The sequence below is a fragment of the Anabrus simplex genome, chromosome 1 (assembly GCF_040414725.1).
Source record: "Anabrus simplex isolate iqAnaSimp1 chromosome 1, ASM4041472v1, whole genome shotgun sequence".
In the NCBI taxonomy this organism is placed as follows: Eukaryota; Metazoa; Arthropoda; class Insecta; order Orthoptera; family Tettigoniidae; genus Anabrus; species Anabrus simplex.
In genome coordinates, this window is record NC_090265.1 from 179,774,003 (window position 1) to 179,846,091 (window position 72,089).

At 41.7% G+C, this 72,089-nt stretch overlaps 1 protein-coding gene across 1 annotated transcript; it reads left to right on the plus strand.

Annotated features, from left to right (window-relative positions):
• Window positions 1-5,238: 5,238 nt before the first annotated feature.
• Window positions 5,239-56,343, plus strand: LOC136859432 (uncharacterized). Its single transcript, XM_068225506.1, has 5 exons — window positions 5,239-5,505; window positions 20,808-20,940; window positions 21,050-21,291; window positions 40,548-40,958; window positions 55,699-56,343. The coding sequence occupies exons 1-5, from the start codon at window positions 5,239-5,241 to the stop codon at window positions 56,341-56,343; spliced, it is 1,698 nt and encodes a 565-aa protein (XP_068081607.1).
• Window positions 56,344-72,089: the final 15,746 nt, after the last annotated feature.

A 72,089-nucleotide genomic window follows, 5' to 3' on the forward strand; every position in this document is an offset into this window, starting at 1 on the left:
TGGAAAATGGCTTCAAGGTATAGTAGAGGTTCATAGGTGGATCAAAACATTTATTCTTCAGTATCTCTGTTAATGTTAGGTTTACTGATACATTTTATGTAACAAAAGTTGTAGAAATTGCAAGTTTAGATAGTCTGGGCAAGGAACTAGGAACTGTACCGTACTGAAATAAATGAAATACCACAGCCTGTTTCCAGACATTTGACCGGGTTAGGAATGGAATGAATGAAGCCCCCATATAGCGGTGAGGATAGGAACTGTGCCGGCTGCCGAAGCCTGTCGCACTTCTCTGAGGCAATGAATAAAGACTGACAGATGAAATGAAATGATATTGGAGGATGTTGCTAGAATGAAGGATGACGTGGAAAATCGTAGTACCCGAAGAAAAACCTGTCCCGCCTCGGCTTTTTCCAGCACAAATCCCAAATCGAGTGACCGGGATTTGAACAACGGAACCCAGAGGTGAGTGATAGGCGCTCTGCCGCCTGAGCCACGGAGGCTACAACTATATTGTACTATCCATTCGAAATTATTCCTCATTCTGTCTCGATTTGGTTCAGCTTCACCGTACTTCACACTACTGCCAATGATTCCGGAGACAAATATCGGGTAAAATACCGTATTAAAAGTTGGAATGGGGCCAAGTAGTCTACAACTTGTAAATAACCTTGCAAGAGTCGCGTGTCTCTATAATTATTTCAGCAGCATTTCTTGATAAATCCGCACAAGTCTGGGCAAGAACTAGGAACTGTACTGTACTGAAATACCGCAGCCTGTTTCCAATCATTTGACCGGGTTAGGAATGGAATGAATGGAGCCCCCATATAGAGGCAAAGATAGGAACTGTACCGGCTCAGGAGGATCAGAATTGATATCCGTCATCTCCGTGTATCTATGTTAGAAGGTGGTGACCTGACTGACTCGAATGGCCTACTCGCTTGGTTTACTTTAATTTTCTTGGGTGACACCAGATATCTTGAACATGAGAACATGTCTGGGCAAGAAACTACCTCCCCAGGATCGAATCCACGAACTTGGGGTCAAGAGTCGGATGCTCTATCACTGATACATTGAGGAAGCTGATTAAAAATCAATTTTCTTAAACGGAGGGAAAGCTGAAGAAGAGAGAAGCGAAGAAAGAAAGAGAGAATAATTGAATCACTTTTGTGTCACCTTCCAGTTTACTAAAAATGTAATCTAGCTAAGCGATTTTGCACCGGCCCCGCGGTGTAGGAAAGCGTGCCTGCCTCTTACCCGGAGGCCCCGGATTCGACTTCCCGGCCAGGTCAGGGACTTTCACCTGCATCTGAGGGCTGGTTCGAGGTCCACTCAGCCTACGTGATCACAATTCAGGAGCTATCTGACGTTGAAATGGCGGCCTCGGTCTAGAGAGCCAAGAATAACGGCCGAGAGGATCCGTCGAGCTGACCACACGACACCTCGTAATCTGCAGGCCTTCGGCCGCATGGTAGGTACACTGTCCCCAGAAACAATTGAAGTTTTACATGTAATGTTTGTTGTGGGCTTCAGCAGAACTTTTATGTACATGGAGAGGTGAGCTATACTTTGATAATAAAATTAAATGTTAGAAGCACACGCGCTCATTCTTTTCTTTGAGCAACTATACATTTACCGATTCTTTTTATACTTACACGAATCATTTCAGTTTCAAATTTTATTTACTATACCTCATCCTGTACTAAGATGTTTTGTAGTAAAATATTTCTTGTCTTATTCTTTAATATGTCGTAAGTTTGTCCTATACTTGTTTTGCTATTAAACTTGCGTAGTTCTGTTATGTGTCCTCTGTGGTGTAGTGGTTAGTGTGATTAGCTGCCACCCCCGGAGATCAGGGTTCGTTTCCCGGCTCTGCCACGAAATGTGAAAAGTGGTACGAGGGCTGAAACGGGGTCCGCTCAACCTCTGGAGGTGAACTGAGTAGAGGTGGGTTCGATTCCCACCTCAGCCATTCTGGAAGTGGTTTTCCGTGGTTTCCCACTTCTCCTCCAAGCAAATGCCGGGATGGTACCTAACTTAAGGCCACGGGATCTTCCTTCCCTCTTCCTTGTCTATCCCTTCCACTATTCCCACCCCCCTCAAGGCCCCTGTTGAGCATGGCAAGTGAGGTCGCCTGGGCGAGGTACTGGTCATCCTCCCAGTTGTATCCTCCGACCCAAAGTCTGAAGCTCCAGGACACTGCCCTCGGCGGTAGAGCTGGGATCCCTCGCTGAGTTCGAGGGAAAAACCGACCCTGGAGGGTAACCCGATAATAATAATTTCGTGTGGCTATTTCTAGCCGGGTATAGCCCTTGTAAGGCAGACCCTCCGATGAGGGTGGGCGGCATCTTCCATGTGTAGGTAACTGCGTGTTATTGTGGTGGAGGGTAGTGTTATGTGTGGTGTGTGAGTTGCAGGGATGTGGGACAGTACAAACACCCAGCCCTCGAGCCATTGGAATTAACCAATGAAGGTTAAACTCTCCGACCCGGCTGGGAATCGAACCCGGGACTCTCTGAACCGAAGGCCAGTACGCTGACCATTCAGCCAACGATTCGGGCGGTAACCCGATAAAGAAGAAGAAGTTATGTTATGTTAGGAAAGAAAGAAGCAACGTTTAAAGGCAGTTTGTAGGGAACAGTATGACTTTTTATTCGCAAGACTGTCGCTCGTACATGTATTCGGGGATATCACTCTTTTCTGTCAGAAAGTGTACAACTGAATGATCTAGAAATCTCCTGAATTACTTCTGCGAATGGAAAAACGCGATCTTGGTTCAAGTTTAGTTATGTTCGTAGTATACAGCATTTGGATCATTTACTGAAACAATCTATTGAAAAAACACAGTCTATATTAGCACACTTCGTCAAAATCATTTAGTCCAGCCAGGCAGAGCTGCTCAGACGGTTAAGGTGCTGGCTTTCTGAGCCCAAGTTAGCAGGTTCGATTCTGGCTCAGTCCGGTGGTATTTGAAAGTTCTCAAGTACGTCAGTCCCGTGTTGATATATTTACTGGCATGTAAGAGAACTCCTGCGGGCTAAAATTCCAGCACCTCGGCGTCTCCGAAAACCCTAAAAACAGTTAGTGAGATGTAAAAACGATAACATTATTATTATTATTATTATTTAGTCTAGAACTGGCCCTAGGAAACTATGTTCCATCTTAAGTGGATCAATTCAATTTTTTTTAAATTATACTAAAATTTACATAAGCCAGTGTTGAACAAAACAGACGTGCCAATCCATACTAAAATATCCCATGGAAGGACATGTATTTTACACTGTGACGCCATAGTGAACACGTAGACTTCTTGGTGCTTGAAGTATAGATATTCCGAAGAAACTATGTACATTTTTATTAGATCATCTGAAGTTGGAACACAGTTTCTGGAATCCGGTTCTGGTCTAAATGATTTTGATAAAGTTTGCTGATACAGACTGTGTTTTAATTCAACAAATGGTATCAAGCCATCAGCACTATTAAGAAATTGCTTTAATTTTTTATGATGATTATAACTCATTTACTGAAAAGTGTACAGGAAAACTGCAAGCAGGATTTAATTTGAGTTGAAATGTAGTAAGCAGTTTGAATTTGACCAATGACTGCTCTCCTTGGCAGTATGGTGTGAAAGAATAGCTCCAGCGAGTACAATATGAATTGTAAGAGGGCTGAATGTCAGGTCGGGAATACAGAACTGGAACAAGTGGATCATTTCAGCTAGTTATATCTGTATTCTCCCAGAGTGGTAATATAGTAAGTAAAATGTAATCAGTAGCGGCGCTAAGAAGCTCGGGGGCCCCCCGCAACAATTGAAAATGGACTCCTCGTTCCTGATAAGGAAAGTTACAAGTTTGTTTCGTAAGCCAGAGGTGTATTACGATGAACAACAAAGACTCGACGATAATAATAATAATAATAATAATAATAATAATAATAATAATAATAATAATAAAGTTTTCAAATCTGAAGGAATTAAAACAATACACTTATGTGGTACGAACACACACACAGAAGAAATGCATATTTCAGGTATAGTAACCAAAACACGCTGACCATCACAATATTAAGAAATAATCTCGTTCTTAGGACGAAATAAATTACTACTATTTACAACTCAACCGTCCATGGTAGACCTACTTAGCTACACGGACTGCTGAGGGTTACAAACAGGCTCGAAACTTCAGTATTTAGAGTTTAAATAAGGAGGATATCCTTGTTATCGCATCTTCGCTGACTGCTGGGTTCTCAGAACTGGCCAATTACTTGTTGATTGTTGTGAGTGGCAGCAAGGGATGGTTGTTATTGGAACAGGTTGGAAAAACCCACATTCTTTCAGAAATAACTACCATACTCCTATTGATGAATTAAGCTCTGGACTACCACGGCCTAAGTTTGGAATAACCCTCTATAATATAAATAATGCAATGTTATCAATATATAAAATCACTCTTCAGCTACTGAATTAACAAACAGTCTCAAGCCATGCCCTCCCCCTCCCCCTCCCCCGCCCCGCGGGGTCTGCGGGGTCCTTATCGCCGCCACTGAATGTAATGAAGGAGCAGAAAGCTAAAGCAGTGAGTTCGTATTTATGATCAATGCCATTTCGCAAGAAAGAAGTTAGCTTACAGACTAACTGTTTTATATAGGTTAATTTCCATATCGACAGGACTAAAAGTCGAATGGCATCAGCAGATCTACTAATTCACAATTTGGAAATAACAGACATGAAACTGCTGAGAAGGTTTGCCTGGTACAGACCATAACTGCAAGAGTGTACTCGGAATGAGGAGATACAGGCCCGGTGGGTGGTGCCGTACACATAAACAAACAGGCTCGTTTGATGGGATCATGTAAGATGAATGAAGGGGGTTAAGTTACCTAGAAGAAGAATAGGCTTGGTCATGGTGGGTAAGAGAAGTAGAGGGAAACAAACGCGACGATGGCAGAGACTCAGTTTGTAATAATCTAATGGAAAGAGATGTGAATATAAACGAAGCCAAGGTGCTACTTGCAAATAGGGGACTCTGAAGGCCGCAACTGAATTTACAGCGGTTTGCAGACTGATCGCTGAAAGGCGTAACAGTCTATAATGAAAATGTATTATGTATCTATCAACTATAGAATTTAACGTTACGCTCTGAAGGTGATAAGATGATCTGTTCTTTTTGTGTTTCAGGCTGAAACTATGACTTTTCGACCCGAGAGCGGAGGAGCGTCGCGTGGTTGCCACCACGTGACGTCATGAACGACTCGACCAACGCCAGCTCGCTCCCGCAGCTGGCTCTGGTGGCCGGCTCAGGTTTGGTTGCAGCGGTCGGACTAGTTGGCAACGCGGCGCTGCTGGCAGCACTGTGTACGCAACAAAGTGCGCGCCTGCGCAACAAGCTGCTGCTCCACGTGTGCGCAGCGGACCTGCTGGTGTGTGCAGTAAGCGTACCTCTGGCCACTAGTGCCAGATGGGGTTGGGCCATGGGGCGCATGGCCTGCTATTTCGTCGCCTTTCTCCAGGTTATTATCCTTACAAACAATATTGTTACTTGACAAACGGATGTAACCACCAAAATTGAGATGATATAGGTATTTACTGCAGGAACTTCGCATGGCTTGTTGAATTAGTTCTCTCTCAGATATCTGCTGTTAAGAAACTTAAGAACTATGAGGGTGGACAAAGTTTTAAAGATATACAGGTGATTCGTTGAACGCATTTGTAGAACATTTTATGCTCTACAATTCCTGCCCATCTAGTTTGTATCACATGCATGGTTCAGGCAACGTAAACCGAGAAAGTGTTTTTATGTCACTATTTCTTCCAGTTGTTCCGCAGACACAGTTTCTGATAGGTTTTCTTTCGTCGCATTTCAGTATCTAAAGTGGAAAACTTCTCCGGAATATATTCTAGGGCTTTTTTTTTACAATTGGCTTAACGTCGCACCGATACTGACAGGTCTTACGGCCACAATGGGATAGGAAAGGCCTAGGAGTGGGAAGGAAGCGACCGTGGCCTTAATTAAGGTACAGTGCCAGCATTTGCTTGGTGTAAAAATGGCAAAACACGGAAAACAATCTTCAGGACTGCCGACAGTGGGCATCGAACCCACTATCTCCCGGATGCAAGCTCACAGCTGCGCACCCCTAACCGCACGGCCATTCTAGGGCCTAGGCAATAACAATAACGGCAAAAAAATAAGAATCTCTCCAGTGGTTCTCAAGCTTCCCGTATCTAGCGAAGAATTTATACCGTTAACAAATAACAGACTTGAACACTGTAATTGTAGTCAAACTTTTGAAGATAATTCCACGGTTGTTGTTTTTTTTTTTTTTTTTAGAAAGTTTTATGCTCTACAGTTTGTATACATATAGTGTGTGAATATCTATCTTTAATGGGTTAGTCAGCGTAAGCAGAAACAATTTACCACCTGGCGTCATTTTCTTCGAGATATTTCTCAGAAATCGTTAAACATAACATACTAAATGTACGTAACACGACCTAATAGATTGAAAGTCGGTTTCGATTACAATGCGGTCGTGAAAATTCAATATTCATTCAAATCGTAACTACTTTATACACAGAAACCTTTTCTCGGGAGATCCTTTAGACAACAGCGAAAACAGTATAAAAGTTTCCCCAGCGATTCTCGAGTTATCGAATGCTCTTCCCGTAGGCCTACCTCCCACAGGACGTCTGCTGTTAACCGAAATTATGGTCGAACTTTTACGTGTAGGAATGAGGTCTCCGCAACTTATGTATAGAAACATCTTGTGCTTCCTATTCTTATGCATATAGTTCTTGGATAAGCCTCCGTGGCTAAGGCGGCAGCGTGCCGTCCTCTTACCGCTGGGTTCCGTGGTTCAAATCCCAGTCACTCCATGTGAGATTTGTGCTGGACAAAGCGGAAGTCGGACAGGTTTTTCTCCGGGTGCTCCGGTTTTCCCTGTCGTCTTGCATTCCAGCAACAGTCTCCACTATCATTTTATGTCATCTGTCAGTCATTAATCATTGCCGCGGAGGAGTGCGACAGGCTTCGGCAGCCGGCACAGTTCCTAACCTCGCTGCTAGATGGGGGCTTCATTCATTCCATTCCTGACCCGGTCGAATGACTGGAAACAGGCTGTGGATTTTCATTTTCATAGTTCTTGGATATCTCTAATGATTTCGGCAGCGTAGGCTGAGAAATAAATTGTTCGGCTTCCATTCACCACAATTCAATGCGTAATGTATGGAAATCTTTGTTGGATGATCAGCTAGGCAACAGTCGAAACCGTGTAAAGATATGACCAGCCGTTCTCGAATATTATTGGTTTAGGTTTAGGCAGTGTTAACACGTGCCTCGCGAATGTTCTTTACATACCTAGAGAGTCCATAGTGATAAAGAACATGCAAACTGGTATTGTGTGCGAACTTCTAAAGATAGATTTGAACCCCCAGGTCTTCTTTGTAGAACGTTTTATGCGGCTCGCAATTTATAAGTAGACACCAATGCATGCTTACATACATACAGTATACAGTATACAGAGAGACATTGAGTTTTCTATATGCTGAGAAAAGTTTCCTGCGGTCTCTTTGGTGGGTCAGTTTGGGATTTAGTCAGAATTCTTAAGGCCAGATACTTTACATGGCTCTACTCCATCATCGATCAGATCGAAATCCGACGACTAAACTATTTTGCTATTCACGCCTTCAATAATAATAATAATAATAATAATAATAATAATAATAATAATAATAATAATAATAAGTACATGGAAAATCTACGTCAAAATAGCAAAAGAACTCCGCTAGAGATGGAAAACGGCACAATTTCACAGGTGCCCTCCTTCAAATACATTGGAGAAATTATACTACCATCAGGATTAGACAGTAGTGCCAATGTAGAAAGGAACACCAAACTACATAAGGCATACAGACTGACGTGGAATTACTACAGCAAAAGAGTCATATCGCGTAATGCAAAATTACGACACTACAAGACAGTTGTATTGCCCGAAGCTTTATATGCCTCAGAAACCATATGCTTAGGTGGTCACTCTAAAATTACAGAAATTGAAAAGCAGGAGCGGAAAATTCTCAGGAAAATTTATGGTCCTACGAGAGAAAATGGAATGTGGATTAAGAGGAGAACAGCGGACTTCTACTCCTTCACCGACAGGTTTACTGATGCCGTACGGAATAGGCGCCTTAATTTCTATGGCCATATCTACAGAATGAACAGCGACAGACTAACTAAAAGATTATTCAAAGTAATCAACTCAAAGAAGGTCAAAATAAAATGGCTAGAAGAAACTAAGGCGGACCTCCAAGAAATAAATATCACAGACGACATCATGGAAAACCGTGGAGCTTTTAGAATAAAAGTAGCCAATCATAAATTTAGGGAGAAACCAAAAAAGACTACTGGTAGGAAGTGGTCGACAGAACGCAAGATGCAACACAGTGCATTCATGAAGAGATTTTGGGTGGATAAGAAGGCACAAACCATCAAACCAACTAACAAGTTCAAACGCGCTCTATGAATGGGCATAACGAAGAAAGAAAGAAAGAAAGAAGAAAGAATAACAACACTAGCCACCTCTGCGGTGTACTGGTCAATGCGATTAGCTGCCACTCCCGGAAGCCCTAGTTCGATTCCCGGCTCTGCCACGAAATTTGAAAAGTAGAACGAGGGCTGGAACGGGATCCACTCAGCCTCGGGAGCTAAAGTGAGGGTTTTCTGTGGTTTACCACTTCTCATCCAGGCAAATGCCAGAATGGTACCTAACTTAAGGCCACAGCCGCTTCCTTCCCTTTTCCTTGTCTATCTCTTCTATACTTCCCATCCCCCACAAGGCCCCTGTTCAGCATAGGAGGTGAGGTTGCTTGGGCGATGTACTGGTCCTCTTCCCCACTTGTATCCCCGACCCAAAGTCTCACGCTCCAAGACACTACCCTTGAGGCGGTAGAGATGGGATTCGTCGGTGAGTCCGAGGGAAAATCAACCCTGGAGATTAAACGGATTAAGAAAGAAAGAATTAAGAAGAAGAAGAAGAAGAATTGCATAAGCAGTGTAAACTAGCAATAGATGCAGACCCATACTCTACTTCAGGCAATTGTTATAACTGAAAATGTAAGTTATGAAATTGGAATTCCTTTTTCCACATTAACAGGACAATAACTGCTAACAAATCTGATCCCACTGTCAGAAAAAGTGCGTAAGAACATATAGATCTTTCGCATTGCTATGCCAAACTTACATAACATGAGAAGTCAATTCGAAGAAAAATCCAACAAATGCATAGACCTGGCAGCAAAAATCAATCGCCTCTGGAAAAAAAGCAGTTACTGTTATTGTAACTGAGATCTAATCAACCAGAGTCTTACCAAGAAACCACAGGCAGATTTGCACCAACTATATATCAACTCATTAGATATTACAGAAGACAGCTGTCATATATCATATAGTCATATGGGAAGAAACAGAAAAAAGAAGCAAAATAAGTAGTAGTACATTTCTTTTGCACGATCAGTCAGAGTGACTTCTGATGCACTCATTTCAGCTCGCCATCTGCTTTTCTCTTGCACCAGGAAGCGCCAAACACCAATTACCCCGACCAGCCAACAGATCTATCAGCTGGTTACGTCAATTTCTTCTAGTCTTAGCAGAGTCTCCTCTTGTCCAATGTTCCTTCCCATCATCTCTTCACCGGTCCATCTTGAAGCATCCGCTCTACGTGACCGATACACTATAACCTTCTACCACGAATGATGCCATACTGTAATAATAATCAAGAAGTAATTATGAGATATAACAGAACATAGAAAACATAACAGATACAATGCGGAAGAGGCGATTGATGTTTGTTGGACATTTATACAGAATTGATGACAACAGGTTAACCAAATAGATCTTCAAATATCTTTGGAACAAGAAATCAACAACAACCTGGATTCATGAAATCAAGAAAGATTTAGAAATAAACAGCATAAGGGAAGAAGAAGAAACAGAGAGAGCGTTTGGAAAGAAAGTGTTAACAATTAAAGGATTCCAAGGTAGGGAAGGAAATAAAACAGGCTCAAAATGGTACGAGGAGAGGAAAATGAGGCATAGCGAGCAGATGAAGGAGTATAGGTTGATGGTGATGATGATGATGTTTGTTGTTTAAAGGGGCCTAACATCTAAGGTCATCGGCCCCAAGGAGTATAGGAGGATGAATTAGGAAGAACAAAGAATAAAGCATTGAAATTGTCTCGTGGTCCTAGAAGACCCTAAGGGAGAAAGAAAATAATAATAAGAATAAGAATAAGAATAATACAATTTGTTAGTCGCCAGTTTCCTGTAAACGTTCCTAACAGACCGCAGGATCAGGATCTCGGACATGGGCTCTTCAAGGTACCGGAAGCCAAATGACAAGTAAAAGAAGAATTAAGTTCCCTCACACTATGCTTGTATATCGTTGCTTCACCGGTAAAACGTTGTACTCCACAAAGCTCTTCCTATCCATTATTCTCCTTTAGACTGGTCACGCCTCCCAGCCACACATGGATACGCAGTCCATCAGAACAATGTCCGTTGTGTTCGTTTTCCTATGCCGACGAGTAAACGAAAATGAACCTTACATACATTATACACTAGGAGTGCGTAAATACGTAATGCAAACATACATTCCTACAGTACGGTACAGTAAGGTTAATTTTTCTTTACACATGGGCATAGGAAAATGAACACAACAAAATTTGTTCTGATGGACTGCATATCCATACGTGGCTGGGAGGCGTGACCAGTATTAAGGCGAATAATCGATAGGAAGAGCTTTGTGGAATACAACGTTTTACCGGTGAAGCGACGATATAAAATCATGTAGCTACTCATCTCTTTGTCTTAAATATACAGAGCGTACAGAAATTTTCACTACAGTATTCCAGAGACTGTACAGGGTACACATGTCCGGAAAGGTACCCTGCTACTAGGTATACAGAATCAAAGGAAACATTGAAATCTTCCACTTTGGTTTAGGTCAAAGAGCATTAGCAAGATGAGCAAGAATTCTAGAGCATAAAATATTTTATCAGAATTACAGTTTCAAACTCAACACATTTCCAATCAATAACGAAATTACTGTTTTCTTTGGTTTGTAACAACAAGAAAAAGGTTCGCCCACATCTTAAGTGACTTATTCTTTGTGATGCAATTTCGAAAAATCGCTAGTTCTGAAAATGAATTTCTGTGTTTGTAATTTTCACACTAATGTTTTAACTGTTAGATTTTTAGTCTGACGAAACTAATTTTGTGTAATAAACGTATAAACTACACGAAAAAATAAAAATATATGGTAACAGTATTATAATAGAAAAACACAAACTTAATTACAATAGAATGGCATGTTTCGTTCTCGAAAGAACATCATCAGATTCTATCAAACCACACTCAAATATTTTAAAATGTATAAACATTTGTGTTTATTGCTTTTTAAATACTCATGAACGTGAAATCTGTAACTTATCTTAATGAAGTCCTCTTGTATCTCCATCCAAACAAATGTTTAATATACATTTATTTAATTTAATTTCCGGGTTGAACCGTGCTGTAGTTGTCTGCACATCACGTACAGTTTGCCGACGTTTCGAATACATTGCAGTATTCTTTATCAAAGCGACTGAAATACCCCTACTCGATCCCAGGTAATCAGTCTCCCAGGCAGAAATTTATAAATATTTCAGTGAGATTTGATAGAATCTGATGATGTTCTTTCGAGAACGAAACACGCCATTCTATTTTACTTAAGTTATTTCTTTTTGTATATTACTACACGTTGTTCCTTTTCAGGTAGTTTATGAATGCATTACTCAAAATTAGTTTCGGCAGACTGAAAAACTTAACAGTTAAAAAATAAACTGAGTGGAAACTGAAAAGAGGTGGCTTCAGATATTACCAACAAGTTCACACTAGGCAAATACTTGGGCTGTACTTTAATGAGGACCAACTTAACAAGCATGTTCCTTGTCTAATGTCGCTCGAAACCTTTAGTGTTAAGAGTAGCCTTAAACAGGAAGGAAAGGGAGGTGTTTCGTACTAGTTTGGAGCTAGCAGTAAGCTCATCCTGCTGTAAATGTAAACGTACTGGAAATATTTAAATTGTTTTAAATTTATATTTATTTTAAATTATTATGTATACGTTATAAATGTATACGTATATGCGAATGTATACGTGATAATAATACGTATAATTATAACGCCACACTACTCGTAACAGTATACTGTGAGTTGTAATTTATAAATTTTGAGTGAATTTATGATTAAGTACATTGTAATTATTTTACATTACTTAGGCATTGTGTATAAATTTTTAATCACTTTAGTTTATTACGAGTACCTATTTTTTATTTGTCATGTATTTTTTTGCTTCTTTATTTAATGTTTCATTATTTATTCTCTTTCATTTATGATGATTAAATTTATTTCGATATAATTTCTTCTAATATTTTGTTTACATGTAATTGTTTGTTTGTGTTTACGTTTTAATTTAATTTCACTGCCATATCACTGTGCCGGCCCCGTGGTGTAGGGGTAGCGTGCCTGCCTCTTACCCGGAGGCCCCGGGTTCGATTCCCGGGCAGGCAGGGATTTTTACCTGTACCTGAGGGCTGGTTCGAGGTCCACTCAGCCTACGTGATTAGAATTTAGGAGCTATCTGACGGTGAGATAGCGGCCCCGGTTTAGAAAGCCAAGAATAACGTCCGAGAGGATTCCTCGTGCTGACCACACGACACCTCGTAATCTGCAGGCCTTCGGGCTGAGCAGCGGAAGCTTGGTAGGCCAAGGCCCTTCAAGGGCTGTAGTACCATGGGGTTTGGTTTGGTTTGGATATCACTGTAGGTAGGCCTAAGCATCGTTGTTGGGATATCACGTAATTGCAATGTACGAGTATTTGTTATTAAAATATATTTTTTTAAGTCCAATGTGTGGCTTAGTGCTCTCTCGTATTGCCACAAGTGCGTAAGGAAAGTGACAGAGAAATAAGAATCTTATTATTGGCAGCCCAGTAGTGTAGGGGTAGCGTGCCTGTACTTTTATCCAGAGGCCCCAGATTCGACTCCAGGCAGATCCAGGGATTGTAATCTTCATATGAGGTTCGGAATGAGGTCCAGCCAACTTTGTGACATTAACTGACGAGCTGCCTGATACGAAAGTCAACGAATCCAGTCTGATGGCGAAAAGAAACTCCGCGTGTAGAATATCTGGCTGGGCAGCAGTCGTTTAGGCTCTTCATAGACAGAATATGACATAGATTTGTTGTTTTATTATTATTATTGTTTCAACTAAAAGTCAAGATCAACACTCTGGGCCATTATTCTTGTATTCTTGATTTTACGCTTCGTACATGAACGATATGCCTTTGCTGGCGAGATGCAGTGTTTACAGTGCGCTATGTCTTCTGGTATGGGCTATATCATATTTGTTACTTTCATTGACCTGTCTCAGTCTCATCCTTGGCTTTGACGATATGAAAGTGACTGAGGTATGAGTGATGCTAGTAATACCATTCCTTATGCAGCCAGTCCCTGTTATGAATGGTGTGAAACTATCGCTCATAGGGTCAGTTGGTGCATGCATTTCAGTGGGCTTGGCAGACTGATATGTAATAGCAACTGCTGGCTCGGTGAGGAAAGCAACGGGAAACTACCTCACTCCTCATTTCCCTAGTATGCCTCTTCAGTGACGCCTAGGCTATTTATGACAGCTGTTGGCGGAGCTGCAGAGGCTCAAACCAGCCTTCGGGCTGAATACCCAACATACAAACATGAACGATTTCCTTCTTCTCTTCCTTGTCTCTTGTAATAATAATAATAATAATAATAATAATAATAATAATAATAATAATAATAATAATAATAATAATAATAATAATAATAATGGTTTTACGACCCACTAACTACTTCTGACGGTCTTTGGAAACACCGAGGTGCTGAAAATTTGTCCCGCAGGATTACCAAGTTGGGGTCAGAAGGTTAGCGTCTCAACCATCTGAGCAAGTCTGCCCGGCCCTCTTGAAATATTAGGAGTACATTCGGCTTTATTCCTTTGTTTTTTTTTATTTTACCCTTGTTTGAGTGATTCTGTTCCTTTAATATTTTCGATAATTCATGACAAACTCACAAAGAAAGTAACTAAGCCACTTACCTATTTAAATTGACTCATGTTTCCCAGTAACAAAGAAACAAATCTTCGCCCGTTCAAAGTCTCTTTCATCTTAATGGGCTACATACAATCGTATTTCAATATCCAGCTGTGCTCGTAACAAGCTTGTGTTCACACGGGTGTGAATCTTATCCCCTCAGCTCTTATTTCATAAAGGTTCATATTGCGCGTGCCACAGGTCAGGGTACTCTGTTATTTTCCGCTGACGTGTAAAGGAATCTGCTATTTCTACTCGGTACGCTGCATGTGAGGTATGCCAGGCTTTGTGTCTAACAAAGAGGGAAAGTTACTTTGACTGTGAAATGGCAAAATTGAATGTCTTGGTAGTGACGCTGCAGTGACTCAGATTCTTTTTTCCAATAGAATATAATCTAGGTTATAGTATTATCACGTAACTTACAAAACAATGGCTTTCTTTAAAAACCTCGTAAGTCCGAATACTCTTCCTATCCATTATATTCCTTAAGACTGGTCACGCCTCCCAGGCCCATATTTATATGCAGTCCAAAAGAATCATTTTCGTTATGGTCATTTTCCTCTGCCTATTTGTAAAGGAAAATGAACCTTAAATGCATTATACTGTAGGAGAGTGTAAATTTGCCATGCAATCAACATCCCTACAATATGGTACGTTAAGGTCCATTTTCCTTTAGATATCTGCAAAGGAAAATGAACACAGCGAAAATTATTCTGATGGACTGCATTCAAATATATGACCGGGAGGCGTGGCCAGTATTAAGGGATATAATAGGTAGGAAGAACATTTGGACATACGAGGTTTTAAAAGAAAGCCATCGAAAAGGATTCACATACCTGAGAGATTAAGATTTCTGTTGTACGGAATGGAACCTAAAAGTCATATACAGGGTGGTCGGACACAACGTCAGAGGGTTGGTTAAGCTGATAAATAATTTGAAAGGAATAATTCGATATATCGTACTACTGTCATTTTATCAGCTGCTGAAGGGGAAATTCAAAAGAGCTTTGCGCGAGGTGACTTACGATCGGCGTGAGCGCACCAGTGACCTTCTCTGCTCATATTGAGTCAATAAAATCCCGTGCTATGCGTACCCTAGGCATTATTTACAGGTTGAATGAATTTAATAATATTAACGCCTTAACGTCCGGCTCCATGGCTGAATGGTTAGCGTACCGGCGTTTGGTCACTTGGATCCCGGTTTCGATTCCAGGCAGGGTCGAAAATTTTATCCACCATTCGTTAATTTCGCTGGCACGGGGTCTGGGTGTATGTGTCGTCTTCATCATAATTTCATCTTCATCACGACGCGCAGGTCGTCTACGGGAGTCAAATCGAAAGACCTGCACCTGGCCAGCCGAACATGTCCTCGGTCACTCCCAGTACTGAAAGCCATACGCCATTTCATTTCAACGCCTTAAAATTAAACCTTGTCTCCTATGTTCTCCCTATTATTGACTTTTGTTCCCCTGTTTGGTCCTCAGCTGCTATCACAAACATATCTCAACTAAATAGTATTTTAAACCTTTTCGCCTTCATTGTTCTTAATCTCCTTACCTCCCAGGGCTGATTTTTTCCCGGACACAGCGAGGGATCCCACCTTTACAGTGTCCTGGAGCGTGACACATTCGGTCGGGAGATACAACTGGGGACAATGACCAGCACCTCGCCCAGGCGGCCTCACCTGCTATGCTGAACAGGGACCTTGCAGAGGGATAGGAAGATTGAAAGAGATAGACAAGGAAGAGGGAAGGAAGCGCCCGTGGCCTTAAGTTAGGTGCCATCCAGGCATTTGCCTGGAGGAGAAGTGGGGGAAACCACGGAAAACCACTTCCAGGACGGCTGAGGTGGGAATCGAACCCACCTCTACTCAGTTGACCTCCCGAGGCTGAGCGGACCCCGTTCCAGCCCTCGTACCACTTTTTAAATTTCGTGGTAGAGCCGGGAATCGAACCCCGGCCTCCGGGGGTGGCAGCTGATCACAGAGGCGCCCTTCAATCTTAAGACTCGCAATCCTGTTTTTAAGAACAAAACTAAATCTGACATTTTGAACAACCTGGGTATACTTGACCTGAGAAGCCGTTTACAGTTTTTCGATGTATGTTACCTTCATAAAATAATCAATTGCAATACGAAATGTACTACTCTTCCGACGTACTTCTCTACACACACACACACACACACACACACACGCGCGCGCGCGCGCGCACGCGGCCAACACGCAACCGGCATTTTAATCATGTGTCCCATTCGCGCCTGACCTTACAACAACTAACTATCTTCCAGCGTCTCCCAATCCGTGATAACTCACTACCCGATGTGGACACATTCACACCTTTCGCATCCTTCAAACACAAAATTAAAAGATTTCATTGAAGTATATTTTCTTCCGTCAATCCAACCCACGACCTTTCTTCTTCCTTACTCCGTAACCGACCATTGTCAGTTATCGTTACCATTGTTGTTACATTGTCATTGTTAATAATTTACTGTTAATACCCTGGTGTTCTGTGGTTGATACCGATACTTAATATTGTTGTTTATACCGATTGTTGTCTTTTACACTATTTTAAAATTATTATTAGTGTAAAATGGCCCTCCATACGCTATATCTAATAATGAATTAAATGAATGAATAAATAGATAAATAAATAAACACATAAATACATAAATACATAAATAAATAAAATAAATAAATAAATAAATAAATAAATAAATAAATAAATAAATCGGTCTAAATAAATAAATCAACGCCAGGGGAGGGGTATGAATACAGACCTTCGAGCTGACATGAGCGCGCCAAAGCAAGCATGCTACGGTGACACTGGCTGAAACCAACGGTGTATTTGTTTTATGTTCATTTCTCGGCATGGCCATGGGCGCCCATACCCGGGGGCAAGGTGGGGTCGCCCCCCTCCTCCCCCCTAGCTCTCAGGGAAAGGAAAAATCTAATATAGTCAGCTGTTTTTCTTTCAAGTAAAGGGTTTTAAAATCGGTATTACGTAGAAGTGGTAGGGGATACCGTGTGTTGTGTTCTACTGTGGAATACAAGTCGACATTCATCTTCCAAAATATTAAAAATACTACATACCCCCAGGTCTACCCCCCCCCCCCTACAAACTATCCTATGGGCGCCCATGGGCATGGCTCTCGATTATTCGACTGTGTAGCTCTGCTATCCACAATGTTCACTCGACATCAGTATTTTAAGCCTTTCTTCTTCTAGAGAGCCGTATCATTCAAAAGCTGTAGAATTTTCAATCAGTTAAAGGTGATGGTGTTGGTGATTATTGTTTTAAGAAGATGTACAATTGGGCAACCATCATCTATTTACGCAAATCAGAGGTAAAGATGGAAAGGATCCAACATTTCTAAAAATGAAGGTATCGGACAAAAAAGACACGGGCCAAGAAGGGAGTGGCCCGGCTGAGTGGCTCAGACGGTTGAGGCGCTTGCCTTCTAACCCCAACTTGGTACGTTCGATAATAATAATGCTACTTGCTTTACGTCCCACTAACTAATTTTACGGTTTTCGGAGACACCGAGGTGCCGGAATTTTATCCCGCAGGAGTTCTTTTACGTGCCAGTAAATCTACCGACACGAGTCTGTCATATTTGAGCACCTTCAAATATCACCGGACTGAGCCAGGATCGAACCTGCCAAGTTGGGGTCAGAAGGCCAGCGCCTCAACCGTCTGAGCCACTCAGCCCGCCGTAGTTCGATCCTCGCTCTGTCCGGTGATATTTGAAGGAGCTAAAATACGTCAGCCTCGTGTATGTAGATTTACTGGCACGCAAAACAACTCCTGCGGGAGTAAATTCCGATATCTCGGCGTCTCCGAAAACCGTAAAAGTAGTTAGTGGGACGTAAAGCAAATAACATTATTATTACGATCACAGGAATAGAACCAGCTCAAGGTTCTTAAACACTACTAAAGGTTGGCCCAACGCGAGCCGAGCTGCTATTGGTTAACGAAATGACGTCAGAGTAGGAGCAAAGCAGCCGAGCCCAGAGCGCGCAAATCAGTAGGAATCTCATAATATCAGCAAACATTACAGTTTCTCAGAACTAATTGCAGACCGGACATAAAGATTACTGCTGTTATAAGACTGAAAAGGAGTACAGCATAGTAACTTTTTATTATTTCCATTACGAATAAGGCGTAAATGTAACGTGACGGCACACTGACCAACGCTTGAAATTTATTAACATTTCCAAGTTTCTCTATTTAGTTTGAGGAAGGTTACGCGCTTTCAAATCTGTAAATATAAATATTTAGAGATATGAAATCTTTGTCATATTAAATCTTTACAGCAGAAATTCCGTGATAGAACTACCGTATGTTAACATACGATATACTGACTCACATCCGCAGGTATCGAGTTTAAAGCTTAACACATATTATAACAGCAGCAGAAGTAAGTTCATATTCGAAACCATGCATAGATAGTCCTGGAAAACCTACAACCTGTTTTCCAGTCTTTGACCGGGTCAGGGATGTAATGAATGAACCATATACAGGCTATTATTACAATGGGGTCGCCACTCGCAAAGTGATTTATTAATGACTGATAAATGCTATGAAATGATAATGGAGAGTGTTGCTGGAATGAAAGATGACAGGGAAAACCTGTCCCGCCTCCGCTTTGACCAGCACAAATCTCACATGGAGTGACCGGGATTTGAACCACGGTATCCAGTGGTGAGAAGCCGACGCGCTGCCGTCTGAGTCACGGAGGCTCCGCATAGACAGTCTACTTTTTAAAAATTAAACAATAAGAAAGAACAGGAAAAACCCTTCATTAGATCACAGTCCTACCTGTGAGATTAGATGTCATGAAGTGGTTGCTCTTGAAGATGAAATCCACTGTCGTGCCTTTCGCCGATGAGCTGCTATGGGTTTTTCAGTTCTTGTCCGAATGTTCATTTGTCGTATGCATATAAATATTCTCGTTCTAACATACATTTTTAATATTTCTGGTGGTACAGCGGGGAATTTACTGATAATTATTTGACACACTTTGCGTATAATATTAGGTATGCGTCTCAGTTCAGAAGGTCCGTGAGTGTCCCTGAAAATTAGTTCAAATTCCTTTATTTGGTTTACCATTGTAACTATGGAACAAGTAGACCTCCCCGGGATAACATTTCTATCCATCCCACAGGGGCTGTGCCGGAAGAAATCGAAAGCATTTCCCCAGTGGGACTTCGCATTGACCTGTCATATTTTCTTTCACGGTCGGCGATGTAGCCGGCGAGGTACCGAAATCCCTCTGCTAAACAATCAAGTGTCGCTGTAGATTGCTGTGATTTTTTTTTTCTATTTGCTTTACGTCGTACCGACACAGATAGGTCTTATGGCGACGATGGGACAAGAAAGGCCTAGGAATGGGAAGGAAGCGTCCGTGGCCTTAATTAGGCCTAAGGTACAGTCCCAGCATGTGCCTGATGTGAAAATGGGAAACCACGGAAAACCATCTTCAGGGCCGTCGAAACCCACTATCTCCCGAATACTGGATACTGGCCGCACTTAAGCGACTGCAGCTATCGAGCTCGGTCGGTGAATCATTAACGGCACAGTTTTCTATCGCAATGATACTGTACAATGAACACATAAATTTCATTCCAGCTACTATTACGCTGTTCACGCAACTAACGAAAAGAAAATAAGTGCACCTTACTGCACGAAACACAGCAACTTAACAAAGATCTCACAGAAACGGACTACGACACACACACTACGCAAAATACAGTAGGCCACTATATAAACCAACAGCAATATACGGAAAGAAATTACCTATAGTTATTACGTGGAAATCTTTTCTTTATAAGACAGACATATATAAACAACGAAATGAGATACACGTGCGGTTGTGTGCTACACAGTCACGGTGCTCCTGTGATGACGTCACGAGCAAGACGAGTAACATCTAATGCGCAACCAGTCTGGGCCACCCGTGGAACCAGCTTTTGGGTGGTTAGGCCGTGTGCGTTTGCAGAGTTTCGCCCAGACGTGCCATTCGGGCTCATCAGTTGGATTGGCATGCCCCTCCAAGACTCTGCTTAGCAGTGGCAGACCAGCCGCTTTTTTTTTTTTTTTTTTTTTTCACAAGGTTATTTTATTCCTACCCGATGGGTAGGCGGGCCGTCAGCTATACAAAGTAGCTCTTAGGCCGTGTACAATACATATATGAAAGAAAAAACAATATATTTAGTGGTATGTATATACATACTTAAGGGAAAAGTAGGAGAAGAATGAATGAGGATACACTGTTATACAGATAGGTACAGAAGAGTATAACAAATGGATGAAGAGACAGGAATATAAAGAATAGCACAGAGAGTTACATTATAAATATTGAGCTGGAGTAATGAGCGGGTGTGGTAGGAAGTTGGAGACAGGAAGAGGGTAATGTTGTGAGAGAAGGTAGGACAGGGTTGTGGACATGTTGGTGACGGAAGTAGCGAGTAAACGGAGAAGGTCCAATATCGGGAGGGGCGGGAGAAAATGAATGGGCGGCGGAGCGGGCACGTTAAGTGGTGGCGGCGGGGGAGTGGGCGGCGGGGCTGGTGTTGGGCGAGAAGAAGGGTTTGGAGAAGAAGAACGGACAGGGCGAGGTGGGGAGCGGGAAGGTTCTACTCGATACGTTCTTCCGCGAAGACGGACGCCAGTGGTGATCAGGTGGTCAACGGCGGCGGTAGACGAGAGCTGAAGACGGACCATGAAGGTTGGGCCTTGATCGTTGAAGATCCGGAACGCTCGACGGGCCTCCACACCAGCCAGTTGAAGTTCGGTCTGGATATCCTGTTCTGGGATGGCCGGGTCGATGCCACGGATGACGCAGCTCAGAGACGGTGGAAGAGGTAGCGTGGCTGCGTCGGGTGTGGATTCTTGGCGAGCAGGCGGAGCCGCAGAGGTGGCAGCCGAAACGGTGACAGGGGGTAGCACTGGACTCGGGAGACAGACAGGTAGGGAGATGGGGGAAGTAGACATGATAGGAGAAGAGTGGCTAGTCGTGGTAAAGACGGGCGATGCAGTCATGGGCGTGGAGGCAGAAGTGGTGAAGGTGGGAGTGGTGCTGGTAAACGTAATGGAGGTTGGGGGAGGTGGGGATCTCGTCGGGCGAGAGGAACGTGGTGGAACAGTGAGAGGGGGGTCCATAATGGAGCGCAGGTCACGGATGATATACTCGGGAGTCGGAACCACCTAGTGCCGGCGACCGGAGATGATGGCGCCAGCGGTGATGAAGGTCTCCACTTGGGCCTGTTCCCGGAAGAAGTCGAGGACGTCTGGCGAAGGCTGTCCAGAAGATCTGTCCTGTAGCCGTGCAACTTCCCGGATCGAGTGGCCGTGTCCATCAACTTCATTACAAATGAACCAGTCCGTGAAGGATGTGTCCACGCCTTTGATGAGACAGGTGTACATGGTGAGGGATAGGCGACAGCCAACTAGGCGTCTGCCCGTTTGATTGTTCTTAGGCCGACTGAGCAGAGAAGGGCGCCACCCAGCCGAAAAAATAGCGTGGAGAAGTGAAAAAGAGTCGTCACCGAAGCCCTATTCGTAGTATGATAGAGTATGTGAGTGTGACCAGCCGCGTGGTCCCGCCATGTTAGCAAATAGGGATTGCTAACCTGCTAAAGGAGAATAGAATTCTTCCTTTTCAAAAATCTGTTCTCCCCATGGAGATACAATACTAAAAATGGCTTTCACGGCTGCAATCCTTATTTGCTAACATGGTGGGACCACGCGGGTGAGCCCGAATAACACGTCTGGGCGAAACTCTGCAAAGGCACACGGCCTAGTCACCCAAAAGCTGGTTTTATTCCTGTGATCGTAAGATCTGCGGCCGTGAAAGCCATTTTTAATAACATTATTATTATTAAGAAGGGAAAGACTCTCTAGGCCTCGAATGTTCTAATTCCGTTGGGGTCAGAAAAGAACAAGAGTTGACCAAAGGAGGTCCGATAAGACAGACAAAAGTGAGGAGACTTGCACAAGCAAGTGGAAGCAATGCCAGGGCTCAGCTAAGGGGCTCGTTCATTAAAATATTAATTTATTCAATTGTTAATTTTATTTCTAATCGAAATAGGATGAAATATCTGAATACATCAATTCTTTTAGCAGAAGCTTATAAATCTACATTTTCAAATTTAAGGGGCCGTGAATAATCCACGAATAAAGAAAAATATTAAACAGTTGTTCCGGTGAGAGTGAACTCTCCCAAGAAATACGTAGCTATCAAACAAGCGGGTAGTAACTCAAGCATTCAGTAGGGTTGCATTAAGTTCAGGCGTCCGGCTCCATGGCTAAATGGTTAGCGAGCTGGCCTTTCGCCACAGGGGTCCCGGGTTCGATTCTCGGCAGGATAGAGAATTTTAACTGTAACCGTTGATTAGAGCGCGTACACAAATAAATAATAAATATTATAATAATAATAATAATAATAATGAAAATAATAAATATATATATTGACATAAAAAGGAATAAAGAAATAGTACAATGACGCAGTGGCGGTGAATTCACATTAGAGCATGGAAACGTGACGGATAACTATCAATACCGGTACTCAAAATTAAATCAAATACAAGGGAACACTTACAGGCCGAAAAATGACAACTAAGAGAGGAGAGTGGAAGGTGCTGGAAGCCCTATGAGGTCCATGGGAACGTATGTCGTTATGGGGGAGAAAAGACTTACAATAATACACCAAACAGACAAATAATTATTGAGAAAATGAACATACAATAATAAATGAACAAATAAATGAACTGCGAATTAACTGATACTTGAGACACAAAACAAAAGATGCGTAAGTTCGCCTACGAGTTTCAAATCAAAAGACCTGCATCTGGCGAGCCGAACTTGTGTTCGGACATTCCCGGCACTAAAAGCCATACGCCATTTCATTAAGTTCAGACGTGAATTTCGAAAACTAAGCAAATAAATTCGCTTCCATACAATTACAGGATAACCTCCAAAGTTTCTTAAAAGTAGTCCATCTGGAGAAGTCAATCAAATGTAATGAAAAATAAAATTCGTAAGATTATTACTATATTCTAGAAAGTATTCTCTTAATTTACTGGGATCACTAAGAATTTTTACAACATGAAATGGTTATCTAAAAGTCTTAAAATAAGGCACTAAATACAGTGGTGAAACCAGAATGTCTTTATGCAAGTGAATGTCTAGTTTTGAACTACAGTTTAGGCAAACTGAATGTACCCTAATAGAAAGGAATATAGCCTCCGTGGCTCAAGCGGCAGCACGCTAGCCTCTCACCGCTGGGTTCTGTGGTTCAAATATCGGTCACTCCATGTGAGATTTGTGATGGACAAAGCGGAGGCAGGAAAGGATTTTCTCCGGGTACTTCGGTTTTACCTGTCATCTTTCATTCCAGCAACACTCTCCAATACTATTTCATCTGTCATTCATTCATCATTGCATCAGAGGAGCGCGACAGGTTTCGGCTATCGGCATTGTTCCTATTCTCGCCGCTAGATGAGAGCTTCATCCATTCCATTCCTGACCCGGGCGAATGACTGGGAATAGGCTGTGGATTTTCATATTCACTAGAAAGAAATAATTAAAAAATCTTAGGATCAATGGAAACAACAGAACAATGGGAAATAAGAAGAAATAAGTATATATACAGAACATAGAAAATACAGTATAATAGAAATAATAAGAAACAGAAACAATGCCGATATGAAGCCATGTGAGGGACTTGGTGCAAATTTTAAGGTTCTATCCTCAGCACGAAATAGCACCACTGTAGATTAAAACAATCACCGATCCTATCACGAACGGGAACTCCCTCCAACTGTGATCATAAAGCCAGCTCTCTTACCATCTGATCTATTCATCTAAGTATTAACATTTCACATCGTTATTTCATGCAAAAAAAAGTACAGTTAATTAAAGTATAGACCTACAAACGTCAGTGCTTTCGTTTTGGTTCATGCATCTGTGAGTACGTCATTCAGATGGCATTCATTACTTGTTTCAGAAAATCGTAAGATGATGATTATCAAGGGAAAGTTGGGATGGAGTAGTCGTGTGTCTTCTCCCCTCGCCCCCAGTCACACTCTCTCCGTCTTTCTCTCGTGATAGCGTTTCTTTACTAAAAGTTCTGCTGTCCTAACTAAACTGTTTAAAAGTGATACTCTTGATACCGTTCACTTCAACAACAAGGAAAGAGAAAGTTAGGGTAGACAGGCAGGAGAAAAAGTTTTGTTCATTCAGTTACCTATCGGAAACGGAGAGATACTGAAGTCACGCTTCCCTTACATAGCAGCTCCGTCAGTCTGGCTAAATTGCCGGTCAGTCGGACGTTGTTCGGAAAGACTTTGTTGATTAGCATCGTTATCTCTTCAGTTATTACAAACGATCAACTTTACCACAACATTTCATATGGAACAGTTCCAGCAGCTATTTAAATGCCCTTCTCTGGCATAAAGAAAATTAATATTTACTCTCAGTTTTGCAGTATGATGATTCAAACGTAGGGTACATTTATTTTATGAAAATGTCTTGTTCCCTTTGAGAATTGTATTTATTCTCAACAAAAGAGACATCCGACCATATTTGCGGGTGACCACAACGATCCGTAAAGTAATACAACTTTTTAATGTAGGCTATACTAGAAGTGCGGTATAGTGATTCATTGTTATCTAATAAAAATGGTATAACTGGCGTTTTAGTATTATCAGCGAATCCTTCAAAATATTTAACGAAAGATGTTTTACATCTGTCAGCATAAGACCCAGCTTCTTGAGATAGAAACTCGTGTCCTTAAACGAAGTTCCCCTGGCTCTGAAGAGAAGTCCCCTTACTTCCATGTGTAACCAATTGTGTTATAGCATGGGCAGTCGATGCTCTCTTTTCCTCATTCACCACCAATGCCTCCTCCGAATTGACCTCAAAGCTTGTGGTGGGGTCCAATAGGAGGCATGTTTGATGGCGATAATATCCGCTCAATGGTCGATCCATCTTCTGAAAAACAGTGCACAACAATGCCGTATACTGAGGGCTACCAAGGCTATCATTGAAGCCCAAATCTCAATTGAGAATGATGGACGCCTAAAGCACATTATAATGTAAACATCTGACACATTGTTCCATTTACAAAACTAGAAAGGAGTGAGAAAAACGTCGCACGTATTTCTGAGAGCAAGGCATCGCAGACTGATATTGCAGCCCAGAATCTCGCCCATCTCCCCTCGACTCGCCACACACGGCTTGCTGCTGTATATCGGATAGAAGCGGGGACCTGGGGGATAGGTGCGCTAGGTTTAGGCCCGTTAGATCACCACTGCCACTACCAACCATGCGTTACTCATCGTATATACTTATTCACCTCATACATCTGACTTTAGATAACAGCGTGTTGGTATTTCACTCCCGTTTACTTCTACATCCTTGTAGGAAGACACTGCACGGCGGCTGTTACAGGAGCAATATATTTTTCTTTTTATTGGTAGATCTGGTAAACTGAAATGCGATCTTTCAAATTTAGTGTTCTCTTTTGTTGGTTGGAATCGAACCCGTGATCATGGGTCGGACACCACCACTGATCTCCCGAGGAAGCTAATTAACCAGTGAAGGATGGGAAATAATAATAATAATAATAATAATAATAATAATAATAATAATAATAATAATAATAATAATAATAATAATAATGTAATAATAATAATAATAATAATAATAATAATAATAATAATAATCATAATAATAATAATGGGTCATGGCATCTATATAGGCTTGGTGGTGACCTAATGAGGATAAAATAAATGGCGAAGACGTCACAAACACCCAGTCCCCAAGCCAGGGGAATTAACTGTATGAGGGGGTTGATTCTGAAAACTGAACCGTGGCCATCGGACTAAAGGCAAGCCACAAAGCCGGACTTTCATTTGCTAAACCTTAGGCTACCATCTCCACTGATCAGAGGTTGAGCATTGGCAGTAGCAAAGGCCAGGGCAGTAACTCGTGAAGCAGTCTTAACAACACAGCAGGCTTCTCCGTTGGCTATTGGTTGCAGCTCAAAACGCTGAAGGCTTGACGTTCACTAAACCAACCATCGAAAAGGGATAACCCAAGTCTAGTGGTAGCCCACGTCTTGATCTCAGCATACGCCACTGGGCTGCACATCCTCATGGACCTCCCACCTTGCCTTTCGCAGGGCTGTCGCAATGAAAGAACGGACCTTGCGAGGGCTTATGTTCCTCTGTAAATTTCCTTTGGAGCGGTAGCCCAACACATGGCCACATCCTATGTGGCAACATTTAATGGTAGGCTATGAACGCCCTGGTACCGTTCTCACTGCTGATGTATTGCATGATATCGTCGCTTCACCGGTAAAAGGTTGTAACCACAAAGCTCTTCCTATCGATTATTCTCCATAAGACTGGTCACGCCTCCCAGCCACATATGGATATGCAGCCCTTCAAAACAATGTCCGTTGTGTTCGTTTTCCTATGCAGACGCGTAAGCGAAAATGAACCTAACATGCATTATACAATAGGAGTGCGTAAATACGTAATGCAAGCATACATTCGTATAGTACGGTACAGTAAGGTTAATTTTCCTTTACACATGGGCATAGGAAAATGAACACAAAAAAATTTGTTCTGATGGACTGCATAACCATATGTGGCTGGGAGGCGTGACCAGTCTTAAGGAGAATAATCGATAGGAAGAGCTTTTGGATTACAACTTTTTACCGGTGAAGCGACGATATATTTATTGCGTTAATCGACTCAGACGATGAAAGACCTCTCCTATGATTCATCTACTTCATATTTACACTCACATCCAGAATTGCCCGAACATGTTTCCAATACAGTCGGCTGAATGTCTTGCTTCAGACGGTAGAGCTTCAGCTTTCTTTTTCTTTCTTTTTTTTTTGCTATTGGCTTTACGTCGCACCGACACAGATATGTTTTATGGCGGCGATGGGACAGGAAAGGGTTTGGACTGAGAAGGAAGCGGCCGTGCCATTAATTAACGTACAGCCCCATCATTTGCCTGGTGTGAAAATGGGAAACCACGGAAAAACCATCCTCAGGGCTGCCGACAGTGGGGTTCGAACCTACTATCTCCCGAATACTGGATACTGGCCGCACTTAAACGACTGCAGCTATCGAGCTCGGTCTTTCTGAGCCCTAGATGGTGGGTTCGTTCCTGGCTTAATATCGTGGTATTAGTATACAGTATTGGGGAGATAGTAGGTTCGAATCCCACTGTCGGCAGCCCTGAAAATGGTTTTCCGTGGTTTCCCATTTTCACACCAGGCAAATGCCGGGGCTGAACCTTAATTAAGGCCACGGCCGCTTCCTTCCCACTCCTAGCTCTTTCCTGTCCCATCGTCGCCGTAAGACCCATCTGTGTCGGTGCGACGTAAAGCAACTAGCAAAAAAAAAAAAAAAAAAAAAAATCTCGTATATTGGAGGTGTTCAGATACGGTATCCTCGTGTCAGCTGACATACCGTCGTGAAAATGAACTCCTTCGGGACAAACTTCCGACACCTCAGCGTCTATGAAAACTTTATACGTAGCTTTTGGAGCGTCATATTATTATTATTGTACCGGGTGGTACACCTCCATGTCGCTAATTCAAACTTTGCGCCAGTTGAAACTCCCCTACTGGAGGAAGCCTGAACTTTATCTACTGTGTTAATTTTCAAGTTTTTTCAGGAGATGTCACTACTTGGAAATTTTGAAGTTTCTGAACTGGGTCGTTTTCGATGTATTTTTGTCTTGCCGGTAGTAAGAAGTGTGGACATTCTCTTCCAGATGGCACTACTGAAGAACTACAATTGTGCACCCTAGTGCGAAGTGAAAGAACTATGTTTTTGGAGAAATTTTGAATTCATAAGTTTGTTCTTTGTTAAATTTCTTTCAGTCATTGTTTAAGTTGGCAATATTAACCCTTTCTTTCCCCTTGTTTTGAATTTACCAATCCCGACTTTCTCGAATTAATTTTCCACCAATAATGTGTTTCTTCTTCATCTTGTGTAGGGGTTTTCTTGTTTAGCCAATAAAATTCTTGTGGGAGGGTGTTCTCATTCTTGAAACGCCTCGAGCTTTCCGCGAGAGTATATAAACTGCTGATTTTCGGGTCTCCGCGCCACTTCAGTAACATCTTTCAGTGTGTAAAGTACGTAGCAGGGGGCGGGAAGCGCCTCTTTCATCGGGCAGCAGTTCAACCACCAGGTAATGGCCGTTTAATGACTTCTTTTCTTGCTAGCTCAGCAGTTTAACTCTCGGGGCAGGTCCGAAGCGTTTTACCATGTAATTTTTCCCTAAAATGTAATGACACTTGGTATTGAACCCTTTGGTCCATAGTGAGGGATACCTACCTTACTTACCTATCAGCAAAGCTCATGAGATCTGTCTCTTGGGTCGTATCGGGTTCTTCGTCACTTGCTGAGGTAAAGGTAGGGTTCAGTAATTCTAATCTATCTACCGGAATGAAAGGTCTATTTAAAAGATACCTATTTATTCAGGAAAATTCTGAAACATTCTATGTCAACGGTATCATAGAAGTCAATTGTGTCCACTGGACACCACAATCATTTTACATAAACGTCAGAACACTGGTGTGAGATTTTAACGTAACTGCCTGACGGGCATTCATACTAGAAACCATTGTCTCAATTATTAATCATTTAAGAAAGGAAAGTCTGGAAATCCTTAAATTCGGCTTCCATGTGAGACCACATGTACCGTCATAGTGATTCGTTATGGTCCAGCCCTCGTAACACGAACTCTGGACTCTGGGTATAATTAAGGCCGTCCAATCGGTGTGTGCCACACAGTGGTTCTACGGCATGGACCCTTAATTGAATCGATGTGACCTGCATCTATGTCATGGACCGACATCTAATCTTCTAAGTTACTTTGAAGTCATTGTGGATGATGACCGCAAGGAAATGATGCTACAATGGCATATGGCCCTAATCTAAGTCACTGAGGTTGATGACCCCCTGACCATCCAAGTTTCTAGGCTGAAGGCTAAACACAATTAAGTGACATCGGTTGATGACCAAAGTTTCCACTTTACTATCCCAGCACATTCACTGCTCAATCAATCAAAATTCAATAATTACAACAATAGCAATGCTCACAAACTTAGTGGCAGTAAAATCCATTTCCTTCGGATATGTCCCCTTAATCGTTACTTTATTTTTTAATATTCCCCAGAAAACAAACTAAAATTTCCAGAATGCATCTCCAAGTTATTCGCTTGATTAAAGTTATTTCAAATGCGGTTTCACTGAATTTAATAATTAAATAAATTTAAATGATTTTAACGAAATGTTAAAGATCAGTAAATTTTATCTCCGCGGACTCTGGTTTCTTCACAAATTCCTACGCAGCTGTGATGTAAATTCAATATTGCGATGTTTATCTGCCTGGAAAAGAATTGTTACATAATTCATGTCCAGTTATATATCTTGTCTCGTGATTTCACACTTTAAAATCTAATCTAGTCCTAACCATTATTAAAACTTGGATATCCTATGAATCTACGTACAAACCAAACAACTCGCCATATAATTACGATGTCATATCTCGTCATTACCATTTATGAATTTTGCACACCACTGACAGACAAACCGATCGTCACAGCCATCGCTCTATATTTTGGACAACCCTGAATTTGGTTACTCTGTTCCTTATACTCAAAGTTCGTGATTTAAAATGTTCATTACGTCCCAAATTACAGTATTTCACAATACTCAGATCATTACCGGCTATGAATTTCAACTAAATCCAGCATTTTAACGTTTTCCCTGGCCGAGAATTACAGTACAATCTCAATTCCACGCCTGTCCCGTTATATCACAGCTGAGGCCTCTCATCCCCCAAGCTCGCTTGGCAGTTACATGAAACACCTGGTTTATTCACAGTTGACTGGCTTCTCAAAAATGCTCCCTTTAAACTCTGCCGACATAATTAAACAAATACGATATTCTAACCAACAAAATGCACAGATTATGCTTCAAGATGCCCACACTAATTATACGCGTCGCCAATTATTACCGCTATGGATTTCTATGAATTTCTTTCCATTCTCAACATTATAAAATATTCCTCGGGCTATCATGTCCCGGCTTCAATGACAGGACTCTAACCTGATTCGCACATCTCATCTCAACTCATATAAAACACTCCTCGGGCTTCCGTGTCCCGGCTTCAATGACACGTCCAACCTGATTCACAAATCACATATCAACAAAACTAACCTCTGTTTCCCAGCTCCACAATTATCATCGACAAAGAACTGGAATAAAATCCTCACTAGAAATCTCGACGTCTAATATCGCACAATGCATTAATCATGAATAACTTCGCATAAAGGATATCGTATTTAATAACTTGATTTTTACGAGAAATGACTGAAACATTCTACTAGATCTTTTTATTGTCAGTCAGACATAGTTTAAAATGAGCCTAGAAAAACGTTTCTCTCCATGACCAAATTCATCACCCTAGGTTCTCACCCGACAGCGCGCTTCCACTCGATTGAAAATGAGTGACCATGGATTATTATTATTATTAACGTCAAATTGCAGACAGAAAAATTTTACGTCGAATGAACATCTTAATTTGGCATCACAAAATATAGGCAGTACACTTCACACGGATGACTATCTACATTGGACGTGATATCACTTCGGAACCCTATTCAATAACCTTTACAACATTATACGGCACTCGCAAGACTTCAAGAATTTATCCAAGTGGAAAATAAAACAAATGACTCTTTCAGTCGTATTCTCACATTTACAAAACTTAGTAGGGATGACCACTGCGTCGTATATCCCCATTCAAATACACCTTTAGAGATCACGAGACAAGATATAAGAGGTAGTAAGATGGAAAGTCACCTACCTCATGTCGTCACACCATTGTTCGTCATAGGGCTCACCTGCGACCCTGGCATTTTATTTAGCCATTTTTACATTCATGGCTTTACAAACCATTTTTTAATATCTTCAGATTTCCTGGAATAAAGCATAAAAAAAGAAAATACCCTTCACTTGTTTGCTGAGTGCACACGATGGATTATAATTATTTCCGCACACGAATTACTTAATCACATTAGAATGTATTCAGTACTTTGACCGTCCTATCTGGTACAATTATTTCACTCAAGAAAACTATCTCCTCACGGAGTCAAGACCTAGCCACACTGGCTGAAATCTGCAGTTGAACTCAGTCTACTTTCGTTGTTTTATTTCGCAGAGCAGCTCAACAATTTTTCGTCCGCTTTGTATCACAAATGCCGGAGAAGGAGACTTCGTCATGGCGTCCCTTCGTATTTATAGCAGTTACCCCCTCTCTTCGGATCTCTCCCTTTGCCGCCAAGAAAATTTCTATAAATTTTCTGACTTACCTAAACTGTAATTTCAAGAGTTTTGAAAGTGACTACATGCTTGCTACATTTCTGGCGGTAGTATTCATGGACATTTAAAATTTTTACGGGTTCGATTTGCGAGATGATTGACCCCCTTTGATAGGCACTATATTTTGTTGACTTGGCTTGGATCACGCCAATGTACACGCGCTTTGTTATAGTTCATAAAAATGACTTGAGATTCTTTCGCCGTTGACACGTGTGGCTGACGTCACGTACCACAGAGCGTGGGACCGAAGGTAATCACCCCCTCGTCACGTGTCAAATCCATGCTATCAAGAATCCAACTTTTAAATGATTGTCGATTTACGCATAATGTTCTTAGGGCACAAATGTCATGGGTTCAGTATCAATTCTATCTGGTTAAACTACATATTGGGATAGAGAGTGCTTAACCCTCTCGAGCTCCCACTCATATTGCATTGAGGTGAACTTATTTTCTCAACCGTGTTTTCCTTAACGTAATGTAAATTGTCTCCTTCTATAAGTCACCTCTTTAGTATGGGATTAGCCCTTGCATTTGAGGCCTAGTGCCAAGTAAGTTTTAAATAAAGTATATTAGGAGTGCAAGAACGCCTCCGCTCAAGTTGGTATTTTGGAGGCCATGTAATATTTCTGTTTCTTCTCTGAATAGGCCTCAGTAGGTTGGGTATTTTTACCCCTGTGTATGTGTCCTTGGGGGACAGCTTGAAGGTGGATTTTGGTGTGGCCTTTGATAGGCCTGAACTTAAGAGCGGGTCGCTCTTTCTTAAAATTTGTTTATGCGCGCCTCGAGGAGGCTTTACTGTGTAATTGGGAGCAAGATCTCCTGGGCATGATTGGGGTCTTCTGCCCCTTTGTTAAATCTTGTATAGCGTAAGGTTGGGCTTATTGCTCAAGAATTATGTGTCTGGCTCTCTGAGCCCAAATCCTCTAACTCTGTAATTGTACATTCTCGATTGGTTGCTTCGCTAATCTGTACCTGCCATTCTTGTTATTTCTTAATCTTGGAAAGAAAATATAACCTTGCTAAATTTTATCTTAACCTTAATTTCGTATTTTGAGACCTGTTCACCCCCGCACCTTCTTTCACCTCTGCAAATCCACAAAACTCCGTAACAAGTGGTAGAAGAGCGTGGTTGAATGGGTCTCAATTTAGCCCCTTTTGACGTCTAAACATTGCCTTGCTTTCGAACTGTAACAATTTTCTCACTTGCCGGATTTTTTTTGATTTTTCCTTTTTCAAAATTGTTCTGTCATCATGTCCGGCCCTCGCGATGTTCTCCATCTTAACTATTTGCGCAAGGAGGAGTTGACCTATGAATTAACTATTAGAAACGTGCAATCTGGAGGCACGGTTGCGGTAGACACAAATAAGCTTAGAGAGTCCCTTGATTTGCCCATTTCCATCCCCACTTTGGGAGAGAAAGAAATTGACGACTCTCTCTCCACGATCACGGACAATACTACTGAGCTGGCATCTGTAATTACCTTTTTTGAAGTAAGTGATCCATCTCCTAATCAACTCAAAAGAGTACAGGCTAGGTTGTACCACTTTTATAATAGGGTGTGTGATCTATTGTCTCTGAAGTTAAATCACCTTCAGGGTAAGGAAGCTAGTGCCCTTGCTGAAAACTTGTCCGAAATGTCTATTAAAGTTAGTCAGTTGTTATCTGGACCTGCCATCCCTAAAGTCGACCAACCTACGGTAGTAAATACTGTTAGTGGGGAGGACTCCTCGAAAGAGGAAGGAAGTAGCACTGAGGCGACTACCCAACGTACATCTGCCCCATTAGAAACTATGTCTGATCGTCGCAAGTCCATTCCTCCCTTTGTGTTAAATAATGCTCCTTCCGAATCTGCTTCTCCGCCACTTAGGCCCCTTCCTACTACGTCTCCGGGTTTCAGCAGTTTACCCCATCCATTAGCAATGTTGCTCAGAGGTATTTCTAAGTTTTCTGTTAACACTATCAGTGAAGTTATTTCATTCTTAAGGTTTTTAGTTGAATTTCAGGATCATGCCCTTGTTTTTTCTCTTTCTCCATGTCAGATTTTGCAAATCATCTATCCCTATGCAATGGGTATTCTCTCAGACAAAATAGTAAGAGCCATTGCCGAACAATCATCTATTGTAGACTTCCACGCCCACTTGCTAGCTAACTTCATTCCGGCTAGGGCAAGGTCCTCACTTATTCAGAAGTATCGTGTACAGCGGTTGGATGAAAACTTGGCAGATTACATCCAAGATATTAAGTTCTATACTAGGGTGTTTGCTCTTCACTTCCCTGAAGATCAGATTGTACAGGCTATTGTGAAAGGTATTTCACCATCTTATAGGTCATATTTGTGTTTCGCGGCGTGCCCGCAAACCTTCTCTGAACTTGAAGCATTGGCCGTCTCAGCGGAAGGAGTTAGATACGCCGATTCCTTGCGTGTCGCGAAAGAACCCCCTCCTTCTTTTAGTAATCCTCGGCCTCCACCTCGCCGACCAGTCACACCCCGTAAATGTTATGCTTGCGGGTCGCCTGACCATCTTCGGAACAAGTGCCCATCAATCAAGTCTAGTGGGACAAGGAATGGAGCAGGGTCATCTCAAGGCTGTTTTAAATGTGGGGCTTTCTCACATATCGCCAAGAATTGCCCAAAATCGAATAGCACCCCCTCCTGCTCAACTTCTGGTGCAAATTCCACCAATGCCAATAATAAAAAGTGACTAGTGGCTTCGGCTGAGTCGACTAATCCATCTTCCCGAGGCTCAGCCCCTGGTAAACAGGTCGAAAATTCAGGGAAAACTCAATCTTCAGATTTATCTTTTGAATGCCCCAAAGAATGTCTTAGGATTGCGGCGGATTTCCCCGCACCTGTGCCCTTCCTCAAAATTGAGTTAAATAATGAACCTGTAACAGCTCTTTTAGATTCAGGCAGTGTTTGTTCAATTATTTCGGCTCAATGGTATTCGAAATTGAAATCTATTTGTAAACTTCCTGACTATTGTTCATCGTCTGTTCAATATGTTTCGGCTAATTCTTCTCCATTAGAAATTTTAGGTTCCTTATATGTCAAAATTCGCATTTTTAAATTTACTTGGAAAATTAAATTATTTGTGGCCAAGCACTTGTCTTGCCCCATAATATTGGGAGCTGACTTCATTTCTCACACCGGTCTAGTGCTCGATCTTCAGAGTAGGTCGTGCACTTTCAAATTTGCGTCTAATTGTAAAATCCCATTATTGAAATGTAATTCTGCATCATGTTCATCTATTTCGCCTACCCAGGATGAGATGTTGTTAGACCTTAGACATCTACCTGAGGAGCAGGCTGATAGTATTCGTAAGTTGTGTCAGTCGTTTCCAGAGGTGTTCTCTGATAGTCTCGGTGTTACTGACCTTATTGAATACAAAATTGAGGTCACGGATTCTATTACGGTCCGTTTTCCACCTTATAGGCTATCTCCACCTAAAATGAAGGCTCTGAAAGAAATCATTGGTCAAATGTTAAAGGATGGTATTATTAGACCCTCTAAGTCGGCGTATTCTTCACCTATTTTTCTAGTCCCGAAACCCCAAGGTGGCTTCAGGCCTGTGATTGATTATAGGGCTCTCAATCGGAAGGTGGTGTTACAATCTGTGCCCCTTCCTGACCTTCATTCTTGTTTTTCATGGTTTCGTAAAGCTAAATTGTTTACCATCTTGGACCTGAATCAGGCCTATAATCAAATTCCCTTAGCGGAAGAGTCTAAACACCTTACAGCGTTTGCCACGGATTGGAACTTGTATGAATACAACCGCGTGCCTTTAGGGCTCCCCACGGGAGCAGCTGTACTCACTAGACTGCTAGATAGGGTCTTCTCCGACATCAAATTCGAGTACTTGTATCACCATCTTGATGATGTCGTCGTATTTTCGGAGACTTTCGAAGAACATCTAGATCATCTGCGAGAAGTTCTCAATCGCCTTCGTAAGGTTGGGTTAACTGTGAAGTTATCCAACGTTGCCTTCGCTAAGCCCTCCATGTCATTCCTAGGGCATATTGTGTCGCCTGATGGTATTGCAGTCGATCATTCTAGAACACAGGCCATCCGTGATTTTAAACCTCCTAAGGACATCAAAGGTATCGCCAGGTTCATTGGTATGGTGAATTTCTTCAGGACGTTTATTCCTAACTTCGCTAATAGAGCGGCGCCCTTGAACCTTCTTCGTAGGAAAGGCATCAAATTTGAGTGGGGACCTTCTCAACAAGCCGCTTTCGAAGATCTTAAATTAGCTCTCTGTAATGCCCCTGTCCTTGCTATGCCCGATTTCTCGAAGAAATTCATCGTCCAAACCGACGCGTCGTCGTCGGCGGTAGCTGCAGTCCTTCTTCAAGAGACTGAACTAGGGAGGCGACCCATCGCCTATGCATCTAGGACTCTATCGGCTCAAGAAGCCAAGTATTCCATCTATGAGCTCGAGGGTTTGGCAGTCTTATTTGCCTTAGAAAAGTTCCGTCTCTATCTGGAACATGTCAAATTCGACCTGGAGACGGATAATCAAGCCTTAAGCTGGGTCTTAGGTAAGCCGCGTCGTACTGGTCGTATAGCCCGTTGGGCCATCCTAATTTCTGCCTTCCAATTCGATGTCAGGCATATCAGAGGTACCGAAAATGTTGTCGCAGACGGACTCAGCCGTATGTTTTCCAACGACGTCGAGACCCATGAACCGGTCGATAGTTCATCCCCTCCCGAGTCCATACTATCTGAGGTTAATGCCATCTTAACAGATGCTCCCATGCTCTTTAGGGACATTGAGAAATATCAACGTGAAGATCCGACGCTGGCTCCGATAATGGAAACCCTTTCTTCTGGGGAACATGTTGTCCCTTATGTACTGAGGAACGGTGTATTATGTTGCCCTTCGAGGCATGATAAGATGATGAAGGTTGTAGGTCCAGCTGTTCTTGTACCTATGATCTTTAAGTACTATCATGAGACCCCATTAGGGGGGCATCTAGGCATCTTTAAAACTCGTGAAAACATTCGTGAAAGGTTCATCTGGAAGGGCATGGACGGTGAAATTCGTGAACTAGTAAAGGCTTGTAAATCCTGCTTGCTTAGTAAACCAACCATGTCCACCAAGGTAGGCCTGTTGTCTTCTCATCAAGCGTCGCGCCCTATGGAACGCCTGTATATTGATTATGTAGGACCCTTCCCCCAGTCAAAGGGAAATGCCAACAAGTTCATCTTTGTATGTGTAGATGGTTTTACAAGATTTTCCTGGTTATTTCCGACTAAGCTGGCTACCGCTCAGTCCACCATTACTTGTCTAAATTCTATCTTTGCTTCTTTTGGTCCGTGTCAATATATTGTGTCTGATAATGCTAAGGCTTTTACATCTAATCTATTTCGTAAATTCTGCATTGACCTGTCCATCTCTCATGTGACAACTTCTGCTTATTACCCTCAACCATCTCTGGCTAAACGGGTTAATCGTAATCTCAGGTCCGCGCTTAATGCCTATCATCATGAAGATCATTCTAGGTGGGACACGTCCCTGCATTGGTTAGCCTTTGCTTTGAACTCGGCGGTTCATGAATCTCATAAGTTTACGCCAGCTTCGCTGATGTTCAAGTTTGTTCCCAACACGCCGCTCTCTAACCTCTGGTCTCTGAGTGACATTCTACCTGAGACAATAGATCCAGATAACATTAAAGATCTTTGGAAAAAGGCTAAAGCCAATCTTAAGGTGTCTCATGAAAAGGTTAGGGAAAGATATGATCGTGGACGGAGACCCACCCATTTGAAGGTAGGTGACCAGGTGATGGTCAAGAATTTTGTTCCCGCGGGCAAGCTTGCGCCCAGATTTCATGGGCCGTGTATCATTCTCGATTTCCTTACTCCCGTTACCTTATTGTTAAGTAATCCCGCCACCGAGAGGATATTTAGGGTTCACCTGTCGCAGGTGAAACCTGTATAATTTCTGTGCTAACTTGCTTCATATAATCTTGAAAGAAATAGGAAGGTTATATTGAGGGGTTTCACTTTTAAGGCCTTCTGCCCTTTCTATAATGTTCTTTATATTTAAGCATTTATTGTAAACCTTCCCAGACCAGTTAAACTGACATCCTCTCCTTGCCATGGCCATTACCATGCTCCCGTCTCCTGCTAACATAACACACAGTGGCTTTGAAATTAAATAAATATCTCCACGCCGCTGGCCCCTCAACCTCGCCACAAAGACTGTACCCTAAAAAATTATGGTCAAACAAATTCTGCCGCCGAGTTTTAATGTTTCAATGCCCCCGCAGCAGCGCGGCGCCGTACATCACTGAGGTGGGGTATGGGCCCGCTCCCCTTCAGTGAGGCCAACCAGTGTACGGCGAGCCGGAGCCCTCCTCCCGGCCAAGGCTGATGTGCGGCGCACAACCTGCAACTTGCCCGCGACCTGTATGTTCGCCGCGGGCGCGGCGTGCTTCAACTCCACGGCTCCTCTCATAGGGCGGGCGAGCGGTATCTCAGGGTACTTGAGGGGTCCGAGCGGCCTCCTCTGGACACAAGCAGCGGCGGCTGGTCTGGCCGTCAAAGTCATCGGCAATTGATACACTTAATCAGCTACATGGACATTTAATATCTACATTACTACAATTTTTGAATTCAACTGCAATATCTGGTGGACTTAGAAAATCTTTCCTCAACTTTAAAAAACTAAAAGTTTCCTTCTGAATTCAACTTCTACAAGCATAAAGACACTACATCAATAGTAATCAAAGAATTTTGAAACCGGATCCAATCATTTTAAGAAAATTTGTTGGTAAATACTTCTGCAATTAACTTCTATATCAACATCATAACTTGGACCTTATGTTGAAACAAAAGTTTATGTTCTTCTGTGTTACCCCTTGGAGGGACTTTTGGGGGGGGGGAGGTCTGTACCGGGTGGTACACCTCCACGTCGCTAATTCAAACTTTGCGCCAGTTGAAACTCCCCTACTGGAGGAAGCCTGAACTTTATCTACTGTGTTAATTTTCAAGTTTCTCAGAAGATGTCACTACTTGGAAATTTTGAAGTTTCTGAACTGGGTCGTTTTCGATGTATTTTTGTTTTGCAGGTAGTAAGAAGTGTGGACATTCTCTTCCAGATGGCACTACTGAAGAACTACAATTGTGCACCCTAGTGCGAATTGAAAGAACTATGATTTTGGAGAAATTTTGAATTCATAAGTTTGTTATTTGTTAAATTTCTTTCAGTCATTGTTTAAGTTGGCAATATTAACCCTTTCTTTCCCCTTGTTTTGAATTTACCAATCCCGACTTTCTCGAATTAATTTTCCACCAATAATGTGTTTCTTCTTCATCTTGTGTAGGGGTTTTCTTGGTTAGCCAATAAAATTCTTGTGGGAGGGTGTTCTCATTCTTGAAACGCCTCGAACTTTCCGCGAGAGTATATAAACTGCTGATTTTCGGGTCTCCGTGCCACTTCAGTAACATCTTTCAGTGTGTAAAGTACGTAGCAGGGGGCGGGAAGCGCCTCTTTCGTCGGGCAGCAATTCAACCACCAGGTAATGGCCGTTTAATAATTTATTTTCTTGCTAGCTCAGCAGTTTAACTCTCGGGGCAGGTCCGAAGCGTTTTACCATGTAACTTTTCCCTAAAATGTAAAGACACTTGGTATCAATTCTATCTTGTTAAACTACATATTGGGATAGAGAGTGCTTAACCCTCTCGAGCTCCCACTCATATTGTATTGAGGTGAACTTATTTTCTCAACCGTTTTTTCTTTAACGTAATGTAAATTGTCTCCTTCTATAAGTCACCTCTTTAGTATGGGATTAGCCCTTGCATTTGAGGCCTAGTGCCAAGTAGGTTTTAAGTATATTAGGAGTGCAAGAACGCCTCCGCTCAAGTTGGTATTTTAGAGGCCATGTAATATTTCTGTTTCTTCTCTGAATAGGCCTCAGTAGGTTGGGTATTTTTACCCCTGTGTATGTGTCCTTGGGGGACAGCTTGAAGGTGGATTTTGGTGTGGCCTTTGATAGGCCTGAACTTAAGAGCGGGTCGCTCTTTCTTAAAATTTGTTTATGCGTGCCTCGAGGAGGCTTTACTGTGTAATTGGGAGCAAGATCTCCTGGGCATGATTGGGGTCTTCTGCCCCTTTGTTAAATCTTGTATAGCGTAAGGTTGGGCTTATTGCTCAAGAATTATGTGTCTGGCTCTCTGAGCCCAAATCCTCTAACTCTGTAATTGTACATTCTCGATTGGTTGCTTCGCTACTCTGTACCTGCCATTCTTGTTATTTCTTAATCTTGGAAAGAAAATATAACCATGCTAAATTTTATCTTCACTTTAATTTCGTATTTTGAGACCTGTTCACCCCCGAACCTTCTTTCACCTCTGCAAATCCACGAAACTCCGTAACAATTATTATTATTATTATTATTATTATTATTATTATTATTATTATTATTATTATTATTATCGTTAGAACCACTAGGGACGGCGAGATCTGAACTGTTTGTCTTCTTGCGGGCCCACCAGCTTTTCATCTTTTCTCAATGTGTGCTTTCTTCCATGCTTCAGAATGGGCATTCTTCAGTCGAGTTGGGACTTCCTCTTGGTGAACCTGTCTAAGTTTGTATTTGAGTAATGCTCGGAGTTGAATGTCTGTTTCTAAGATTCCATACTTTAAAAGATCTTTATCGATCTCCACCAACCAAGGAGGGATCGTTTAGAGACTTCTGAAGCAGGATAACAAACGTTCACATATTCTTTCAGCTGGCAATCTGAAGAGGTGAGCTTAAAATGTTATCCTTCTTTTCCGGATTACGCTTAATCAGTGTGGGTGTATATTTCTAAGTTGCTTCGAAGTCGGTTAACACCATTATTATTTTTATTACATTTGAAATTTACCCAGTATATCGGGAAAAATTTGAGTTTCAATGAGTTTCTGTAGCCATTTCCAACAGAAATATTTCAATTTTATCTGGAATGGTGATAAACGTAACCATTTTGGTGTGTTGCAGGCGGTGCCTGTTTCAGCCAGCACCTTATCACTGACGATGCTAGCGCTGGATCGTTACGCGGTGGTGACCCATCCTCGACTCAGGCACCGTCGCTACGTTGCAGGCACCATGATGGCCACGGTGTGGATTCTCACGCTACTGTGCTGCGCCACACAGCCGCTGTTGCACTGCCGGGAATCTTGGGTCTCCCCTCTGCTGCGTCTCGTGCTAACGTTCATCCATCTGGTACTCGTGCACGTCGTTCCGTGTGTGGCTGTGACGATGTGTCACATAGTGGTCGCCATGAAACTCGTGGAGACGTCCCTCACTGCCGCAGCAGCTCGAGGAGAGGTGCCGCTTCCCATGCCATTGCTCTGCCGCCCTCGCCACGTTATCATCGTAGCCTCCGTCGCCAACGAGGGACCTTCAAAGGTATAGAATGTAAAAACTATGCTAGTTATGGTAGCATTGAAAACAGCTTTCCACTTCTCGTGATTTGAATTTCAGTGCATAGAAATAAGATAGGAAGTTTGAGGTAAAACTATTAAATTCTTTCCGAGTTACGGACATAAGATGGGTCTATTACCAAAGGAAGTAAGCTTCTTCCTTTGAATTCTTTCATGGCGGCAATCTTCTTCTTCTTCTACGGCTCTACAGTTCATTGCAAACGTTGGTTTCTTCAACAATCTTCAGCCATTTACCTCGATCCAATGCTAAAATTTTCCAGTTCCTATAGCGTATTTCCCGAAGACCTTCAATGACTCCATCCATCCATCTGGTTCTCAGTCGACCTCGTCCTCTCTGTCCCAGTGCATGTCTTTTTAGGTACTTCCACATCACTCATCCATGCTACGTGCCTGGCCCACCTCAATATGGCTCATTTCACTATACTTCTAATGGGTGGACCTTTATAAATGGTGTACAATTCATTATTGTACCTTCTCTTCCACGTTCCTCTTTCACAGACTGGGCCGATGATTCTTCAAAGTATCGTTCTTTCGAAGGCATCCAGCATTCCGGTATCTTTTGCTGTTCATGGACAAGTTTCGGAGGCATATGTAAGCACAAGTCTTATAAATGTTTTGTGGATTGTCTCATGGTGGTAACAAATCTTTGAATTGATAATGTACTGAGGGTATTACAGACAAACTGACGATAACGAAATCAGGGGATACGGTTTCGCGTTTTAAGTCAAAACCTTTCTTTCACATCGAAAGTAAAATGATACCTCATTATAATTAAAGAGTCACAGAATGTATTTCACCTATTGGGGATTCTGTTCTCATGTCCGGGATGGAGTGGTGTGTGTCTCAAAATTTTGTTATCGATTCGTACCATCTGGAAATTTTCACTTGCTATAACTTCTGGCTCAGTGAAGCCACGACGCTCGTTATGGTCTAAGTAGACAGTTCTAATCTATATAACTTATATAAAATAACATGTCCTGACTGACTGACTGACTGACTGACTGACTGACTGACTGACTGACTGACTGACTGACTGACTGACTGACTGACTGACTGACTGACTGACTGACTGACATTCATCATCACCGAGCCAAAACTACTCGACATAAAAACATGAAATTTTGGGTTACATTCATATTAGAGAGTAGGTGTTTAATAGAAGAGGATGTTTTTTATATTCCGTCGCTAAAGAGGTGAAAAGAGGGGAGAATTGTTTAGATGACTATATCTATATCTCAGAAACTTAAGTTTACACACGTAAAAAGTGGTATTTGGAATCTCCTTTCAAAGTAAAAAAACCTGTTTTGTTTTTTGCAAAATTCCCTCAAGAGGGGTGAAAAAATTGTGAAAAATGGGTTGATTACCTTTTATGAGGGTACTTATATCTCAAAAACTGAAGATGTTACGGACATGAAAATTGGTATTTGGAATCTCCTTTAAAAATAAAAAACACGTATTTTTTGTTTTTTGGAAAATCCAAGCAATGGGAGGTGAACAGGCGTGGCAAACGGGGTGAATTTTTAGAAAAACTATATCTACAGTATATCTTAGAAACGTAACGTGTTACAGACGTAAAACTTGGTATTTGGAATCTCCTGTAAAAGAAATGTAGATAATTTGTTTTCGGAAAATCCACTTAAGCGGAACTAAAAAGGTGGTGAATTATTAAAATGAACATATCTGCAGTATATTTCAAAAATTCAACATGTTAAATAAGTGAAAATTGGTATTTTTAACTTTAAAAAACAAAGTAACCTTTTTTTTTGTTTTCGGAGAAAATACGTTGATAGGGGCGGGTAAAAATGACAGAAAATGGGGTTGACTTATTTTTATTAAGATGATGACATATCAAAAACTGAATATGTTACAGACGTGAAAATTGGTATTTGGAATCTCCTGTGAAAATTGGTATTTGGAATCTCCTTTAAAAATAAAGAAATGCGTATTTTTTGTTTTCAGAAAATCCACTTAAGGGGGTGAAAGAATTGAAAAATGAGTTGATTTATTTCTATGAGGATACTTATATCTCAGAACGTTAAGATGTTACAGTCCTGGAAAGTGGAATTTGGAATCTCCTTTAAAAGTAAAAAACACGTATTAAATAATATAATTAAGGAGGGGTGAAGGATTGAAAGATTAATTTAATTATTTGTATGAAGATACTTATATCTAATAAAAACTAGATTTGTTCCAAACGTGAAAATTGGTATTTGGAATCTCCTTTAAAAATAAGGAAACTTGGGAGGGGATGAAAAGGATTTGAATTTATATTATGAGGACACATATATCTCAAAATCTGAAGATGTTACATTCGTGATAATTGGTATTTGGAAACTCCTTTATAAATAAAGAAGACGTATTTTTTGTTTTAGGAAACTTCACTTAAGGCGAGAGGGTGAAAGGAAGTGAAAAAGTTGAATTATTTACATTGAGATACTTATATCTCAAGATCTGAAGGTTACAGACGTGAAAATTGATATTTGGGATCTCATTTAAAAATAAAGAAACGCGCATTTTTTGTTGGGTGGATCAACTTAACGGTGGTGGGGTGAAAAGAAGTTGAATTATTTTTATTATTTTTATGAGGATATTTATATCTCAAAAACTGAAGATGTTACAGACATGAAATATTGTATTTGGAATCTTCTTTTAAAGTAAAGAAAGGTGTATTCTTTCGTTTCCTGAAAGTCCTCATTGGGGTGGGGGGTCGGGTGAATGAATTGAAAATATAGTTGAGTTCCTTGTATGAGGATACGTATATCTAAAAAACTAAAGAAAATTGGTATTTTGAATCTTCTTTAAAAAATAAAGAAACATGTCTTCTTTTGTTTTCGAAAAATCCACTTCATGGGGTGAAAGAATTGAAAACATAGTTGAATTATTTGTATGAGGATACTTATATCTATAAAGGATAAAGCTGTTACAGTAGTGAAAATTGATATTTTGAATCCCCTTTAAAAATAAATAAACACGATTTTTTTGTTTCCGGAAAATTCCATTAAGAGGGGCGAAAAAGGTGAAAAAGTGGTTGAATAGCTTTTATGAGGATACTTATATCTCAGAAACTGAAGATGTTACAGACGCGAAAATTGGTATTTGAAATTTCATCTTATATATATATATATATATATATATATAAATGGATGTATGTGTCCACGTGGTGATAAGACAGCCCTTAGGGGCGGGGGGGGGGGCGAGGGGGTCAAATACACAGATTAACGAAAATAGTGTCGACTCTATAAATTTCCGAGTTGCTGAGATGAATAGTGACACTCCGGAATTTTTTTTGGGGGTGCGGGCGAGGGGGAGTCATATATAACATTAAATGAAAATAGTGCCGAATACATCGTTTCCGGGGTCGCCGAGGTGAATGGTACACTCCGAATTTTTAGTATCAGGAGACAAACCATGTGGGGGTAAAACAGCCCAGGAACCCTGAGGGGCGGGGGGCGAGGGGGTGAGATATTAAAATCATGGAAAGTAGTTTCGAATCTATACTTTTAGGGCTCGCTGAAATGAATAGTGACACTCACGATTTTTTAAGTCCAACTTCAGCCCCCTTTGGAATAGGGGTGAGAAAGGGTGAAAAAATAAAATTGTCAAAAATGACCGAGATAATGGACGTGTGTATGTTCCAGTATGACTTTCAAGTATGACTTACTACCTGGAAAGCATACTGTTGGAGTAAGACGCCCCTAGAACTACTAGGGAAGCGGGTGAAATATAATACATACTAATAAATTGTAGTCAGTTTGGCGCGTCTATATATACTGTACTATATATAAATTAAGGCATAAAAATGAAAACAAAGAGTTAATGAGACCGTTCAAAGCATCTTAGAAACTTAAAACTTGGTACCAGACAAACTGATGACTTCAGATTCCTAGAAAAATCTAAAATTCTCAACATTCACTGAGGGGGACACGCTGGGAGTTTCAAATCTACATAAGAACACAGTCGGTGATATTTATCCAAAACGATAACCTATAGGTTTCATGGGCTTAACAGTTTCCTGAAAGTCCTAATTTTTAACCCCCTCCCGCATATCACGATGGCAGCACAATCTCCCAGACGAGAAAATAGAAATTTGTGCAAAATTATAGCGTTTTGCCTGTAACTGACGGGAAATTTTCGAGATGTTTAAAAATTTTATTTTTTACCACCGAAAAATATGGAAATACGGAGACAACTTTAATGACGGTGCAGACCTTCCTTACGATGTATTTGGTGGCTAAACGGTAAGTCGTATCAAAACACGGATGGCACAAACCCGGTTCAATTTGGAGTGATCTACAACTTTGGTCCTATGACCTTTTGTCGTATCTCTACCCCTTATACGTTAAATTTGGCTATATTTCTGGATTTACTTAAATTTTGCACTTTGTACACGTATAATTGATGGTTTATTTGCTTATAGGAAAGATGTGATCATCGCATTCTACACGAATATTGGCCCACCCAGTAGCCATATGTGAGCCGAATCCTATGTCTGAATCTAACGCATAAGTATCTGTGTGAAAACCTTACACAAATTTCACCCTATTCAGCGTTTCTAAAATATAGTAATTTGTGGTAGACAAGTGGACCTGTAGTCATCATCACAACTCCGCAAATCGCACTTTACATTGGAAACAACGTCTCCGAACCTCCCTATGCCTTTTCTCGGATAACGCCAAGAGACATGCAATTTAAAATTTATTATTCACTTCATGTATATTCACTTCGACATCCGTATACAATTTGGAATACCGTAGCGAAGCACGGGTACATTTGCTAGTTTAAAAATGAAAAAAACCTTATTTTTCATCTTGAGAGAAGACTGTTTCTCACATGTACAGTTCTGTGTCGCATGATCATTTTATCCCCTAATGGCTATACCACAAACGTGGTTTACAAGTAATTTCTGGGAGTAAATGAAACTCAATTTTCCGCTGAGTTTTTATACTTTAGGAATTTTCAGATAATGTCTAAATACATTACGGAGGAACGATTAATTTTATCACAATACGAAATTCACCCGAGCGAAGCCGCGGGTAACTGCTAGTGTTAATATAAGGCGTGATCAAAAAGTGAACATTTTGTGGGCTTTGCTGCAGCGGACATGCAACGAAGTACGACTCCGATACGATTATACAGTAAGCACGGACATGTACGCCACGTGATTAGTGTGGCAGTTGTGCCGTGCCGAAGTGCGTGCGTTAAATGCGGACGTGGACTTCGGCAACATCATTACCAGATGCGTCCAAACAGGACCAACGTGCTGTTATTGTTTTCTCCGAAGACTGCGTATTGGGCAGCATATATGTTGAAAACCACCGTTATGGAATGGTGCAACAAGTTTCGTGTGGGTCGCGTTTCGACACAAGACGCCGGTCGATCTGGAAGGCCAGTGTCATCCATTACGGACACTCGAGCACCCGCCCTATAAATAGTCCCGATCTCTCCCCGTGCGATTAATTCGCCTTCGGTCCCCTTGAAGATTCGACGCTTCCTGTCGGACGAGGATATGCAGCAGGCGGTTACGGACTTCTTCACCCAGCAGTGTTTTACCACACGGGGATCTTCGACCTGGTGCGTAGGTGGAATAAGTGCCTCAATGCTCGCCGCGATTTTGCCTGATTGTCATCCCGATTCAGAACTGCACGGCCGTCAAATGAAAACTTTTTGATCACCTATTATAGGTATACAATATTACTTTCGAGTTTTTCTGGTGCAGTTGTATTTAGTTGATTTCAAAAATAGACCAATTTCAACACAATGTCAGCTCATACTCGTAGAATATTTGAAATTCCGGAATCGTATACGGTTGGAAAGAGCATCTCAACAGAAATCCATAGATGTCTCTTAAACACCTTATGAGAGTGTCAAGCGGTGTCGGGAACGAAAGAGAACTTCCGCTCCAGTGATTCATGAGGGTCAACGACGGCGTAGGAACGTCTAACGCAGCGCTGTCCATGCAAACAGATAATGAAATCATTGCTTCGTCAACGCCACAATGTTGGACATGATTTTTGTGTGATGACAGGCTATGGAGAACCCTCGTCATATTCATACAACATACCACACTACCAACCACCACAGAAACACGCAATAGTGATTATATCCCTCCATGTAGGGTTGGTGTCAGGAAGGGCATCCGGCTGTAAAACTGGGCCAAATCCACATGTGCGACGCAGTTCGCACCCGCAACTCTACAGGTGTGGGGAAAAGTGGTAGCCACAGAAGAAGAAGAAGATGAAGAAGAAGAAGAAGAAGGAAAAGAAGAAGAATACAGACTATGGAGAACATAGGGAAGTAGCAATAGCTTGTTTCAGAAATACATTTGTCAACAAACCGTTTGGCCATAAGTGTAACATGTGTGATCTGTGCTTTCTGAGGTCATAGAAGTTACCAAAGACAAAGTACTTAAAGCTGCTCAGTAATGAATCCCCTGGCTAGGCAGGTCCTGACTTTAAACTGTGCAACACTTGTATAAAATCACTGTACTCAGATAAAGTGCCCACGTTATAGCGATCGAACGGTTTGGTGTTTCCGCCTAGGCAGCATAGATTGGCCATTGTAGACCTGACCAGTGCTCGTCTAGTGTCACCTCGTTGACAGGCTTATGTAAACACGTTGACTGCGTTATAACGGCAACTATGGCCTCGTCGGTCATGTTATCAAAGTGCCCGTCGATGTTAACACTACGGTACAGCAGATGTCGCTTCGTCCGGACGTTGATCAGACGGCTATTTTTAACGTCATGATGAATATGATACATATCATATATATGATGCGTATATCAGAGGCAGTGGCGTATACTGAGGGCTACCAAGGCTATCAGTGAAGCCCAAGCCTCAAATGAGTATGATGGAAATGTAAATATTATAATGTAAGCATCTGACACATTCTTCCATTTACAAAACTTGAAAGCATTGAGAAAGAACGTCGCTCGTATTTCTGAGAGCAAGGCATCGGAGACTAACATCGCAGCCTTGGCCTTTGGCCCACTCTCCTCGACCCGGCGCGTGAGGCTTGCTGGTGAATGTCCGAATGGTGCGGGGAACGAAGGGATACTAACCTTGAGCTGTGCTAGGGTTCGGTCCGTTAAATCGCCGCTGCTAACGAGAGAGACAGCGGTGGAAAGAGAAGACCCAAAGACTCCGGAAGTGTCCGAATTGATGGGATTCACCCATGTGCTACAGTATCACGAGTTTGTTTTTGCATGTACAGGACATCTTATGGGTTGATTATAGTTGGAAATTATTGGTATATTTCACTTGATCTCGGAACAATTTTAGTTTATCTGAAGTTATAATGTTTAACATTACTGTGACTTTGTGATGTTACTTTTGTGAAAACCGGGTGAGTTGGCAGTGCGCGTAGAGGCGCGCGGCTGTGAGCTTGCATTCGGGATATAGTAGGTTCGAATCCCACTATCGGCAGCCCTGAAGATGGTTTTCCGTATTTTCCCATTTTCACACCAGCCAAATGCTGGGGCTGTACCTTAATTAAGGCCACGGCCGCTTCCTTCCAACTCCTAGGCCTTTCCTATCCCATCGTCGCCATAAGACCTATCTGTGTCAGTAAAGCCCCTAACAAAAAAAGCTTTTGTGAAATGGCTGAACCGTGTGTAATTTGTTGGATAAACCATTCTCGCAAGTGAAATATGAAGATAAATTGCTCATAATTAAAAATGGTAAGCCTACCCCAACTCTTACTCAGTTACAGTGTGAACAGGAGGAGTAAAACAAGAATCCACACAAAGGGTATTTCAACTTAAGTATGAAAAGTATTTGTGGTTATGTGGCTCATGCGAACTTCACAAACGTTATTGTTGGCCGTGCTTATTGTTTGCAACTGAGATAATAATAATAATAATAATAATAATAATAATAATAATAATAATAATAATAATAATAAATAATAATAATAATGTCCGCCTCTGTGGTGTAGAGGTTAGTGTGTTTAGATGCCATCCCCGGAGAACCGGGTTCGAATCCCGACTCTACATCGAAATTTGAAAAGTGGTACGAGGGCTGGAACGGGGTCCACTCAGCCTCAGGAGGTCAACTAAGTAGAGGAGGGTTCGATTCCTACCTCAACCATCCTCGAAGTGGTTTTCCGTGGTTTTCCACTTCTCCTCCAGGCAAATGCTGGGTTGGTAACTAACTTAAGGTCACGGCCGCTTCTTTCCCTCTTCCTTGTCTATCGCTTCCGATCTTCCCATCCCCCACAAGGTCCCTGTTCAGCATAACAGGTAAGGTCACCTAGAGGAAGTACTGGTCCTCTTTTCCAGTTGTGTCCCCCGCGCCAAAGTCTCACATTCCAGTGTAGAGGTGGGGTCTCTCGCTGAGTCCGAGGGAAAAACCAACCTTGGAGGACAAACGGATTAAGAAATACTACTACTACTACTACTACTACTACTACTACTAATAATAATAATAATAATAATAATAATAATAATAATAATAATGATTATGATGATGCATAGCCTCTGGGAAGGCTTGTTGGTGACCTGATGAAATGAATGGTGAAGACGTCATAAGTAGCCAGTCCCCAAGCTAGGGGAATTAAGAGTACGAGGAGGCTGATTCGTTGGCTACCATCTACATTGATTAGGTTTTAAGTATTGGCAGTAGCAGAGGCTAGGGCAGGCTACTCCGATGGCTATTAGCTGCAGCTCAAAACCCTTAAGGCTTGACGTTCACTAAACCAACTATCGAAAATGGGCAACCTAAGTCTAGTGATAGCCCATGTCTTGGTTGCAGCATTCACCACTGATCAGAGGCATGCTCACAAAGTATATGACGGAAGCTTGGTTGCGGTTCCGAATTAGACAACTGTTGTACAACATCACACCAAACTAGGATTCGTTCAATGCTAGTGAAATAAACAACTACTCCGCAACAGCCACCGCCAACGACGAGCCGATCGAGTATCTACAGTGCGACAGGTGTGAATTCGAGTCGGATGTTCGGCTTACAAGGCAGCACACTATGCTGCGTAATGAGTAATATTGTCTCAGTATTGCTCCAGGGTAGCACTCAACTTCACTAAACATAGTTTATGACATGTACGCTGATGAGCTTTCGTTCCTGCAATATACGATGGTGTCAGCAGAAGTTCAACCTGAATCAGAATCATTCGGTTGCCTGTCACCGAGGATATATATATAATACGTTAGAATGCTAGACTTGAACCATGCGCTGCCATTTAGTTAGCGAAGACCCTTTTACGCGCTGCGTTTAATTCGGTACATTGCTAGACTGCGTATGACATTTCCGAAAGCCAAAGTCAATATGAATCCATTTGGCAAGTAACGTGTCTCGCATTTCTTTCAAAGAATTGGATTTGAACATCGTCGCAGTCCGAATGTGCATATCTTCCTGTGGTTAGACTGTGATTCTCACGAGTCAGTGTCCGAAAGCATGCCCAACACCATTCACCTAATCACAGATCTCTGTTCGGCTCGATGGCTAAATGGTCTGCGTTCTGGCTTTTGGTTCATGGGTTCCCGGGTTCAATTCGCAAACGGGTCGAGGATTGTAATCTTGATTGGTTAATTTCGAAGACTCGGGGGATCGGTGTGAGTGCTGTCTTCACCATTAGAATTCATCATAGGTGGGGCCCCACCTCATAGATTCGCAGGTCTCCTATAAGGCACCAACTCGAAAGACCTGCACAAGGCCTCTGTTACGTGTTCCGTTAGTCACTTTCACTAGACTGGAAAACAGTATGGCAATTTAGTTTACAGGCATGCATTTACCTGCACCAAACCAGATGAAACAACATTCCGGTTCAACATTTCGTACTAATCGAGACACGAGTGCTACTGCCGACATGCAAAGAGGATGGCCGATGCAGTGCTTTTCGACATAAGGCAACTATACTTCGCAACCTTCTCGAGGAAAAATATTATTACACACTGAACTAGTTCTACGTTGATAACAATTCGACGAAGGAACAGTATTTGAATATAATCCGATTGACGCTACGACGACCGTTGCTCATGTTCAAGGGCAGCTTAACTGAGATCTATACCGACTCTTTCAATCCGTGGATGGTACTGTCACCGGATTTCGATACTGACTTGTATTTCATACTCGAAGAGCATATATGTGAGAATTACGTGGCTGAGTACGTTAAGAAGTCGAACCGAGGCATTAGTCATCTACAACGCGACCTAATGAAGTTGTACGATGATCAACCGGAAAATTAGTATCAGCGGTTCTTATCTACTGCTAGGGTAAAGGGCCCAAACAACCAAGGGATAGGGGATTATAATGTGTTCTTAAGAGGTGTCAAAAAAGGAAAGGTAGAGTGTGGGGTAAGACTGTTCATTGGGAAAATGTTAGCACACCTGTTAGACATGAAAACGAGCGAGAGATGTGGATAAATTTGGTGACTGGAGGAATTAGGATGAGAATTGTCTCACTGTATTCACCATGTGAGTGACCAGAAGACGATGAAGTAGACAAGTTTTATGAAGCACTGAGTGATTTGTTAATATACTCGATGGACGAAGCTGTATGTGTAAATCGGCTTCGGTGGCGGGGTCATGTGAGATGAATGTAGGAAGATAAGGTTACCTAGGAGAAAAATGGACTCGATCTCGGAGAGTAAGAGAACTAGAGGGAGGCCAAGGTGACTATGTTTAGACCCGGTTTTTAATGATTTAGTGACAAGAGGTGTGTAAGTAAACAAGGCGTCACAACCAGTCGCAAATAGCCTAATTCATCCACAGAGATTTGCAGACTTAGTACTGGAAGGCATAATATTCTGTACGTACGTATGTTTGCTAGTTATTTACAATTCATTTTACTGTATATACTAACATGTGTAGGTTTATTATTTAAATGTATTATTGTACAGTACCGTATCATTGACAAAACTGAATTAACGTATCATTTTTTCTCTTACAACAGGTGCTCAAAGTAACAGACTCCAACCTCAGCAAACATGACATAGGTGTACGATATTTAAGCGCTAAACTTCATAATTGAGCCCGTATTGATGCATAACTTATGACTTACTTTTTATAAAAAAAACAGTACTCAAACAATACGTACTAGTTTCGAATAACTATACTGATTAGGTGGACAATAAACTGTTCTTTGTAAAAAGTAAGTATAGGTGTACGATGGCAATTTCCGGGCATAGCCGTAAATAATACGAAAACTGGTAATATGGATAGCAGTAGCAGTGACAGGTATGATCAATCCCATATTTCCTTAAGCTGGCTTCTCAGACTATAGTTACCCATCTCAAAATGTTCAGTTGGGCATCCCCTATGTCCTGTTTAATGCTTACACGCTTTTAATTGAACGTCCTGTATAAATTACCTTGTTATAAAAGGAGTGAGAGCCAGATACACTCAGAATATCATATTTATGAACTGGAGTAACATATATGAAGGCATTGAGAGTTGAAGCTCACATAAACCGGAGGATATGCAGTGAAAGAAACAGGAGGCTAATGTAGTAATGTGTATGAGCTGGTTTTGAAGGTGTAATCTTTTGATGAATTGTATACGTCATCGTAGAAGGTAAATTGTATAGAAAGGGGAATCTATAATTAGACACTAAGTTTAAGATAAATGATGGGAGCAGGGCTAGCTATGAACAGAAAAAATACGGCATTCGTATAGTTTCTTGTAGTCCTGTCCTCGTTTATGAACCAAGAGCGACGGCTGAGTAGCAAAGTAAGTGATTCTGAGAGTAAAGACACCCGTGCTATAGAATATTTCTAACATATTTCGAGAATAACATATAAACACACTTCATACCGCGAGACTACGAAAAACTTTACACAAAAAGGAAAACGACATATTAACAACATTTGCTAAAAATTACATCGTAACGAAAAGAGTATAATAAAAACGCATGAAAACAAAAGAATCATATGAAAAACTTATTTACAAATAATGTAGTATGATAATTATAAGCAGTTGTATCGGAATTCACATGAAACGTGCAGAATATGACTTGAACTATTCCCTTAAAAGTAATTTCTTCTTTTCTGTTTTGTACAATTGGCTTTATGTCGCATCGACAAAGAAAGATCTTATGGTGATGATGGGATAGGAAAGGCTTAGGAGTGGGAAGGAAGCGGCCGTGGCATTAATTAAGGTACAGTCCCAGCATTTCCTGACACTGCTGAGAGTGTAGGATCGAACCCACTATCTCCCGAATGCAAGCTCAAAGCTGCGCCCCCTAACCGCACGGCCAACTCGCTCGGTCTTACAAGTAGTGTAACACACAATTGAAATTTACAGAATTAATTAAAATGTTTAGCTTATGGTATAAGTTAAGCAACGCACCAATTCAGAAAACAACTTGATGAAAAACACAATGAGTAATATAATATACCGGATGTATGCATAAGGAGTATGCATAAGTTTTTGCCGGTTTTGTGGTAAATAAAACACGTAATTTTTAAGGGAAATTCATTTTTTGTTTATTCAAAATATTGGCCATCGGCTTTTACACACTTCGCCCATCTTTCAGGTAAGTTATGAATACCATGTCAGGAAAACTGCTTGTCTTTTGCGGCAAACCATTCGTCGAACTATTTTCCAGCTTCCTCGAAATTGCTGAAGTGCTGCTCTGCGAGCGCGTGCCCCACTGATGCGAAGAGGTGATAATCAGATGGTGCCAGGTCGGGGCAGTACGGCGAGTGCGGATGGATGTCATCCCATCCAAGCGATTTCAATGTGTTTCACTGGTTTTGTTGTGTGAGACGGCGCATTGTCGTGTAACAAAACCACTTTGCCATGTCTTCTGGCCCATTCCGGTCGTCTTTCGACGATCAATGCGTGATTTAAATTTATCATTTGTTGGCGATAGCGTTGTGCATTAACGGTTTCGCCGGGCTTCAAGAGTTCATAATACACAATTCTGTTACAAGAGTGTGCACTGTCTTCCACACTAAATTCACCGCGTTTAAAATGTCGAAACCGTGTCTCACATGTTCTAATCGATGGAGCGTGTTAACTATATGTTTCTACCAGCAAACGATGCCTTTCCACAGCCTTTTTCGTTTGGTTAAATAAGAAAAGCAATGCGTGCCGCAAATGTTCTTCTTCTGGCACAAACGTCGACATGATCACTGAACGATACAACACAGACGCTAGTGTTTGGCGGATTCAACTTGTGTGTGTTGGTAGGTTAATGTCAGACGAACAAACTGACGTATGAATCAAATTCATACGCTGCGTACTGTTCGCTGGCGCCATCTCTTAATGAAACCGGAAAATACTTATGCATACACCTGGTACAAATCAAAATAAGTATAATAAATGATAAAACACAAAATAGAAATGGAGAGAGACATGTACAATACAGACAATGTAAAAATACAGGTACCAAAATCAGAAATGAAGCAAAATAAAAGTAAATATATACCTAAATTGACAAATTAAAAACATGAAGTGCTATGGGATGTCTAGTTGTTGCAACCACTGAATAGCTCTGTCAAAAGGTCGTCGATAGTTCTGGAGAAGTCTCTATGTGGGCATCTGATGGTGAGGTGTGACACTGTATGGTATTCTTCTCCACAGTCACACCTTGGAGAAGACTGTAAACCCCAAGAATGCATCGCAGAACTACTTCTTCCATGTCCAGTGCGCACTCCGTTTGGTGGGACCTGTACACTTTGCGGAATATGAAGTTCAGGTGGAGGCTGCGAAGGGTCATAGATCGATCTCCATTCATCGGGTTCTAAGTAGTCCATTCTTCATTCCAGGTTCGCAATCCAGAATAAGTTTCTTTCAGCAGTTTTTGAGCCAGCAGCAGGGAAGGGTGTCTGGCTTTCAGTCGGGTTGATGCGATTGTATGAATATCTTGGTGAATTGTAATTGATTTATTAGCCTGTATTTTATTTGTTTCTTGGACAAGCTTGGTCATGCCACTCAACTTGCAAATAATCTTAAAATAGTTCCCTATATTAGGATAACAATGATATTCACCCTAATATATGAATTCAGGCGCAACTTGAAATATTTCTAACATCTTAACACTACAATTACAATAGACTAAACATGTCGATATCTCACTAGGACCAATAAATAGAAGTTTGCACATAATGTACAGGATATTGAAATGTTTTCTGGAATCCTCGAAACTTTTTGGACTAGCCTATTCCAATTATCAATTATGCGATTTACTAACGACTTTTCATTTCAAAAATCTAACATATCGATGGCTTGCTTTAAAAACCTCGTAAGTCCGAATACTCTTCCTATCCATTATATTCCTTAAGACTGGTCACGCCTCCCAGCCCCATATTTATATGCAGTCCAAAAGAATAATTTTCGTTATGGTCATTTTCCTCTGCCAATTTGTAAAGGAAAATGAACCTTAAATACATTATACTGTAGGAGTGTGTGAATTTGCCATACAATCAACATCCCTACAATACGGTACGGTAAGGTCCATTTTCCTTTAGACAGTAGCAAAGGAAAATGAACACAGTGAAAATTATTCTGATGGACTGCATATAAATATACAACCGGGAGGCGTGACCAGTCTTATGGAATATAATGGGTAGGAAGAACATTTGGACATACGAGGTTTTAAAAGAAAGCCATCGATATATTGGTCGGGGATCAAATCACAGACGACTAGTGAGAATCCACAGACTATGTCACTCAACTGTCAGATCTCCAGTTATTGTCTTATACAATTCACTTTTAAGTCCATAAAAGGCTGTCGTATTGTTTACAGGTGGTGCCATATCGTCACCGAGCCAACCTGGATGAGGACCCGTCATCGGACGATGATGATCTAGCACTACGCATCCAGGCAGACCTTGCTGATCTACGAGCTCGCCTGCCACGCAGTAAGGCGAAACATCGGCTCCAGAAGAAGCACCTTCGATTCTCTGGGAAACCCCTACGAGCGGATAAGCGCCTACGCAAACCACCTCCGCCATTGCTGGTGAAACCCGCTGTTGGACAAAGTCTGAAGAGTAGACGACGCTTGGCGCGTATGCTGGTGGTGCAGTTGACTCTGTTCGCTGTGCTCTGGCTGCCACTGGTGGCCTGTGAACTGTGCGTGCAGCTCGCTCCATCTCCTGATGCAGCCAAAGCACGCAACCTCTTGCCCTTGTGTCTACTACTGGGACACACACACTCTGCGGTCAGCCCTCTGCTGTACTGGTTACTTAACCGCCAGGCATTGCAGGGCTGTGTCGCCGCTCGAGCACTGCACAGCAAATTCCGTCTGTTTCGTCTACCTAACGCGAATGCCGCGGCGAACGCGAACTACAACCCGTCCTCCACCAATGAGGCGGCTCTTGGCGCCTTCCATCCCCGCTACATCACCCCAAGACCTCCTCCTCGTTGTGCCACCTCACAATTTCTACAGTAGCATGACACAGTGTGTATATAAGATAAAGAGTATTTTTCACTATATATTATACGTTGAATAACTATGCAGTAAAATCGTTTGTTACATTGAAATAAAATGATCCTGCGGAAGAAATAGGCTACACGGGCATTCTATCAACGATCGCTTTATTTTATTTTATGTTATTGCATTTTATTTTATTTTATTTTATTTTATTTTATTTTATTTTATTTTATTTTATTTTATTTTATTTTATTTAGTTCAAAATCACTCACATCAATCTTCCTGTACCATCTATTTATATCAACACAGAAAGGTATATTATCAGAACGGAAGTATCTGGACACCCCTCTGTAATCGCAAATTGGAACCTAATTATGTCATAATGATAGTGTTATTGGTTTTACGTCCCATTAACTTATTTTACGGGATTGTTTGAAGACGCCGAGATCCTGGAATTTCGTCCCCCGATGTTAATGTAAGTGATGGTAAATCTACCGACACGAGATTGCCGTGTTTGTACACCTTCAGTTCCAAACGGATTGAGCTGGGAGCAAACTCGCCACTTCGATTCACAACAACTCAACCCGGAGCCTAGATAACATGAAGACTACGTTTGCCAGAAGCAGGGTTAGGTGCGGGTTTTCATTAACAGGAGGTACCAGCAGATTGAGCAGGTCTTAGGAACTCCTCGATTTCGAACGTGGACTATTTAGCGATTGCCTCAATAGCAGAAATGCCATGGGCATTTCAGCCAAAATTATTATTATGATATTACGCCCTTCCGGGCCTCGAATGGATGACCCGCGCATAAGAATGCCTCCACATAACAGGGTAAACACCCACGGATGAGATTAGAGTGAAGAGCGGCTCGAATTGCCTAACGAGCTTCCAACCGCTCCCCTCCTACTTTCTGTGCTGGCCTCGGCAGCTCGAGCACTTGGGAGGTGGTATGTTCGAAAGGAAAAAACAAAACACTAATACTTAAGATGGAGCCTTATGTAATCTGAAAGTAGGATTCTCTGGGTTCAACTGTCTACTGGATACTGCTTAGCACTGCTACAAATTACAAGAATCATATAAGGGGAGTTACGAAGACTAATTTATTCAAAATATGACATAAAAATAGATACAACCCTATACAACGAATTCTCCGCAAACGGGAGGAAAAGAAAATAATTAACACTTTAAAATTCGACTCGCCCATGGGCGTCGTCTGCACGACGGTATAATTGAGGTTTTGCGACTGCTATCGTTCATCTTTCCCTCATTAGTTCAAACCGTTCATGACATTTTTTTATATTCTGTCGATCACATCGTGAAATTAGCTGATGTCCCTACACATAGTATTTCCTGTTCTTAGCACGTAACTAACCGGTTCCTGCACTACATGATTACCATATTAAAAGATATATTTGCATAATACATAGACAAAACACACATACCATTAGCTAAAATCCCCGGACTTCCCTGATCTGTCACAAGACAAAACAACGTTGAACATCGGTTCTGTTTGAACTCAAAATAAATGCATATTAAATACTAAACACACACAGATATACACACCTCATGCATAAAGGAGGCTACTCCTGTAAGGAAAACATGGTTATCAGTATCTTCTGCCCCCGGCGCAAGCTTAATGGAAGCTTGCCCAAGGTGACCTCTCCTGATCCGGGGCTCGAACTGGATGAATCCCGACTGAGAGGTACATTCCTGAAAAATCCCTAACAAGCTACGATCTCATATCACCGGATATTGGAGGAGATCATATTCATTTATTAATTACCTTCTAAATCACCGTGATATTATCATTATATAAGTATTCTTACCTGAGCCATTAAAACCAAACAAACGAGCACGGTGAAAACCCAGAGCTCCGAATCTTATTACAATAGTACAGCAGGACTGCTCTCTCACGAAGGGAGCGGAACAGACACGCACAAATAAAAAGAAAAGGAGGGTCATTCGCCGTACTGCAACCAGCACTCATTCATTAGCTACGCCGGATTCTTGACCCCTCTCAATTATAATGGCCAGCTCTCCTTTCCTCGGAGACACATATCTCTGGCCCATTTCATTTGTTTATTCATCTTGCCGCACAATTCCCAAGAAATACTCATTTATTCTATACATTCTCATTTTTCTCGAAGAGCGCCAACTATGGGCACCATCACTTCCGAATCATCTCATCATAAAACTATCGGGGCATTCGGCCCTCTCATCACGTCCCATATCGCGTAATTTCCTTCCTTGGGCATAGGACTCTCATGATTCTCAATTCCATGCTCCTCATCTTCTTTGCTCACCGCCCAAAGTAATGCATATATTTATATTTCTACTATACATAAGACTCCGGCTTCCCTGGATCTCAGCCGGTTGCATACAAAAAAACTCCATACATTTCTGGTTAAATAATCAAGAATCACGGGAAACTCGCGAACTGTCCCTCACTATTATGCCTAAATAACATACTTATGTAACTCTCGCGGACAGGATCTCTTCTCTCTGCCTGCATGCAATTATTATATGTGTAAGTTACGCATGCATAGTCTGATTGACCCATGAGTTTCCCCAGCATATACGCTAGCCACCTTGGACATTAACTAACAACCTTTGGACATGGTTTTCCCTGCTCTTCTACTATTGTTCCAGCCACCCCTAGGGGAACTCAAATATTCTCCTGTCCTTGTCTCCCTTACTTGCTAGGATACTCTACATATTACTAAGAATAACCCCTCACTATAAACTAATCGTTAAGAAGAAAACAAATGAGTTGTCCGGGGAGTTAGCTTCCCTTGAATTTTACGTTAACATGATCAAGAACAATAAAATTTCCATATTAGGACATGTATTATTTTACAACATTTAGGTATTACAGAGGAAAGCTCATCCTACTACCGGTTCTACATTAACGTGCTAAGGAATTTATATTGACATCACTCATCTGTTTGGTGGCCGTGGTTTCTCCTTCCACGGGAGACCCATGGCGGCGCTTACTGCTGCATGGCCTCGGCGCTGGAGACGGGCGTGCTGTCCTTCAGCCCTGGTCCATACAAGTCCGACATCCTGGATATCTTGTTCACAGCTGAAATCTCAGAGTAATCCAAATGGGTAACACTTCACCACTCGTCACAAGGTCCTCTGTTTACCGCGACACGCACACAGAGTTTACACCACGAACAAGCAGGTCATTCTAATCACAGCGGGCGCGTTCACAGCAGGAATCGGGTGGCTCACGAGACTTGAGCACCCTGACTTAGAGTAGCAATTTGGGTGATACCAATTTACTAATATCACGGACCGACATTGTATATAGCCGAAACCCGCTACTCATTTATAAATTATGCTCGCAGCTTATTTAATGACATGCGGCACAGAGACATTCGCCTAGGCTCGCTTGGCTTCCCGTCCACACTTCACAAAGGCTTCGTATTTCACGGCCACGACGGACACAATAGCACTGTCTTAGTATGCGGTCACTACGTTTCGGACTATAAAACTGGAGCACCACGGGAGACACCGTCCCTTCTCAACGACCCGCTAAGAACTGCCTCCCGCGAGGGCCAGCCCAGCCTTTATGGTATACGTGCCGGAAGACAATGGGCGTACACGATTCACGGTTCATTAAGGACAGCAGCTCCTTTCATCCCAGGAATTCAAAACATTTAAATGGTGCATATTATAATCCACTCTTCCCTCTCTTATTTGAACCAAGTGTGCTCTCCCGACGATCGGCAGGTTTCACGTAATTTGCTTCCCGCTTTTAATTATTCCATGAGCGTCATCTGGGGGGTGGAGTCAATCTTGAGCGCGACTCTTAGCTTGGGGGACGCTTTCTCGTTCACATGTGTTTGCGATATGTCACGGCTGGACATCTGGTGACCTCCTTTCGTCCCATATTTTTAGTCTGGGACACGCAGAAAATTCAGCTCTATTCATTGGTGTGCCTCTCATAATTTTCCCATGTCTGGATCAAAATATCTTATAATTTTTACGCGCCAAAATTCGACGTTGGCACCCGTGAAACGTGCATAAAAAACCGGAAGTTCCTTCTGTTAGTTTGGATCCCTGGAAAAATAAGCCACACCTCGGGCGTGTTTGACTACTTCAGCGTCGCGTCATATCTCCAACTCTCTCTGCAAGTTGAGAGGGCCTTTTCACGGGGGCTTGGCTCCTGTTCAGCCTTCCCTTTGTTTTCCAGACGCTCTTTCGTGGGTTCCGTTCTGGCCGGACGCTGCTCGATCCCAATCGCCCATACTACTACCAATGGCGCGACCTTTAGAAGTGATTTTAATAAGGTAGAAAGGCACCTATGATCTCAATGAGCTGTACAGGACACTGTACTGTTTCAATATGAATACGCGAAAGCAATTTACGGCCGGATGAGCAGTTAAACAGCAGACAGGGACATTCCAGTATTCAGAAAGGTGTTACCTTTGAGTTCCGCAGTGTGACGAATTGTCTAGACAACACCGCGATTCTGCGCCGAGTTTTAAGAAGAATGACGTTTGTGGCCGGACAGTTGTCCACAAATGACATATTTCTCCCTTTAACGCTAAGCCTACCGTAACGTGATGTAAAGGGCGACGTCACTGAACAGTAGATAACTGGAACCGCGTGTTTGAGTTGATCAATCACACTATACTAACCGGCCATCCATTTGGAGGTTTGCGTGTGATAAATGGCTGTCGTGTGATACCTGCCTGTATTTGCAAGTGCTGAAAATGAAATTTAGAGAAAGTCCTATTACAGTGTGGGTTAGCTTTTCGTTTTCTGTGGTACTGTAATACTTCAGTGAAATCTAAACCTGGAAGTAGGGAAGATTCATTTTCGGAAACTTACTGTCCACAAACCCTTCCCACCCAGACTTAGATTTTCGATTTAGATTCAGATTGGTGGTATTCAAGAGCAAATGTAGCAACTCTTTGCCTCGTAGGCTTCCAACACATTCAAGAGTTAATGCCGTCAAACTTCTCAAGTCTTAGAGTAGTTAGAATTAACGTTAGTCTAGTAGTAGTCGTTTTTGATATCATTTTAATCAGTATGGTACATTATATGGGAGTTTCTTCAGAGACGAGTTAATATGTTCAGTTACATGAAAATCAGAATAACCTAGCTGGGAGAGAATATAGAGAGGCAGACTATAGCTCTACAGGTTGGGAGATTTGTCCCAGTGTCACAAGAAGAAGGAGGAAGAATTCAGTACATAATACGTGTATCTATTCTATTTAGAGCATGGTGTAGGTACTGTAGTAGAAATATAATTTTGGTTGTCTTCTATAAATAGTTACACCTACACTCAAATACTGTAATTTCCTTCATTATACGTATATCCACATTTTGGAGATAAAGTATTTACTTCCCTAACAAGTACCCATTATTCCCTATCCTACTGGAATGTTATCAATATCGATGATAGAACGCTTGCAAAAACCGACTTTCAGAAGTTTATGTAAATTATGATTCTATGTATAAACTTGTTATTAATATTCCCAACATATTCTATTCCGACCCTATCATGTGATCTAATACCATCAGTTATCCTTCGTCGCACACTTTTACTATTTTCTGTCTGTCAGATAACCATAGGAAGACTTATCATTTCCCAAAAGGATAAACGGAGGCACAGAATAGTTATTAAATGTAAGAATCACCTAAAATATCCATTGCTACCCCTTTGGACACTCTGGCACACGAAACTCACATTACAGGATTTACAGGATACACACATTTACAGGATAGACAAAAGCTGAGTTGCCTGAAGTCTCTTACAGTCCGACAGCAGCTGATAGGATGTTTAAAAGTAGTATTAGTAGTAGTAGTAGTTGCAGCAGCAATAGTAGTAGTAGTAGTAGTTTCACGTTGATTCTAGATTGAAATATACAGAGTGATTTCGTATTATGAGGGAAATATCAACTGGAGATACCTGCCAGGACAAGCAACTAAGATACTCATATGAACTCATATAGAAACAGATGTGTACGGAGATAGATGCCAGCACTCTTCACAAGCTCAGACCCCCTTATTAACAATCGAATCTTAAGATGCGTCTCTACATCGTTCTTCCTTAGCAGACGCATCGCTTAAAAAAGTAGTTACTGTCCGTAGCTTACTCCATCACTGGACTTAAAAATCCTCTTGAATCCCATCCGTCGGGGTATGTAAATAGTGATAGATTTCCTGATGTGTGCAGTATAGAATAACTCGTGAAAGTTATCACGCTCTTCTGGTACAAATGGAACTTTCGAAAGGTGCATAGCGTCGAAAAATGTACTTGCAATGAGACCCAAAGGTTACTGATATTTGGTCTGTGACTAAGTAGACCATACTGTTCTATAATATTATATATATTTTTTAGTCCAGGATGCACATTCGGATATAACATTATGTCTATAAGATTTTTTCTTGTCTTGTGGGAGTCATCACCGGAAATTTGTCCTCATAGTTTGGAATACATAAATAACATTTTCGTTCCCGGTACATTTCATTCAGTGAAAAAAGAAAATTGGCGGAAGGCTGTCAATATTGTAACGGCCGAAGTGTTTAGAGGGTTTCCTAGACCTACTTATTAAATTGTTTTTGCTATTTCAGCTAACCTTCAACTGAGCGCGCGAGTCAACATAGCGCCATCTTATAATAGAGTATGCGTGTGACGTCACATATTTAGCACAATTGTTGCCTTACTTTGAAGCGGTAGTTCATAAAAACTACGTTTATCATATTTTTAACTTTGTTCTTGCAACAGGTAGCCTTCTTTTTTCCTCTGTCAAATGATTCATTAAACACAATCGTAAGTTAAATACTCTCACTGATAAACGCGTTCTACCCAAACACTAAAAGCGTCTTTGTCTTCTTTCCATTTACGCGTTGTCGAGTAACATAAGTCTACGTCAGAACTTCATACTGTGCAACCCCAAACTGGAGCCACAACAACATAAAATATCCCTGATATAGAATACCGATATACTCTTATCATTTCGTTAAGGCACAAAAGTAATTTTGTAAATATATAATCGATATGGCTAAAGGCCAGAAGTCGTGCAGAGGTCGCTTGCATCAATACAGGGAAGTCAATTGGTTGAATATATTTATGACATTATATCCTGACAACTCCTCCGCCACTAAGTTATGAGGTGAATGAAACCTAAATGGTTGTCTCGATAAGGAGCATAAATTAGACAACTTGTCTCTGGGTTGGATGACTGAGCGTGATGACTTCATTTATCGGTGAATATTTAGCAGCAATTTCGTAATCAGTGAACTGACACTACGTAATGTTTGGTGCAGCAGTTTATACGTTGTCCTGAGGACTACTGTGGTGGTGATGTTAATCAATATTGGTAAAGAGACAAAACTATGGGATTATTTCCCTTCTTAACAATTATTTAGAGGAAAAATGGAAGTGATCCAATTCCTCGAATAATGTGGGTAACAGGGGATAACTAAAGGAAAGGACCGAGCTCGATAGCTGCAGTCGCTTAAGTACAGCCAGTATCCAGTATTCGGGAGATAGTGGGTTCGAACCCCACTGTCGGCAGTCCTGAAGGTGGTTTTCCGTTGTTTCCAATTTTCAAACCAGGGAAATACTGGGACTGTACCTCAATTAAGACCACGGCCGCTTCCTTCCCACTCCTAGCCCTTTTCTATCACATCGTCGCCATAATACCTATCTGTGCCGGTGCGACGTAAAACCAATTGTAAAAAAAATACTAAAGGAAAGGCTAATAAACGCGTGATGACAAAAGAGTCTCTAGGTCTCGTACGTGTAATCCCATCAAGATGGAGGTGTTTCCCAATGGAAGTCAGACAGTAATGATGAAACAAAGAAATTACTTCTAGTAAATTAAAGCAATGCCGGACTCAGCTGGAGGCCATGATCACCATTCCACATTTCTTAAATTGTGACTAACTGGGATGTTAAGTACATTCCCACCATGCCGTTGTCAGCACTGAAAGTGCTATCATTTAAGAGAAAAAGAGAGATAATGTTTATATGTCCAACTAACAAATTTTCCGTGTTTTCTTCGGACACGTCGATGAGTCGGAATTTAGTCCCACAGGAGTTATTTTACATGCAGGCAAATCTACCAGCATGAACAGTTGTAAATACCACCGGACTGAACAGAAATCGAATGGCTACCTTGAGCTCAGAAATGCAGAGCTCTGTCGTTTGAGACACTCATCCCGGCCCGATAGAGATAACTGTGTACCATGAATATAGACATTTTTTTTTTTTTACATTTTTCTTCATAAATCATAGACAAGTGTGCTGTGTGATCTTAATACATTACCCTTGAGGTGGTCATCTACACAGCACAATCCCTATGGTATTGCAAATTATCATGTGATTTTTCTCTGATTTTATAAACTTCCTTACTTATTTAATCAGTTTACATTCCAGGGTTTCTTTTTCCCTCAGACCCAGCGAGGGATCCCACCTCTACCACCCCAAGGGGAGTGTCCTGAAGCGTGAGACTTTGGGTCAGGTAATACAACTGTGAAGGAGCAGTACCTCACCCAGGTGGCCTCACCTGCTATGATGAACAGGTACCCTTTGTGGGGTGGGGGTGATGGTAAGATTGGAAGGGATAGACAAGGAAGAGGGAAGGCAGCGGCCGTGGACGTAAGTTAGGTACCATCCCGGCATTTGCCTGGAGGAGAAGTGGAAAACCACGGAGAAAATCACTTCGAGAATGGTTGAGGTGTGAATTGAACCCCCCCCCCCCCTGTCTACTCAGTTGACCTCCCGAGGCTGAGTGAACCCCGTTCCAGTCCTCGTACCACATTTCAAATTTTGTGGCAGAGCCGGGAATCGAACCCGGGCCTCTGAGTGATGGCAGCTAATCACGCTTACCACTATACCACAGAGGCGGAGTAATACCATACCCATTGCACCTATTTGCAAGTTCCAAGATATTAGACTGCAGGTTTTCGGCACAACACATATCAGTTTTTATAGGCGCAACGAAGAAATGCTGTATTGAATATTTCGTTCTTGGACCTAATAATTGAACTGAATAATAATAATAATAATAATAATAATAATAATAATAATAATAATAATAATAATAATAATAATAATAATAATAATAATAATAATAATAATAATATCCTGCAGATTTTGCTAGATACTATACCTACCAGATACTATTGCAACGTGAACCTAGAAATAGTTTACATATATTTTAGTAAACTTAGGTACGGTAACTCCTTCTGTGGACCAATGGTAGAGTGTCAGCCTCCAAGATAGCGTGTTCAAACCCGGCAGAGGTAGTCGGATATTTGAAGGATAGAGAAAAGTCCATTCGACATTTAATATCATCTTTGGTGACACATTTCGTGGTGTTTACCCGATAAAGTTAATTTGTAAAGCTCAGTCATAGATATCCGAGAGAGATTTGGTTTACTGTGCCATCTAGTAGGCAAAGTTGGAATTCAAGAGGACAAACTGGTGCAAATATTCATTTATAGGAAGGGGAGTTATGAATTGGATTAACTTACCAAGGGAGATGTTCAATAAATTTTCAATTTCTTTGAAATCATTTAAGAAAAGGCTAGGAAAACAGCAGATAGGGAATCTGCCACCTGGGCGACTGCCCTAAATGCAGATCAGTAGTGATTGATATAGAGTATAATGTAGCGTCGATTGTGACGAGCAAGCAGCCAGATGGTGTCAAAATAAAAGGTAGCTGAGGCCATACGATTATTATTATTATTATTATTATTATTATTATTATTATTATTATTATTATTTACGATATAAATAGAGTATTCCAATATCAGGTGGGGATTTTTTTCTTAGATGACTGCCAGAATTTCATTACAAACAACTAAGTTCATACTCAATCAAGAATGCCAGACTCAACAAGCTACTAATGTGTAAATATATGTGGTCAGAGCGAATTTTGAGCAGGAGGAATTTTATGCTTCTGAAGACTACTTGTGTCCGTACTGGGAATGGTGAAGTGACGGTAGGTGTCAGAGTAGAATAAACACTTCCCTACACAATAACGCATTTCCTTATGAATTATTAATGCCGCATACAGTATGTATAAGTTAAAAATGTTTAAACCAACGTAAAATCTAATATTTCCAAGAAACATTACATTTGACCTAAGAAGCATCTCCTAAAATAATATCCCCTCCTAGCACGATTAAAGCCAATAAGCCTTCTAGTATCCCTATTCCTTCCTCTTCAAACAGTTATATCAACAATTTCTTGTGAACAAACTGCACTTCTATGTTCAATCAACAGTACTAACTTTCGCTTCTAGATTTCTTCCGCTCGAAGGCGCTTTAATAATTCAATTTGCACAGCTGCTATTTTATCTGCCATTGGGATCTCTGTCTCCGACGTCGATACTCCTTCACTGTCATATACATTCATATCTCCTCGCCCCAAATTCTATTTTCCTTCAAACGCACGGCTGAAAACTTCTCGCCCACCACACAAACAATAAATATATGGCTATCCTCTAGACAGTATTCTTACATTATTATTATTATTATTATTATTATTATTATTATTATTATTATTATTATTATTATTATTATTATTAAAACCTACAGCCTGTTCCCAGTCATTCAACCGTATGAATGAAGCCCCCATCTAGCGGCGAGGGTAGAAATTGTGCCTCCTGCCAAAGCCTGTCGTTCTCCTCTGGAGCAATGTCTAATGACTGACAGATGAAATTAAATGATATTGGAGAGCGTTGCAGGAATAAAAGGTGACAGGGAAACCGTAGTACCCGGAGAAATACCTGTCCCATCTCCATTTTGTCCAGCACAAATCTCAAATGGATTGACCGGGATTTGAACCACGTAACCCAGCGGTGAGAGGCCGACGCGCTGCGACCACCTTGAGACTCTGGCTAAATGGAGGTGTGATGCGAATATAAGAACTCAACAAGAGAGTTCTCTTAGCCTCTCTCACCTCAATTCTCCATTTCCTACCTACACGTGGTGCCCCTGTTAAGCCGAGCAACCCAGTGGAAGGTTGGGTAACAACCCCAGCGGGAAGCTGGGTCGGTGAGCAGAGTGGAATTGGGGGTCAGTGGAAGGCAACGGGAAACCACCACTGTTAATTTTCCCAAGACAACCTCATGGCTTTACTCAATCATAAATCAGTGTCCGGAGTAAGTCTCCCAGTCGGATCTCCGGGGGGGACATGGTTAAGTGGAGCATCTGAACGTGCAAATCAATCCAAACCAACTTTGCGCGTAGTTAGAAAGATTGCAACCTGGAATGTACGAGGTCTCTTACAGACAGGAAAACTGGCTATCGTTGAAAGAGCAATGAGCCTACATGATCTGGACATACTTGGACTCAGCGAGACACATTGGAAAGGTTGTGGCCACTTTGTCACTCACTCGGATAACACCATATATTTTTCTGGAAGCGAGGATCTCAGTCAGAATGGTGTCGCTGTAGTCATTCCTAAAATACTAGCCAGTGCTGTCGTCGGATATGAGCCTGTCTCTGACAGAATCATCTCCATTAAGATGAATGCTTCTCCGTGTAGGATCAACTTCATTCAGGTTTATGCTCCTACTGCAGTTGCAGTGGATGAAGAAATCGATGAATTCTACGAGTTGCTGGAACACACCATCAGAAAGATTCCTCAGAAGGAAATGTTAGTCATTCAGGGTGATTTTAATGCGAAGATAGGCGAGACTATTGAAGATAATCATTTGGGACATGTGGTTGGAAGGCACGGTCTAGGTGTGAGGAATGAGCGTGGTCAGCGTCTACTGGAGTTTTGTGTTGGCAATAACCTGTCTATCTGCAATACTCTCTTCCAACATCACCCACGGCGTCGATACACATGGATTTCTCCTGGCGACAGGGTTCGAAATCAGATTGATTTCATTTTGGTGAGGCAACGATGGCGGACTTCTGTACTGGATTGCAAAACCTATCCTGGAGCAGACTGTGGTAGTGATCACATTATGCTATCCATGAAAATGCGGATCAAACTGAAGCTGACCAAGAAGAAGAGAGTGACACAAGTTCGCGTTACTGACCAAAAGACTCTCAAAGATTTTGGAGAAAGAATAAGGCCAAAACTCCAGCAAGTGCAGGAGGAAGGATCAGCCTCCCAAACATGGGATAACCTCAAGACAATCATTAATTCTTCTCTCCCTGAACCATTTACTAATTCTTCCCAAGCTAAGCACCCCTGGATATCGAACACCACTCTACTGCTGATAGAAGAGCGGAGCACACTAAAGAAACGTGGCATTCAATCCAAGCAAGACGAAGAAGCATACAGTGAACTTTGCCGCAAAATACAACGCAATTGCAGAACTGACAAGACACGGTATCTCACCAGTATTTGTGATGAAATAGACCAACATCATAGGCTGAATCAAACACGTGATCTTTTTAAAAAAGTCAACAGCATTACCCATGAGTTCAAACCACGCACATGGGTGATTGAAGATGAAGATGGCAACCTCATTACTGATAAGAACAAAGCAATAGAGAGGTGGAAACAATACTGTGAAATGCTGTATTGCAAAGGAAATAATTCTGCCGAACAGGAAAATTCTTTGAGGTATGAAGAAGAACCTGATATTTTATTAACTGAAATTGTGAACGCTGTCAATCATTTGAAGAACAACAAAGCCCCAGGTATGGATGGTATTTCGGGAGAAATGCTGAAAGTGATGGGGGAGGAGGGCATGCGTGTTTTACATTTGGTATGTAATATGGTGTGGAAAACTGGTGAATGGCCCAAGGACTGGACAACATCAATACTAATCCCTCTTCACAAAAAGGGGTCTATAAGGGATTGTTCCAATTATCGTACTATCGCATTAATATCCCATGCAAGCAAAGTTCTGCTCTACATAATAAATCTACGCCTAAAACCATTCCTGCAACCTCAGATATCCGCAGAACAAGCAGGCTTTGTTGCAGGTAAAGGAACACGAGAGTCTATCTTGAACATGAGACAGATAATTGAGAAATGTCGCGAGTTTTGTGTCCCTGCCTTTATTTGCTTCCTGGACTACAAAAAGGCCTTTGATTGTGTTATGTGGGACAAGTTGTGGCAGGTGCTAAAGGAATTTGGGGTTCCACTGCACTTAATATCGTTACTGAAAAGCCTGTATAAAAACCACGCAGCAACCATAAAGGTAGATGGTGATCTCTCAGGCATTTTCAATGTGACGAATGGAGTAAGGCAAGGTTGTATATTATCACCTCAACTCTACAACATCTATGCAGAGTGTGTCATCAAAAGAGCTCTCAATGGCTGGAATGGTGGAATTTCGATTGGTGGCAGAAAAATTAATAACCTACGCTTTGCAGATGACACTACCCTCATCGCTGGTAGTGAAGAGGAACTTCATGACTTGCTTGTAAGGGTGAAGAACACTAGTCTTCAGTATGGTCTAGAGATAAACATAAAAAAGACCAAACTAATGGTAGTTGATCGGCAAGGTGAAATCCAACTTACGGGATACCTAAAAGACCTGGATATAGTTAAGGAATTTGTATACTTGGGGTCTGTCATCAACGACACGGGAAACTGTGATAAAGAGGTAAAAAGACGTATTGTCTTAGGTCGTGCTGCAATGGTTAAACTTACTAAGATCTGGCAGAGCCGGGCAATATCAAAAGCCACGAAGATGCGCTTGGTAGAATCACTAGTGTTCTCCGTCTTTTTGTACGGCTGTGAGACCTGGACCGTGAATGCTAAAGACAGAAAGCGCATTGATGCCTTTGAGATGTGGTGTTGGCGGAGAATGCTACGTGTATCCTGGACAGAAAAAAGAACTAATGTTTCCATTCTGGAAGAACTCTGCATCAAGAAACGTCTATCTTCCCGTGTGAGTGAACGTTACCTCCAGTTCCTTGGCCACATTTTGAGACGAGACGGAGAGAACTTGGAAAAGGTAATTTTACAAGGCAAAATTGAAGGCAGTAGACCACGAGGAAGAACAGCAAGCAGATGGATAGATCAGGCGAAGAAGATCACTGGGCTACCACTTCAGGTCATACTAACGAAATGTGAAAACCGCTCTGGATGGAGACATCTTGTCAAGGTTGCAACAAGGAAATGATGGAGTTATGAGGTCACGACGCTCAGTAATGAGCACAACGACTAATGATGATGATGATTATTATTATTATTATCATTATTATTATTATTTACATACCGATGGGATGTTAAGTCTTTCTTCCTGCTTTATGGGTTTATCCCCCAGTGTTGCTTTTTCTCTCGGACTCAGTGAGGGATCCTTCCTCTACCGCCTCAAGGGAAGTGTCCGGGAGCGTGAGATTTTGCGTCAGGAGAAGAAACTGGAGAGGAGATCCGGTAGTTCGCCCAGCCTGCCTGCTGAACAGGGTCATTGTTGGAGGGATGGGAATATTTGAAGGGATAAACAAGGAAGAAAGAAGCGGCCGTGGCTTTAAGTTAGGTACCATCCCGGTGAAATGAAATGGCCGGGAGTGTCCGAGGGCATGTTCGGTTCGCCAGGTGCAGGTCTTTTTGATTTGACTCCCGTAGGCGACCTGCGCGTCGTGATGAGGATGAACACCCAGCTCCTGTGCCAGGGAAATTAACCAATTACAGTTAAAATTCCCGACCCTGCCGGGAATCGAACCCGGGACCCCTGTGACCAAAGGCCAGCACGCTAACCATTTAGCCATGGAGCCGGATACCATCCCGGTATTTGTCTGGAAGAGAAGTAGGAAACCATGTAAAACCATATCGAGAACGTCTGAGGTGAGAATCGAACCCCGTTCTACTCTTTTTTCCTCCCGAGGCTGACTGAACCCCATTCCAGCCCTTATACCACTATTTCAAATTTCCTTGACAGAGCCGGGAATCGAATCCGGGCCTCCGGGGGTTGGCAGCGAATCACACTAACCACTACACCATAGAGGCGGACAGGGATGTTAAATACAGAACAAAAATGGCCAACCTGACGCCAGTGGGATCCGATTTCGCATCGGATGCTCTACTGACTGAACTAGGAGTGGAAATGTCTACTCCAAATAGTGCATGTACTCAACACTACCTAATAAGGCCAAAGTCTATATCAAGTACAAGGCAGTTATAAAGAACAATTATTCACTTAACATTATTTTTATTATTGACGTATTTTCACATTGTCCAGGAATGCCACAATTTCAGGGGAGTAGAAACACTTATAGTACAAAATGTTGTTCATTTAAGCCACGAAAAATAATTTCCTAATTAATTGAATGTGTTTCTTGCTAAGGACCTCATACTCGAATCATGAATTATGTTTTACGTTTACGATGTTAAAATGTACACATTTTTTATGCTGTTGTATTATATCCTAAAGACCACCTGGCACTGAAGGCTGTGGTTTATACTAACGCTTACGGTAAACTTAATTAAGTTGGCAGCATTTTCATAACAAGTATGGCTGTCAAGATACAGTAGTCGGTAATTTGTTTGCATTTTAGAGTTTAGTTGTTTCAGTTTTCATATTGTCTCAGTTTCATTCACTCAAGTAATGTATACCATGAAGTAAACCCCAAAAATAATTTTCCTCTTCTTCTTTTGAGAATCTGTCTTGTGACAGGTATCAACTGGACATGCTCCATGATTCTCTGTCCTGATTATATTTTTCCAGTTGTTCATAGCTTCTCCCCTGTTTGATATCTGTTAACATCCCAAACCTTCTTCTTTCTCTTCCTTTTCTTTCTATTTTTCCCTCCATCATCCTCTGTTGAAGACAGTTTCTACGTAGTATGGGACCCAACTAAGATATTTTCCTCTCCATTAT

Bases quoted from the DNA above. Each gene is read 5' to 3' on its own strand.
- LOC136859432 (XM_068225506.1), top strand. From the start codon at position 5,239: ATGAACGACTCGACCAACGCCAGCTCGCTCCCGCAGCTGGCTCTGGTG. The intron at 21,292-40,547 runs GTGAGAGGGGGG...GGTGTGTTGCAG, and splicing joins GAGAGGAACGTGGTGGAACA to GCGGTGCCTGTTTCAGCCAG. The intron at 40,959-55,698 runs GTATAGAATGTA...TATTGTTTACAG, and splicing joins CCAACGAGGGACCTTCAAAG to GTGGTGCCATATCGTCACCG.